At 37.2% G+C, this 60,948-nt stretch overlaps 3 protein-coding genes across 13 annotated transcripts in view; 2 read left to right on the top strand and 1 right to left on the bottom strand.

The window, feature by feature from the left end:
* Nucleotides 1-6,936: 6,936 nt before the first annotated feature.
* LOC125207514 (long chain acyl-CoA synthetase 6, peroxisomal-like) lies at nucleotides 6,937-17,095 on the top strand. Of its 3 annotated transcripts, XM_048106889.2 has the most exons (23): nucleotides 6,938-7,229; nucleotides 8,413-8,473; nucleotides 8,785-8,862; nucleotides 9,027-9,098; nucleotides 9,205-9,286; nucleotides 9,601-9,706; nucleotides 9,793-9,869; nucleotides 10,198-10,242; nucleotides 10,346-10,432; nucleotides 11,379-11,468; nucleotides 11,574-11,653; nucleotides 11,730-11,823; nucleotides 12,413-12,501; nucleotides 12,605-12,693; nucleotides 12,848-12,977; nucleotides 13,067-13,185; nucleotides 13,402-13,525; nucleotides 13,606-13,692; nucleotides 13,800-13,903; nucleotides 13,976-14,061; nucleotides 16,086-16,172; nucleotides 16,281-16,367; nucleotides 16,714-17,095. In XM_048106889.2, the coding sequence occupies exons 1-23, from the start codon at nucleotides 7,115-7,117 to the stop codon at nucleotides 16,816-16,818; spliced, it is 2,094 nt and encodes a 697-aa protein (XP_047962846.1). In that variant the 5' UTR covers nucleotides 6,938-7,114; the 3' UTR covers nucleotides 16,819-17,095. The 3 variants fall into 3 exon arrangements, 2 of the variants coding, with proteins under 2 accessions (XP_047962846.1, XP_047962847.1); XR_007173990.2 differs by lacking the exons at nucleotides 16,281-16,367; nucleotides 16,714-17,095 and adding an exon at nucleotides 14,810-14,906 and having other exon boundaries at nucleotides 6,937-7,229; XM_048106890.2 differs by lacking the exon at nucleotides 6,938-7,229 and having other exon boundaries at nucleotides 8,407-8,495.
* A 178-nt stretch (nucleotides 17,096-17,273) lies between these two features.
* LOC125207513 (Metallopeptidase M24 family protein) lies at nucleotides 17,274-24,668 on the bottom strand. The gene is made up of 13 exons (XM_048106888.2): nucleotides 24,215-24,668; nucleotides 23,824-23,949; nucleotides 23,603-23,722; nucleotides 22,387-22,662; nucleotides 21,265-21,437; nucleotides 20,471-20,725; nucleotides 20,076-20,227; nucleotides 19,258-19,448; nucleotides 18,321-18,429; nucleotides 18,058-18,212; nucleotides 17,859-17,951; nucleotides 17,590-17,670; nucleotides 17,274-17,509 (listed from the first exon to the last, which is right to left on the bottom strand). Exons 1-13 carry the CDS (start codon nucleotides 24,539-24,541, stop codon nucleotides 17,438-17,440), a joined length of 2,130 nt encoding a protein of 709 aa, XP_047962845.1. The 5' UTR covers nucleotides 24,542-24,668; the 3' UTR covers nucleotides 17,274-17,437.
* A 33,934-nt stretch (nucleotides 24,669-58,602) lies between these two features.
* The window catches only part of REV3 (recovery protein 3), an 8,889-nt gene continuing 6,543 nt past the window's right edge, over nucleotides 58,603-60,948 (top strand). For 2 of the 9 annotated variants that reach the window (XM_048105077.2, XM_048105076.2), the window contains exons 1-7: nucleotides 58,607-58,791; nucleotides 58,977-59,059; nucleotides 59,206-59,263; nucleotides 59,522-59,571; nucleotides 59,669-59,781; nucleotides 59,923-59,965; nucleotides 60,469-60,537. In XM_048105077.2, coding sequence (XP_047961034.1) covers nucleotides 58,686-58,791; nucleotides 58,977-59,059; nucleotides 59,206-59,263; nucleotides 59,522-59,571; nucleotides 59,669-59,781; nucleotides 59,923-59,965; nucleotides 60,469-60,537 — 522 coding nt within the window. In that variant the 5' untranslated portion in view covers nucleotides 58,607-58,685. The other 7 variants (XM_048105084.2, XM_048105078.2, XM_048105081.2 and 4 more) reach the window with 7 other exon arrangements.

The following is a 60,948-nucleotide window of genomic DNA, read 5'->3' as shown; positions in this document are numbered from 1 at the left end:
ATCAACCTAATTGCGTGCGCTAAACATGTTTGCGAAGTATAGTTCACAGTCAGCTGAACACTTGTTCCATGAACTAATTTTCAAAGATCATCTACTATATAAACTTACCTAATTCGTTGTCAAATTTTAATCTGAACAATTCAAATTCAACAAACACAACAATTGATTAGTCTATCCAAGTTTATGTTAAAGAGACGACAAACAAGGATTTAACATCGATAGCGATAGATGCCTCTAAAGTGATAGATTCCAACATTGATCACATCAACGATTTCAAAACATGGATTCAATGGTGTAGAAAACATTCAAACAAGCCTAAATTACATCTTGTAGCAACATTGAGAGTTTATCCTAAATAAACACATGGTAAAAATCACAATGAAAACCATAGGAAGCATGCTCTCGTTGAGTGGACTAGAGATTTGGAGTTGATTCGTCGGAATGTTGGCCGAAATTTCTTCCTTTTCTTCTTCATCCTCTCTTTCCCTATTTTTCCTCTCCTTTCCGTGCATGAGAATCTCGAGAATAAATCTTCAAAAACTGCCCCAACTCCTATTTGAAAACTGATTCTTGGTAGTTAATCGGGCGAAACAATGCCTAAAATCGCCCGACCAGGCTATTTGCTTCTAGAACTTTCATGTTTTGCGGGATAGCGCCCGACCAGGCAGGAGGATGATCAAAATAGCCCGATCGGGTGAAATGCTTCTGTATCTCCAATGCCTTGCGGGATTGCACTCGATCGGGTGCTCGGTTGCAACACCCGACTAGGCGTTTTGCCTGTACTATAGCAGACACCTCCTAACATGTTTCCGGCCTATTTTAACACTCCGTTCCACTTCCTACAGCAAAAAATACACTTTTGCGAGTATCAAACCATTTTAAAACAAGTAAAGCTATGGAAATAAAGATGAAAATTTGACTTACATCATTCATAAATTACTCTGTTAATTTTATAAGTCTAATTGGACATGGGTCTCTTTGTACTTGCATTTATCAAAGAATCATTAGTTAGACCCATCAACTTAGTGTCACATGATATAGATGAACTATTGATTTTTTTTCCCCCTTTTATGCATAACAGCATCTCCAATAGCGGCTAGCCCACCGGCTAGCCGATTTGCGGTGCTAGCCAGTCGGCTAGCCGAACTGCTGCGACCGGCGAGCGCCGAATCGGCTAGGCATTAGGCGAGCGCACGCCGATTTGAAGGCGCTGGCCGATGCGCTCGCCGCCATTGCAGGCTGGCGATCGGCCAGCGCAATTTTATTTTTTTTTTAATTATTATTATTATTGTTTTTTTTTTTGAAACACTATATATTCGCGATTTTCACGTCATTTTCATTTGCACCACTTGTTTTAACGAGTTTTCTCTCTATCTAAATTTCTGTACAAGAGCAACATCGAGAGATGGACAACAACAACCAGTTTACTCCGGCGACGAGCGGGTCTTAGACTCTCCCACGGTACTCATGGGGTCTGGATGGGGGTAGATGGGCGGGCAGTACAACATGTACCCTTGGCAACAGTTGATGGGATTGATGGCGGGCAAGCAGGTGATGCCGGGCGGGGGGCAGGCCAGTGGCGGACAGACAATGCCGGGGTGGGGAGGTACGCCGCAGATGATGCCGCAGATAATACAACAGATGATGGGGATGATGCCGGTATGGCAGGGGGGTGCAGCCCGGGATGCAGGGGTTGCCGGGGGGGGGGGGACACGGTCTATCGTCTCACTCTTGACTTTTTGACGGCTTCGTCTCACACATCGACCCCGGTGGAGACGCAGTTCATTGGGGATGACCGTTTCTCATTACAGGAGTTGGGGATCGATGTCGAGGAGGCGGACACTCCCGTTCCAACGGGGGGAGCAGAGCGGGGTCGGGTCGCTCCGAAAAAGAAGAAGAAGAACAAGGGGAAGAGCGAGTCGTCGCAGCCGGCTGTTGACCACACCACCGCAAGGAGGAAGTGGACGGACAATGAGAACGTCGCCCTGTCCAAGGCGTGGGTGTTGGTTTGCGACGATCCCCTGGTTGCGAACAACTAGAGGATCGTCAACATGTGGACTAAGATTAGAGCAACCTACAAGAGGAATTGCCCGCATGGAAAGGACTACACCGGGGAGGAGTGCCGGAAGGCGTGGGAACGCATCAGGGCCGCGGTTGGCCGATTTTCGGGCTTGTAAGCCAACGCCCTCCGCATGCAGACTAGTGGGCAGACTGAGGAGGACTGCCGGAGGATAGCGGAGAGTCTGTTCTCCGTGCCGGGGACTTATAAGGAATTCACCTACTGGAACTACTATCTGGTGCTGAAGGACTCCGAGAAGTTTCGGGGGGGGGGGGGGGGGGGGTTCGAAGCTGGGTGGCCGAAGAAGCAGAAGCTGAACTATTCCGGCGATTACAGCGGCAGCAGCGGCGGTTCCCACGACCTCCCCCCCGGATGCTGAGGAGTTTCCGTCCCCTCCATCGTTTGCTCGCCGCACTCGCCCGGTTGGCCAAAAGCGGGCGCAACAGGCAGCGAGGGGATCCTCCCCCCTATCGCCCCAGGAGGTCCAGTCGGCAAGCCCCCCACCGCGCACCTTCTTCTCGCGTCAAAAAACGTGGGAGCAGATGTACAAGGTCTTCCAAGATAGGAAGGCCGCAACTGACCCCATGGAGAAGAGGTTTCTTCACTCGATGCTCGAGGGCATGCAGGTCGATTTGGATGCCGCGAGGGCACAGTTGGGGGGCTCAGACATGGGCTCAGATGCCACAGATGTGGAGGTCCCGGGTGGCGGCGGCGACGGCGACGGCGACGAGGAGTAGAGAGAGGCGGGGCTCGTGTGTGGAAGCCCGATTTTTTTTATTTTGTAATTTTTTTTAATTAATGTAATTTTTGTTAATCAATGTACCTTTTTTTATTTAAATGAAATTAATGAATTTTCCCGTATATGTCTCGTAAATTTATTTCCGTAATTTGTCATAAATTTAATTTCGTAAATTGAATTAGTTTTATTGAAGCTAGCCTGTGGCTAGCCTTAGGCTACCCTAGTTGCTTAAAATGATGATGTAACAGGTTGAATTTTAGTCTTGATGATGTGGCAGGGAGAGAGAGTGGCTAGCCTGTGGCTAGCTTATCTCCATTGGAGATGCTCTAAGAGGATGAGTAAGAGCCGCGTGCCCATATTCAAGTAAGATGAAAGGAACAATAACATATTGGAATGTCAATCATTTTCTCTTTGCATGAAGGATCACACTGGTCGTATCATGTTATGGTGTATAGAAGTCTCATCTCTACGATGAAGGATCACATCAGTATTCCCTCTGTCTATGAATAGAAGTCGCATTTTTTTGGCACAGATTTTAAGAAATGTTTCAAGAAAATGGGGTGAAAGAAAGTTAGTGTATTATGAGTTAGCAACTTAAAAATTTAGCAATATAACACCTCTGGGTGGGAATGTGATCAAATGCAAACTCTAAATATTGTACAAACTCCAAACAATGATCTAGACCGTTAAAAAATGTCAACATATGACAAAATACCAGCAGCAGAAAATATTAATTCAGTGTCAACGGTTGAAACCGTGTTGATATTGTGTTGACATTGTATTGACATTGTGTTGACATCAAAATCTTGAAATTTTACGCTGTGTTGACATTGTGTTGATGCTGCGTCGACACTATGTTGAAAAGTTTGGAGTTTGTACTATATATGAGTTTGCATTTTATCACTACCCTCTCTTACCTTTTCCCTTTCCTTCTCTTGTTTTATGTAATTTTTTTCTCATCTCTTTTACTTAACCAATTTTTTATTAACGTGCAATTCAAAAATGAGATTATTTTTTGCGGACGAATGGAGTATTATATATAGGCAAATCTCAAATTGTTGGGAGTTCCAGTGAAATCCACTCCCATGCCTCCACGTGTGTCCGCCATCCGTTGCTCGCTCAAAAATCACTTTCTATTTTTAATAACTAATGACATTGGAATAGTATAATTAGAATGACTGATGACATTGGAATTGGAGTGTAATATAATATTGAATGGATCACAATAATTTAGTGATATAAGTAGTATCTTATTGTTAACTAAACTAAATACGAGGTCTCAAATATTGTGATCAAGTCACATTCCAAAGTAAGTTAGCTTGAAAGAAAAAAGAAAAAAAGAAAGTTGTCAACATGCTCTTGGAGTTTTCCCCCATGTCAGTGTTTCGCTTATGATTTTGGTTGCCAAAATAGAACTGCAAGAAATAATAGTAAAAAAAGTTTCTTATAGTTAATTTTTACTCCTATTCCTATATATAGATCCGCAAGACATTAATTGCTACTTCATGTCTTCATCTATTCCATTAAAACATGTAATAATTGAAAAATTATTTATACTTAAAGCGAATAAAAGATTTCATTTTAGCACAGTTTACTTTGTGTGTAGATAGATAGAAAGTGCATGAGCGAAATCAGCAATGGTCTAGTAGGGGCTTAATTTATTTCCTTTTTTAATTTAAAACATTATGTAAATCATCAAAAAAATATTATCATCCCTTATCAAGTCAGAAAATTATACTCTTCCGTCCAAAAAAAATAGGATACATTGTGAATGACACATGTTTTAATGTTTAATTTATAAAGAGAGAAAGAAAAAAAGTAAGAGATAAGTAGTGTTAATAGAATGTGGGGTTCATATTATTAATAAGAAAAAAGAGAAAAACGTAAGAGAGAAATAGTGTTAGTGGAATGTGAGGTCTATATTATTAGTAAGAGCATCTCCAAGGGGAGAGGTAAATGGAGATATAAAGACATATACCTACCATATTTACCTTTTTCCAACAAAAATCATTCTTCAATGGGAGAGGTATTTAAGAAGGTATTATACATTTTCTTATTTTTGAAGAGGTATCTTTACCTCTCCATCAATGGAGAGGTCCATCAATGGAGAGGTAAAATCTTATAACCACCATATTTGCCTCTTTTCATGAAAAATCATTCTTTAAGGGGAGAGATATTTAAGAAGGTATTATACCATTTCCCATTTTTGAAGAGCTATCTTCACCTCTCCATTAATGGAGAGGTAAAATCTTATAACCAACATATTTGCCTTCTTTTCATGAAAAATATACTCAAATGAGGAAGGTTTTAGAGAAGGTAATCACTTTATGTTTTTTAATGCATTTTGTACTAGTATTATTTTATTTTAAAATAATATATCTTTCTATATACTTTTTTTCGTTTGGAATATATTACTTTTTGGAATGATATTTCACATTTTGAGAAGGTAAATAGATGATATACCTCTTTTATTTATCTTTCTTTATTGAAAATGCTCTAAGAGAGAAGTTGTTGAAAATTTTCCTTTTTTAAATATGTTCTATTTTTTGTGGATAATAAAAAATGACAAATGTACTAATATATTTTTCGTGAACCGAGGGAATAAAAATAATTGACTCTTACTAGTAATTTTTTCTGTTCGCCGGTATTTTGAAGGTATTAAATGAATACTAGTAGTAGATTTCTATTAATGTCGATGGAATTGAAAAGCATCCACAATTTTATGTGATTTGACTTCTTAGGATATGCTTAATGGGAGTCCTCCTCGTAGCCCGCCCTATATAATAGTCATTCACATTTATTATATAGTTCTACGAGTAAAAATTTTCTAATCTAGACATACCAAATGACAAAATAAATTGTTATGTTGAACAAATAATTATTTGATAAATAGAATTCTAAAAAATTACTCCCTCCATTTTGGATAATTTGACTCACTTTGATCGGATATGAGTTTTAAGAAATGTAATGAAAAATGAGTTGAAAAAGTTAGTGGGATGTGGGTCCTACTTTTATATATTAGTTTTATACTAAAATATAAGTAGAAATGAGTTAGTAGAATATGAGGTCTACTGCCAAAAATGATAAAAGTGAAATGAGTCAAATTATCTGGGACGGATGAAGTATATTCCAACTATACATTACTATAAAACTTATTTGTTGGATATATCAACTCATTATGCCATTTGGTATGTCTAGACTAGAGAATTTTTTCCTTATTGTCCTACCCATTCACGTGCAATGGGCTGGACTATCTTTTTCTTTAACAACTACTCCATCAATCCCTTATAATTTGTCACCATTTGACCGGGCACGGATAAGACAGAAGAGTTGGTCTAGTCCATTCTCAACTAGCGCTTGAGCCGATCGAATGGTCAGAAATCATCTGGGTCATGACCCAGCCATCGAACACTACTGTCGTCGAACATCGTTATTCTGTGGGGCTACTTGGTTTGGGAAACCTCTATGATTCATCTTCGAATTACTAGTGAGACATAAATGAGATGAGAGAAGAGATTGGAGTGAAAGTTGTGCGAATTAAGGTAAAAATGAGGATATACATAGAGTAAAGAGATTAAGCAGAAAGCATGTTGGCAGCGACGAACAAAACCCACTTGCAATTCTCAGATAAAGCAATAAGTAATACTCTCTTCGTTTTTGAAAATTTGTCATTTATTTCCATTTTTGTTTATCCCTAAAAATTTGTCACCTTTCATTTTTAGTAAATCCCACGTTCCACTAACTCATTCTTACTTACATTTTATTATAAAACTAATAAAATATATAAAAATAGAAATTACATTCCACTGCCTTTTTGAACTACTTTCTGTTACATTTCTTAATATTAGTAATGCCTTTTTGAACCTACTTTCTATTACATTTCTTAATGCCTTTTTGAACCTACTTTCTATTACATTTCTTAATATCAGTAATGAGTCAAATGATCATGAACTATTTCTTAATATCAGTAATGAGTCAAATGATCATGAACTATTAGGGACGGAGGGAGCAGCAGAACAAATTGTACGAAAGAGCAACGGATCTGTCAATTATGGAATTAAAAATTGGAAGTTACGACATAACGACCCTAATCCAACAGCTATTTAATATCTTCACCTCCTTTGAATAGCGTGCCCACGTTAATATTTTATTCTCTCCGTATACAAGAGTACATCACTATTGATTTAGCTCTACCGCTGCTTTCTTTTGCATTATTGCACAACTTTCCTCAAATACGTGCTATACTTCACAAGAAGTGGTATCAAATATTTAAACTATTACTCTATAATTTGGATTACTGACTGATCTAAATTCTAATGGAGTCGAGCGCTGAACGCCGCCTGAGATTGATTCAGACCCATCTCATTCCCGACCTCGATGAATCTTCGTTTCCGATCTCTGCCAATCCCACCGCCGGTGAATTCTTTATCGGTACTTCTTTTTTCTCTCTTTTTTTTAATGTTAATTTCAGAGTATCATTTGGAATTCAATAGAGTACTTCATATTTTAGGCTTTTCTTTGGAGTAGTGCTTTTCCCTTTCTTGCTCTCCTTTTTCCTGTAGCAAAAGTTTCCTTTTTATGGAAAGTTATTGGTCTGATTCTGGGATTTAGCTTTATGCACTTCAGAATTCGGAATCAATTTATGCTTATTTTTATACTAGTATATATTTTTGATTTCAGCATCTTTATGGGTTCCTCTACTTTGTCGAAGACGACTCCCTTGAAATACCTCCTCTTTGTTACTAAAATAACTTATCTTTCTCCCATTTGTGTGTGCGCGCCGAGGAAGGAAAGATCGGATTGGTGGTTGTAATTGGACGGACAAAGAAAGCTCTCCCAGAATATTGTTTACAAGCGATTCGGTTCATTGATTGCATGGTTGATTGCACAAAGTTTGAAAATTAAAATATCCTAATACTTTAGTACTCCCTCCGTCCCGCGGCGTCTCAAGTGAGATGCTCATTTTGGGCATGAGATTTTAGAAAGTTTTGTTTAGTGGTTAAAAAAAGTCATCATAAAATAGGACAAAAGTAAGAGACTAAGTAGGAGAGAGAATAAAGTAAGAGAGATAAAAAGATGTTGGTTTTACCCAAAAAAATGAAAAGCGTCACTTGAATTGGGGCGATCCAAAAAGGAATACGAATCACTTGAGGTGGGACGGAGGGAGTACTAAAAAACTGGTTGGACGGGCTTATGCCCCCCTAATCCCTTTCTACGAAAATAAGCGGATGTGCTAAAGTTACTTTTATTTAGATGTTAGAGAAGGATTAATGAGATTAATTGAGAACAAATGACGTTTCTAGATTTGCTACATTATTGGATTCTTCTAAGCTTCTCTTCTTTGAGGATATTTTATATACGTTCATCTGCACATTGGTTAGGAAATCCTGAATCAGAATGCCTCAACTTGCAAAGGCAGGCTTCCATCTTGCTTTTTCTGGCATTAGTAAAATAGTTTTACCTGATGATAGAGCTTCCTCTTGGAGTTTGAAAATTATGGGGTTTTTTGCTTGAAAGTTCATATATTGTATTACTAGCTACCTTTTACAATCTAAGGAGTTTACTCTTCTAGTGTCCATTTAGTTCAAAACTGACAGATTTTAATGTTATACAGACCAGAAGTACAGTGTAGTTCTTCCAGAGAGATTGCAAATGGGGAAGTGGAATGTGTACAGGTGGAAGGTTTACTCTTTCCTTGTGCGTATTTCATACTCCCTCTGTCCCGCTACTAGTGATTGATTTCTTTTGGGCACGAAATTTAAGAAAATATATTTATTGAGTTAAGTGGAGAGAGAATAATGTAAGAGAGAGTAAATGTGTTGTTTTATGCTAAAAATGGAAATCAATCGTTGTAGGGGACAATCAAAAAAGGGAAGTCAATCCTTGTAGTGGGATGGAAGGAGTACATGTTATTTTTCAGTACACTTATTTGTTCCTCTCCCAGCTACTCAGTACCTGACACATCATGCTTGTTTCTTTCATACAGATCTGCCCGTTCTCCATTGAAGCTTGTTGATAGATTCCCTGATCATCCAGAGATTGGCTCGTTGCATGATATTTTTGTGTGAGAATGTTTGCCCTTCTCCCCTGCACTACATTGCTAGAGATGTCTATATTCATTTTCGTTTTTGATGAATAATACATATGTGCTCAGTTTCATGTCTCCAGCTTATCCAATTTCTAATGCTCATCCTCTTGCCTTTTCATTTAATTTGTTGGTAATCTCAGACACTCAGTTGAAAGTTTCCAAGACTACAAATATTTGGGTACACGCATACGGATAGATGGGACTGTTGGAGAGTAAGTTTATTGGAAACCTTTGCTTTCTCAGGTCATAAGGAAATAAAAGGCTATTGACTTTATTTTAGCAAAATAATTATGTGCATATCCTTTTTTTGTTATGCAGTTACAAATGGATGACATATGGAGAGGCAGGTACTGCTCGATCAGCAATAGGTTCAGGACTTCGGCATCATGGATTACAATCAGTAAGCAAACTTTGTCACTTTCATTTCCCGTTCCATCATATCTCTTGCAAGGTACTTGTTTGAATCTGTGTTCATTATTATCCACTCGGGCAATCTGAATATCAAAATACTTCAAAGTAGGTGAAACGGAGATCTTTAGTGATTTTTTGAGTGGTAACAACAAAATCCTAAGGACCCTTCTTTTTATGTGTTTAAATATTGTAGCTTCCACCTAGCTTTTTCTTTTGTGAAAAAAGTTAACCTGGATATAAAAATTCTTTTAAACCTGAATTTTGATCACTTTAAGACGCTGACGTATATTTTTTCCTGAGCAGGGAGCCTGTGTTGGACTTTATTTTATCAATAGGCCAGAATGGATGGTTGTGGATCACGCCTGCTCAGCATTTTCGTACATATCAGTTCCTTTATATGACACCCTTGGTGTGTAGCCGTGTAGGTGCAAGTCATGAAGTTTTCTCTAGTATAGTCAAGTCCATTGATTTTGTAGTCTTCCGATGCATCTGCAGGTCCTGATGCTGTTAAGTATATTGTGAATCATGCTGAGATACAGGCCATTTTCTGTGTGCCAAGTACCTTAAACACTGTGAGTCTTTTAACAATTAACATCTCCTGAGTTCTAGAACTTTTGGGTTGATTAGTTACATGAGTTCTACGACAAACTGCTATAAACTGAACACTTGTTTCCAGTTTTATCTTCTGCTTGGCTTTTGTGAATGAAATAATATGTCAAGAAGGCCCCCTAGATCTAACCAAACATGTTACATATTGAATCATCCATATCATCTTATGTAGCATGTAAGTTTACATTTTTTTATTCTACTGTAAGAGAACAAATAGTATGCAATGTGTAATCTTGATGTAGTTATTTATATGAGTCTCCTCATTTAAGTGTCTGTGTCTAAAAATTGCAGCTACTAAGGTTCCTGTCAGAGATTCCTTCTGTACGTGTAATAGTGGTATGCACATATACATACTTTTAATTACTTATATTCTTGTACTACATTATTCCTCTTTTTCATTATCTTTTAACATCTAGTAATTGATTTGTGAATGGCATAGGTAGTTGGAGGGGTAGATGAACATCTACCATCTCTACCATCTGCTACAGGAGTCAAGCTTGTTTCATACACAATGCTACTTAGTCAGGTATTTATAGTTCCTTTATGATTTTCTTTTTTCTGATGCTATATGTTAGTGTGTTACCACTTATATTGTAATTTGATGCAAATTTTTGGAGCATTCACCCCTCTAGTGATCTCATTTTTAATGCATTAAGTTTATAACATATTATATGTGTGCTCATTTCACATTTTTGGTGGGATAAACAATCAGATTTTCTATTTATTGAGTAAAAGCTGTCTTCGGTTACAAAAGCATCCCAGACAATTGTTTCCTTGTCGAAATTCCTATATACCATTTGCAGCACAGTGCTTCAGTTCACAGTATTCTGAGAAGAACCACAATAATCACATGTATAGAGTTGGGTATAATAAAATATAGTACAGAAAATGTGGGTAGATGAATTGCTTTAATGATAGGTGGGCCTGTGGAGTTGGTTCTTGGGGGTCCTCAGGGAGCTGGAATCAAAGGGTGTTGGGGGTCCCAATCATGGTGGTTCAGTCTACGTCTAGAATGACGGTGCTGGAAGTGTTGCGATGGAAATTATTTATATATAGGTAGAGGTGAGATTCAAACATGATGTCTTATTTATCTAGGCTTGTATAGCATGTTGAATGAAAATGATCATGAAAGAGGAGTACTATTTTAAATGAAACAGTTATAATTGCTTGAAATAGGATTGCGAAAGATTTCTCATTGGGTAGCTACTTCTTTATGCTCACTTCATTTTTTGAATGACAAATTCTGTTAATAAGACCTGGTAGCTATCACACATTATTTTAATCCATGAATAGGAATTACTTTTAATCTTAGGCTCTACTATCTTGTGAATGGCTTCTTTACCTCCACCTAAGTGGTGCTATTACAGACTTGCCCACCATCATTGCAGTTTATACCTAATGAATTTTTCTATTTTCTGACAAAGTCAGTGGGTAAAAGGTCTATTATTAAAAGCTAAAATTGTTGAATTTAGGGTAGCAGTAACATGCATCCATTTTGCCCTCCCAGACCTGAAGATGTAGCCACTATATGCTATACGAGTGGTACCACTGGCACACCAAAGGTAGCTCTCTCAGTTTTCTTCTTTGTATAGTATTATAGTTTGAGACACACTTAAACATTTGATTAAAATAATAAGCTCTTCATTTTACTTCTTTTCTTCCAATAGGGAGTTGTTCTATCGCATGGAAACTTGATATCAAGTGCTGCTGGCATGACCCTTTCAATCAAATTTTATTCCTCCGATATGTGAGTTCTCTCTTGGAATATGAACAGTTATTTTCACTCGCATCCCATGTTATGTCTGACATCACATTTTAATCAGTTACATATCTTATCTTCCCTTGGCACACATCTATGAACGAGCTAATCAAATCATGTCAGCATATTATGGAGTTGCTGTTGGCTTCTACCAGGGGGTATGTGATTCCTAGCTGTAGTAAATTGTTTCACTCCTGTTCTTATAAAATATGGTGAACTAAGGACTAAAAGAATCATATTAAATCGATAAAACTCCTCACTTGAACTCCAAGAAACTCTATCCCATTCGAACTGCAAAGTTGGATATTCCTGGTACACCTGAAGGGGTTTGATTTATCTGAAAGGGATGTTCTTGCATTGCTGTCTATCTGACATGAAACTAAAAAAGTTTGTCTGCATTTTGGGTGTTTCTGAAGGCAAAGTATTCTTCTACTTTTATTTGCAACCTCTGGATCTTCTGTTTGAGTGAACTGGTTAAAAACAATTTATATGTTACTACTCCGTATTATTTTTGCAATTTTCCAATTAGTGGATCATGTATGCATCAATTTGCAATGCTTCTTACTATGCAGGAGTAAAGCAGGGATCTAAAAACAGGACCAGGATATGATATCTAAAGATCTTAAAGCGCGAGATTTTAAAAATTGTTCCTCTACTTAAGTAATCTTTTGTATGGTGAAATGAGCTTGTTGCACTGGTATAGTTGCTTTTATCATTCAGGAGCCTTATGTGTTTCCTAATTTACAGGATAACTTGAAATTGATGGATGACTTAGCTGCTCTAAGGCCCACTATATTTTCCAGTGTTCCTCGTCTATACAACAGAATATATGCTGGGTACATCTCTTCAGTATTAAGAAATGATTTTTTTGAACTCTTGTGGTCAAGTGTCAAGGTGTTCTTGTTTTCTATTTTATTCTTATTTTTTTGTTTCTTGCAGAATAACTAATGCTGTTAAGTCTTCTGGTGTGCTGAGAGAGAGGTTATTTAATGCAGCCTACAATTCCAAGAGACAAGCTGTAATGAATGGTATGCTTTACCCGAGACTCTATATCTTGCTTCTCAAGTTGCTTAATTACTTTCTATTGTGCAGAGTATGTCATTTGATTCCTTCTTTCTTGTTTATGGACTGTGTTTAAATGGTTATTTATTTATACTTGGTTGCCATTTTTCCATTTGTGAGGTCGAAAGCCATCACCTATGTGGGATAGTCTGGTGTTCAATAAGATAAAGGATAAACTTGGTGGCCGTGTTCGTTACTTGACGTCAGGTGCTTCCCCGCTGTCTCCTGATGTGATGGAGTTCTTGAGGGTGTAAGTTCTATTTTGTAGATATTCCAGTAGTCGGTATGGCTCAAGATAACTTTCAGTATTCACACTTAAAACATGGTACATATATATAGGTGCTTTGGCTGCCCAGTGATTGAAGGATATGGCATGACAGAAACTTCATGTGTCATCAGCACTATGGATGAGGATGACAACCTAACTGGTCACGTTGGGTCTCCCAACCCTGCATGTGGTAAGTCATTAAAAGAGATTTTCATGTATATGATATATCCCATTATAATGCATATACATCTTAAATATAATGCCAAGGATTTTGTTCATCCTTGGTAGGAAATATTTTGGAAAGGGGGATTAAGAAAGAGTATGCTAGCACTTACTTAGGTGTTATGATTTTGAGCTTGTTCTAGAATTGACACTTATGCATTTAACTGGTTTTCCATGCCTCCAGAAATAAAGCTAGTTGATGTTCCCGAAATGAGTTATACCTCAGAGGATCAACCTCATCCTCGTGGGGAGATCTGTGTCAGAGGACATATCATTTTCCAAGGCTACTATAAAGATGAAGTTCAGACGTATTTATCTAACACTTGGAATTTGTAGTTTCTGGATCATGTTTAGATGTTATAAATGTTAATCTTGATTGAACATACAGGAGAGAAGTGGTTGATGATGAAGGTTGGCTGCATACAGGAGATATTGGACTATGGCTACCAGGTGGGCGCCTCAAGATTATTGATAGGTAAGTTATCATCTGTAACCCCTCCAAAAAGAAAGGGGAAGGGATACGTTCTTGAGATCTTGTTCAACACCGCATGGGGTCAAATAGTTCTTGTTCACTGTTGACAGGAAAAAGAATATTTTCAAGCTGGCGCAGGGCGAATACATAGCACCTGAGAAAATTGAGAATGTGTATGCAAAATGTAAATTTGTTGCACAATGCTTTGTGTACGGTAAGAATAATATTTTTATATTAACGGAAGCTCGTACTTAATTCTTTCATCTGAGGACCCTCATATTTCTAGGTGATAGCTTGAACTCCTATTTAGTTGCTGTGATCTGTGTGGATCCTGATGTGTTAAAGGAGTGGGCGGCATCAGAAAATATCAAGGTACTTCCACTTGTAACTATCAGTAAAATTCAGTGTTTTAAAAACCGGACCGGACCGGCCGGTTGGACCGGTTCGGCCGCTAAATGGTGACGTCTCCGGTCCGGTTTGGCATCTAAAACCGTTGGACAGTTGGGCCGTTTTGAACCGGCACAACCGGACGGTTCGGCCGGAAACCGGTTCGACCAGTTCCAGATGCAAAAACATTAAGAAAATAAAAAAAACTCATAGCCTCCACGACCCCAGCCCCTCCTACTCCGGCACTTCCATGGCGCCGCCCCCTCCTACTCCAGCGCTGGCGGAATCGCTACTGGAAGTAGCTCTAAGGAGACGTTGGCCTAAGAAATGAGGTAGAAGAGATTGTGATAGTGAGACAAGAAAGAGAAAGTGATAAAATGTGACTTGTGAGGTCTTCGAAATTGTGAAGCAAAGGGGAGAAATGATGTGATGTCAAAATTAATTTTAAAAAAATGACCTATTACCTTCCCCATACATGAGTCAGAGAGTCACGTGACTCTTCCTCTCACTTAACAATAATGCCTAACCTATATTAATACAGATACTATTAATTAGTAATGTTTAATTTGGGGTCAGTCCATAATTAGCTGTTTTCATGATGGGGAATTAGTTGATAAGTTTATAAGTAATGTGTTAAATACGATAATTTATTGTGTATATGCATGTTTTTTTCATGTTGAAGTGATGACAATCATATAAATATAAAATAAATATTTATGTATGTTTTGTACAGTGTTCCGGTTCGACCGATGGTTGGACCGGTTGGACCAGTTGAACCGCGAACTGATAACTTTACCGGTTCGCTTACCGGTCCGATTTTTAAAACATTGGTAAAATTTTATTATTCTGAAAGTAAAAGCTTATATTTGATCAACTTTCTTCTGTGGGTTCAGCTAGATGTCGGGCTACAAATTCTTTTACTTTCCTCTCTTATTTTATGTTTCTTAATCAATCTGCTGAAGATTACATGTTATTTACATCAGTTCTTGGAGTTATGAATTTACTGCACTTTCTTGTTTTGCTGTTGAACCTACATCTAGGGAGTAGTTATTATGCCTGAATAAGAATCCAACTCATTCTCGATTTCTTTGGTTTTTTGGGGGCCAAGCTGAAAATTACGTCAATTGGTCATAGAAGAATCTCTTACATATATTCTGCCAAAAAAACTCATCACTCATGATTCTGTGTAAAAATTAATACTTTTATTCAAGTCCCTCGAAATTCCAGAAAGCTTTTACTGACCTTCAGTTTTAACATTGGCTATTCAACTTTCAAGGTTGCTTATTTAGTTTGCATTTCATAACTAAGCTCTCTTCCTACCAAAATACTAGTACTAAGATTACAAGTTTTGCAGTCCTCTAATAAATCATTTTTGGTATTTTGGAGTTGTGCTTTTGTTGAGGGTGTATTTGTCCAAATAATAGGAGAGAGAATTAATAAAGTAGGGGAGAAAGAAAAAACAAGTGGGGCCACAATGGTATATGGTGTAAATAATGAATTATATCGGTGTGTGTTATGAATTGAATATCCATTTTAGATAGTGGTCTACTGAAACGAGTCATCCAAATAAGACAAGATGACCTATTGAAATCGGACAAATAGAGTAGAAGTACTATTTATTGTCAATTTTATACTATAAAATAAAATTCGCTTTCAGAAAATATAAGTACTTAAATATTGTTTACTAACTTCGTTGCCATGAGATTCACGGGAGCTAAACTAGTAACATGTAAGGAAGTAGCTTCGGAATTACAACAATGATGAACTTGCTGACTCGCATGTCCCGGAGCAAGATAGCCTTTTGGAATTATTGCTTCTCTATTGTTTTTCATCCATAAATCCTTTATGCACTGGTGCGGTATTACACAAACTTCGTCATTTCATAAGAGAACAAGTAATAACTAAAAAAATTCTGAATACAGTTATTTATATTTGGAAGTACTTTAGTATGTAGTGTTGCCATTCTCCCTTGGGAACTTTGTGTCAATCACTTCGCTGTTTCTGTGCAGTATGAAGATCTAGGGCAACTTTGTGCTGATCCAAGAGCAAAGGCTGCTGTACTTGCTGACATGGATGCTGTCGGAAGAGAAGCTCAGGTATCATTGTCCTTACAGAGCTATAAGTGATATTCCATCAAGGATCAACGTTTCTATAAATTTAGACTTCACTTTTTGTTTATTAATTGATGCTCTTGTTGGACGCAGTTAAGGGGTTTTGAATTTGTGAAAGCCATAACCTTAGTGCCCGAGCCGTTCACTTTGGAGAATGGCTTGTTGACTCCAACATTTAAGGTAAATATGCTCTCCAGTTTTATGCATAATAACAAGTATGGTAGTAGTAGTAGTAGTAGTAATTTTTAGTTAAAAATTATATATTGACAAAAAAACAATCAAAAATATAATCATGACTCATGACCGAGTTTGTCATCAAAATCTTCTTGCATGTTAATATACGAAACTCTCTCTCACAACACATTTATGTTCAAATTGTGAAATCTTATTGTTTAGAAAATTTCTATATCTGCATCGACAAAAATGTTTACTTGTAGTTTATGATACTTTAATTTGTTTTTAAATGTCCTGAACCCTGCGATTTTTTTGCATTTTATCCATTTATTTGTTGATTGTGGAATGTCAGGTAAAACGCCCTCAAGCAAAAGAATATTTTGCGCAAGCAATAGCTCGCATGTACGCGGAGCTTTTGACATCTGATCCAACCGGTGCTCCACAAAAAATGTTCTGACAGTCTCAGTTTCACACTACCCTTGGGTTACAATACTCTATACATCTTAATGCAAAAACTATACTAATATCCAATAATTCGAAACTCATCATCCAATCTTTCAGTCTCTAAAATCTCAATTATGTGTGTTTCTTTTGTTCAGTCTCTTGATTGTGGAGGGCTTTCATCTTAGAATAAGTTGGATTTGGTCTGTTGATATTGCTCTTCTTGTGTGAATGTATTATTAAACTGCAAATTCATATTTAATTAAAACACGAATGATAGAATTTACGGATTATCAGAAGTAGGACATATAGTCTTGGTATGAGCTTTCATAATCTAAGCTCAAAATATTAGAATTCAGTTCAAGCTCATTTCCTCTTTACTTTTAGCAAGTCTAGCGTATATTGGATTGTTGAACCCGAGCCAGAATGGGAGACTCTACCATCTATCGAATCTGTGTACGACCGACCACATTATAGAAGAAGATGCACAATTTGATTGACTATTTTCATGATTAATAGCAGCATTAGTTACAATTGTACAAGAGAAATCATCTGGCAGTCAGCATACCACATTTTAGTTTTATATGAAATCGAACAATATGTTTACATATATGCACACTTTGACAAGAAGTGTATCAAGGCTTGACAACTGGTCTCGTGTTATCCTTGAGCCACTGATATGTAGAACCTTCCACAAAGGGAGACACCTAAACACACAAAAATTGTGGCTTGAGCTACAAAACACACCTGATTGCTAATATGACAAGTGAATCGAATTTACACTTACTTTCTCCCAAACTTGCTTGTGGTAATCGTTGAGCCAATCTATCTCAGTGGTAGAGAGTAGCGATAAGTCGCACAATTTGGTCTGTATCATGTGTTGCAAATCGAGATATTAAGGTTTATTAATGGTGGCATTGGTTGAACATCATGTTACATTGATGAAAAGTATTAGTAGAGCATGTAAGGCAATATAAAGCTCTAATTAGCAATGGACAGAAAACAGGGGATAGGGATGCAAGGATATGAATTCGTACTATTAGCAAGTCAAAATACCTGAATAGGTACAAATGTGAGTTTTTCGAAACCCAAATACTCCACTCCTCCAAAGCGATTTGATGTGTTCGCCTCTTTCACACAAAGAAGATTCTGAAGGAGGATGGGGATAATAATTTACACGAGCATCTTACGAAGGAAATGTGCAGTTTTAACTAATGAGAAATCTATAGCAAGTAATGCACTGCTATGAACTTACTTCAATCCTGATGCCAAATGCATGGTCTTCATAATAACCAGGTTCGTTGCTGACAATCATGCCCCTCAGCAATGGGGTCATATTTCCAAAGCGAAAGCTGATACTTTGAGGGCCTTCATGAACATTCAGTGCAGCTCCTACTCCGTGACCAGTACCTAAAGTTTGCACAGAACATTACCGTTAATAAATTAGCAGATCATCTCAATTAAAATAAGATGCTCAATTACAATATGACAAGCATACAAAATGGAGTGAGAAAATACCATGACGGTAATCAAGACCAATCTTCCACAATGATGATCTTGCAAAGGAATCTAATACAAATCCAGGGTAATTATCAGGAAAAATAGCCTGATCAAGAGCAATATGACCCTGGAAAAGTCACGCGGCGTTGTTAGTGTGTTTCTTTACAACCTCGGCTCTACATAGAGATAAAATGAAGTAACACAGATGACAGAACAGAGTGAAAGCAAACTATAAAAGACCACACAACCTCTATCTAGCATGAACATAAACTGGTACTTGATGATCTAAGTGCCTTAGGTGCATGGGCAACTAGGTGTGCTCCCTCGTCTATTTTATCAATTGAAAAAATAATAATATTGCGAGAAGCTGTTCAATTACTTAATCCAACTTTTCTAGCTGTTTCATGCTCAGTGGATTAAGATCAAGTTATATATAAAGTATATATTTCATTGACAGAACACCCATGTAATAGCAACTTGGCCCAGTTATTTGAGAAGCACACTGTCCTATTTCTCCCCGGTTGCTATTATTTGGGTTTCCCATTTATGAAATTTATTTGTAAAAGCTGAGCAGACTCGGATTCATTTTCTATGATTAACTTTTCGGTCCTTTCGATATTTCTTCTCAGAACATGTAGAACAACAATTGAGTATAATCAACAAAGATTCTTTTTGTAACATAACTTTCACTGACAAGTGTATAGCATATAAAGCAGCAGTCATTTACCTTCTCTTTTCTGGACTTCCCACACTTACATTCTTAGTATGAGTAGGACAGAAGTCAATGTCCTTTAAATGGTCAAAATATTTGTATAAAACAGGTTTATGCATGTTTGCCAACCACCCATCGTTGAAGAGAACCATAGTATGTGATCTTTGCATTAATGTGTAAATTCTTCTTCCAGAGAATTGTAAAGGTAATCAAGTGAACAGAAAACTTGTGAAAGAATATTACCTGAAGGACTCTGGTGAAACATTCTTTTTCCCATGAAGAAGGTTGGCCGAAATGTACAGTCCTAGTAATATCAGTTGTTCCATCAATATATTGAGCTCCACTATCCAGTAGGAAGAGTTTCTCGGGATCTACTATGCTACAATTGTTAGGTTCTGGTTTGTAATGAATGATTGCACCATTTGCACCGGAACCTATAAACAGTCATGTTGGCATAGTCAGTCCCATCATCTCATTTAAGAAAACAAATCAGTTGGTATACTAGTCAACACAAACGAGTCAAACATAGGTGACCTCATTTGCCACAACCAATCTCTCTACATTTGAAAGACCTAAATGATTCACCCCTTAGTGTCAATAATTTAAGGAATCAAGTATCTCCAATTCAAACTTCTGGAATATGGGTTAGTTAACTTCCAATGTATTAATTAAAGCCTAAAATCATGAGATAATTATGTAAACAGGTCAGGCCAAGGCCAATAAACAAATTTTTCCACCAGAGATCCAAATATTCACAATTCCTGAATGCAACCATTATACTCCAACTACCTCTAACATTTAGTTTACAAGAGACTCGATAGTGTCAGATATCACTAGCCCATGATGATAACTGATAAGTCACACTAGACTAATTAGAGCAACTGTCCACAGATTCTTGTTTAGTGAACTATCACTAATTAAGATTTCAGAGTTGGATAAAGATAGATTTGACTATTATCTCCGTGCTTATCAGGATACTCAAAGAATTGATGAGGAAAGTATCTATGATCATCCCACAGTGCCCAAAATAGAAAGACAGGTAAAGGAGTACAATTATGTACCACTTATAGTATCAAAACTTGTATCCAGAAAACCATCTTGCCTAGATCGGAATTCAAGAAGCTTATCCGCAACATCTACTTCTGTCAAAATGGCACCACTACCAATTTCCTCCTCTAGCCATGCCCAAAACTGGGCCATAGCTGCTGCATCCCTGCAAAAGGTCCCTCACTTTTAACTGGACCTGAATTGCCATATTTTTAACATTGATATTTAAAAATGCCACCTAATGCTTGTAAATAAAAGTGAGATGAAAGGTATTTGTACAGACGAAAGGAAACATAAAAAAAAAACTACAGAAGAAGCATATTTTGTAGTGCTACTTTAATGGTTTTCTGTTACCTCGGCGGTGGAGTGCAATAGTAATCAAAAAGAGCAAATTCGCATATGCAGTTACCTGAGATGAGAGTTGCGCATTCCTTCTAATTCAGCTTCATTTTTTATGGCTTTAGCAAAAGAAATAGGTGAGCTCTTATACACTGCAGCAGGTCCACGTGACTTGTTGACAGGGCCATTTGCCACAGTCCTTTTGTTTTTATTGACATTTCCGGAAGTGCCAGAGTACTTATCACAGGCAGATTTGAAAGCATTCACAATTGCAATGCTAACAGATGATGTGTCCAGCCAAAGGCATGCCCCTTTTGCAGCCAAACTGCAATAAGAAATTATGGTCAATCAAAAACATCTTTACTACAACAGACTGAATGGTTTTTCATGTTTGCACTATAAGACACAAAATGAATCTGGAAATTTCTGTGCAAAAGGTGCTTCCAGTTTAACTTCAAAAAGCAAATTCTGAGCAAATAAATAAAAAATACGAACTTCTGCTAAAACACATGCAATGTCTGATAGGTCAGTATGCAGGCTAATTAAGTAGAAGTAAATCTGAAGAGTAGAAACACAAATGAGAATATCCATGGGCCATGTGAAGTGGCCAAATAGGTATAAAGCCCTGGGGATACCATTATAAAGTTCAGGTTTGTCTAGATGCTAGAAAACAATATATAGCAAAGTTAGTCGCTATGTACTAATTATTAGCATCTTTTTTGGAATATCTTCAATCAAATGCTTCTCTGCTTTGATAACATTCATCTTAGCGGTGACCATATTCTTTTGTAAAGTTTCTGATACAGTAAACCATATGGAAGTGGAAAATGGAACTCAAACAAACTAGTGGAAAAGGGGCTACACCTTTCAACTTCAGAAAGGATGGACTCGTATGGTCTCACCTCAATCCCAGCATTCTTCAAATAATCCATTACATCAGGGTTGATTTTGGCATCATTTATAAACAATTTTGCTCCATCAATCTCAACGATTAAATAGGCATACATGACTGGTGAATGTGGTATATCACTACCTCTCTGTCAAAAAGAATTCACATGTTAATAGTGAATTGGAGACAATAGCGAGAATCGGATAAAGTTTCAAACTTATTTGTGGTTTATTCATGCCCAAACCACAATGCAAGTCCATAGCACACCATGCAGTGAATGAAGAATAAGATCCATAAGGAACCTTTTTACAGTCTATTAAAGCATACAATATCCGATCGCCGAACCAACTTAAAAAGTTCAAATGAAAAGATATTCCTTCAAGGTCCTGGACTCCTGGGGCCCTGCAGATAAGCAAAAAGAATACCTAGGGCTCTAAGAATGCAGCTGAAGTACACAACATAAGATTCAGAAGCAGCCATAGCAAGTTAGATAATGTTTGCTGCCATTCAGTAATTTCCTCAAATGAAACAGATGCGATATTTGACATTACACCCTAGAGGAGTGAGAGATGGGATCTAACATTTCCAAAGCCTTTCTATTGATTTAGCAAAAATAAAATGACTAGTACGGTTTATAGTGTATTTGCTAAAGAAAAATATTAGATGAAGACTCCCTTCGTCCCCGATTAATTGTCTCATTTCTTTCCAGTACGGGTTTAAGAAATGTAAGAAGTGGGTTGAAAAAGATAGTGGAATGTGGGATCTACTTACCATTTATATAAAAGTAAAATGGGACTCCTATTGGTGGACGGACCGAGAAAACAGGTATCCTTTTGCCGGGCGGAGGCCGGAGGGAGTACAAACATTGGCTTACTTATTACTGAAATATATCTGGATTTACTAGCATTGATGCCACAATAATCTCTAGGCAAACCACACCTTCTGATATTTTCAAATCGAAGCACCTTTTTAACAGCAGAAAATCCTGCTTTTTAAAGGTGCCCACCAGCCAGGAAGGACCATGCACAATTGCACATCTCTTTTCTCAAATATTTGATTTACTAAAGGACAGAAAGTTACATAGCTCGAAGAGTTACCAAGTTCAACAGCCATGCAATCTCATCCAGCATTGAGATAACAATTGCAGATGAATCAGCATTACTTAGTTCAGATCTCAATGAAGACAGCTTGGATGACACATCTACACCAGCATATTTCAGGTCATGAACTCTGACAAGTCTATTTGGAGGCTTTGGTCTGGATTCTTTCCATATCTCATCCACGAGATTAACATCAGATACGCACACCAACTCATGATTCTTCTGAGATATGGCCTCTTTCAATTCATCTGCAGAATCGGAAGAAAACAGGAACTGAACCCTTCACCAAAAACCAAGTAAAGATGGAAAACTGGGATCAGATGGATGTAAGTGAAGAAAATCAGAAATCTATAAATGCCAAAATGAAGAAAAATTAACAATGTAGGATAGCCAAAAACAGAACAACTTATACAAGGATTTAAAAAACAATTTCTAGCAAGTGAAATTCTTATAATTATTTGAGAAAGCTTCTTTGCTAAGAATCCGACTTCAAAAACCTTGATTGAATAACAAAAGATGATTTAATAATAGCTATTTGATGATTGTTTATCATAATCATCCTACAGGAAAATATTCTGCATGTATGTAACAGATCAATAGTCAACTGCAGAAGCATTTGATGCTAGAGTTTGGAAGGAAACAGTAAGCATGGACAAGGTACCCAGAAAATGTCAAGCTGTGATAGCTACAGAAGAACTTTGGATCTGATCATTAGGAAAACTCAGAATCTCTTAATCTCAAATAAGTTATGCCAAAAATCCACTGGAACTTTCTGATCTATACACTGTGAGCCAAACAAACCATGCAGGCTTTCGAAAGATGGTATAGGACCTAAATATATTTGTCAGAAATTTCTTGGATGTACATCAACATACATCTCAATTATGCAAATTACGCTTAAGCAACCGCTAGAGGAGGAATCAAATCAATTTCTGAATATAGCCTCTCAGCACCAAAGCATATCAGGCATGCTCACCTACCAGAAAGATCAAGGCAGAGAACATCTTGATGCTATGCAAACTAACCATAAAACTAGAACACTTGACAGGGCCACCAACCCCCAAATGAGAGGGCTTAATGATGATAAATTGATGTAATAGTGGGCTAAAATGATATTCTTATCACGATAGTGAGTTTCATAGAGAATTACAAATATTCAATTGGTTGAACTAATCACATGACAACACCATATGTGAATTACGATTTTACTCACAGGGTCTATCCCAACTCTGCTGCCAGGAGCCAGGATTCCATTGAGCCACTCACTCGTCGTAGGTACTCCTAAATTACCAGCCCTCATGAGAATCCAGCCAGAGGGCAACTGTTGCTCAGCCTATTAATGACAAGAAGAGGAAATACTTAGGTGCATAAACAAATCCTAGCAACAGTTGTTCAAAGTGAACGAGAGAGATATTAATCATCTGCTTGCCAGACCTGGAGGAAGTAGCGACCATCTGTCCAAAGAGCTGCTTTATCTTTTGTGACAACAGCAGTGCCTGCACTACCAGTAAAACCTGATATGTATGCTCTCCTTGTATAGCACTCAGCAATAAATTCACTCTGAAATTGGACAAGACGCTAATAAGATTTTGAAACTTCAACCACAATGTTTAATGAAAATTCACTCTGAAATTGGATAAGACGCTAGTAAATTGTAGGGCACAGTGCTTAGGGAGGAGCTAGGCAAATTCCGGATTGTGCCAAGCTCTACTTACCATATCTGCAATTTGAACATCTTGTAACCGAACAGTGTTGCTTAATAGTTAGTAACTTTGATTTCCATTCCTAATTAAATTGTAAAAAAATAATAGAAATTGGGACAAACCTGATGAGCATCCTGAGATGGAATGATATAGGCATCAATGTTGATATCGGGCCTGACAAAGAGCTCGCGTATCGCGGTGAGCTTGTCGTCGGGCTCAGAGTTGTTGGGCTTCTTCCGCAGCTCCGAGGAGGGCCTGGCTGATATGGAGGCGGAAACTTGGAGGTTATGAGGAGCGTGTGATTTGAAGGGGAATCTGGGGAGGTAATAGTTGATATTGCGGCGAAATTGGGGGTATATGTTGAGGAGGCCGAAGCGACTCCGGGCGTGAAGCTGAAAAGGGGAGCGAGCGAGCATTTTAGCGGTGGAGAGAGATAGGGCAGACTCCATGAAGATTGGAATTCAAGCTGTGAGAGAGAGAGAGAGAGAGAGAGAGAGAGGATAAGGTGTGCTGTTTTGTGCTGCTTTGTTGTTGTATGTTGGTGAAACGCAAGGGAAGAGGAAGACGCAACTGTGCTATTGCTTTAAGAGGAGATGAGCTTAGTTATTTGATCCAATTATGCTTCTTTGAAAGAAATACTAGTACTACTAATTGATTTGGCTGATTACTCTTCAAAATTAATACTACTACCTAGCAATTTACTGTGGTCACGTTAATTTGGGCGGTCTTTAAAAAAGAAAAGGAAAAAAGAGTTAAAAAATTTAATAAAATGTGAATCTTACTTTTATAGTTTTATGTTCTATGATGATTGAGTTATTTCTGTTGGGCACGAGATTTAAAGAAATTGATGTATTAAATATTAAAGTGAAAGAATAAAAGTAAGAGACTAAGTAAATAAGAGAAATGAAGATAGAGTAAAGTAGGAGAAAGAATAAAGCTTTTGCAAAAAATGGAAGTGACTCACATACTTGTGATAACCCAAAAGGAAATAGTACGACTCAGTTACCTTGGGATGGATGTAATATTAGTTTTATGGTAATAAAATAGAATATGAGCATAATAAGTGAGTGAAAAGTGAGATCCTTTGTCGATAATAAAATTATAAAAATAAAATGAACAATATTTTATGAACAGATCAAAATAACAAATGCGAACAACACACCGTGAATAGAGTGAGTATCTAATAACTAACTTGCTATTGTGGTTATTGGAGCTATTGATACTAATTGTAGAGATATTTGTGAATTGTGATTATGTATTGAGCTATGCGCCTATACACTAGACTACTACAGTACTACTCCTACAAATCTACAATTAAGTATCTGTTGCGGGATATATTGTGGAATTACAAATAGGAAGTAACAAGGATACTACTACAACTCTACAATTATATATGTGGTGGTATTAAAAATAGGAAGTAACAAGGATGTTTCGACATGAATAAAATAAATAGTACTCCTAATCTTGCTATATTGATTTGTGAGAGTGTGATAAGATGGGAATGAGTTACACGTTGTCATATTTTGGAGACTTGTTGCTATCTTAGCCTCTACGTTAGGCGTTAGCACTACGCCCTTATTAGTCGCTGTCTTGTTTTGAAAGGCATATCTAAGATTAATCTTATCATGTTATGTCTTTTTGTTAACATGCGAAGTGAATATATATATATATGGTCACGTTAGAGTGCCACCACCCCTTAAAATAACATCATACCACCATTCCTAGCCAATCATTTGTACATATGGACGAATAATAAGCTGTCACGTGAAAAAAAAAAAAAAATTCTGAAAAAAGACGGGCAGCAATTTGCTGGTCTTTATACAACAATTTTTCTTGAACAGCAATATCCGACACACTAACAGCAATCTATAGATTGTTGTGTAGTGTTTGTAATATTGTTGTGTAGCGTTTATAATATTGATGTATAAACGGTGTCACGGTGTCATTTTAAGAGGGGTTGTCATTTTAACACAAACCTATATATATATATATAGAGAGAGAGAGAGAGAGAGTTTTGATCTATATAAAACTCATTCTTAATACAAAAATACAGAACCAAACATACATATGTCATTTTAGGTCATCGTAAGCTTATTTTTATGTCATTATAATAAGCATGACATAAAATGATCTTAACATGACCTCAAACCCAAATTTTATAATATGACCTAAAACTGCTTTATAATGACCCACTGTGTTTTTCTTTAATTATTGACCATTAGATTGAAAAATCTCATGGTTAGGATTTGGTCTGGATTTTGTATTGAGATGCATTTTTGTATTGATCATTTCCTATATATATATATATATAGGGGAGCATTAAGCTCCTTTTGCTCCCTTAGTGTCTTTTTCCTTCTTAATAGTAACCATTTGATTGATGGAATGGACGGACTAGATTAAAATGGCAAATCTGATCCCGCGATGCATTATTAGTTCATTTTTGTGCATTATAAGGGTAAAGCTGTAAAATAACATATGATCCCACGCGTTTCAGAACGGAAGGCGAGGTAATTCAGCGGGATTTTAATTGATACTGGTTGACCTTCCGTCTTCTCAATCCACCCCATCAACCCACGATCAAAACAATTCTCCACCACTTCAAACCTCTCAAACCCTAGCCGCCTCTCAGTTCCAAGAGAAACGAACTCCACCGTCAATTGTAGCCGTGAAAAGCGTCGTCTTCGCCGATTAACAGTTCCAAAGTTCCGGTCTTTTTCGTACAGGCGCCGATTAGGGTTCTATTTTCAAAAAGGTTGGTGTATAAAGTTCTAATTTTTGGTAAGGTACACTCCTAAGCGTCGATTGTCAACGTTTAGGAGACCCCGTAGTCGACGATTCACAGTTTTAATCGTCGATTGAGTTTCAATTTTGCAAGCAAACACAAACCTTCTCGCCGATTCTTTTTGCCAAAAATAAAATGGTAATCATTTGATTTAGGGTTTTGTCCATTAATTACGGGTGTAGTTGATTTCTGAATTATATTTGGTGTTTGTTCTATTCTTGCGTCGATGTATCAGTAAATGGTGATTTTTGGTTCAGTCTGTTTACGAATCTTTTCATTATTCCCGATTTTGGGTTGTCGATTCTATGAATTATTGATGGTTTGGTTGATTATTGAGTTATTTCTTGGTTTTTGGTCGATTTGGATTAAGGAATGTAACTGACGTCGTTTGTGTGTCTTACAGAGCACAAATGACGAAGAGAGGCAGACCATACAAAAGCCAACCTACAGAGACCGAAGGTTACATAATTGGTTCTCCTGTTTTGATGCATTATTCGTTCGTTGTACTGCATTATTGAAAATTCTCTTGCATTTGTACTGTGTATTCATAGTTAAATTATGCATTATTGTCAATGTTGTGTATTTCATGATGTTGTTTGAATATGAAACGATTGGTACACACATAGATGAAGCATTATTTGTTGGTTTTGTGACATTGTTGACTATTGGCTGTGTTTTGATGTATTAGCCTTGTTCTTGTAATATGAAGAGATTGTTTCATTAGATATGATGCATTATTTTTGCTAATCTGTGCATTATGATTGGTTTACTGTCTAGAGTAACACCAGTATTAATTTCATATTAGGCATTATTAGGTTGATATTATGCATTACACATAAGACATTATTGCATTGTTGGTCTGATTTATTGCATTATAATGAGAAGGATACATGACTGACTGTATGTTACATTATTGATATGATTTATTGCATTATATTAACATCGTTTGTGCATCATTTGTTCTGTACATTGTATGGATTGGTATGCATAACTGTTTGTTGGTGTAGTGAATGTTATATAATGTCGTGCATTATTTGATGGAATGTAAACATTACTGTATGAAGTTTTGTGCATTATGTTGTTACTGACCTTTGGTTTCTGCATTACATAATACACAACTGATACATCTTTCTTTCCTATTCTGGACAGCATCTAAGCAGCGTTGGGTTGATTTTGACGAAGCGGTTGACGATGTTATTCCAATCGCATTAGCCCAGAATCTTCGGCAAAGATTAGCCGAGGACAAACCTGAGACTAGTACAGCCCGTGAAGCCGTCTGATTTCAAAGAGAGAAAAGGCCATAAAGGAATAGGCCTCTTAGACGCTATAAGACGTGCGATGAGTTGGGACATCACGACTCTAGATACTGTCCAATTCTTAAAGAGATGGCGGAGGAGAAAGAGCTTCGTAAGGGCAAGAGGAAAGCTTGATGTTTTATTTACCTACTACTAACATTATTAGTTTTCGTTGTCGGTTTAGTCTTGTTATTCATTTCGTTGTCTTAGTGTTATTAATCCTACCACTGTCAACATTTTATGCATAATAAATTTACATTTTTAGGCCGTTAATGTGCATTATAAGTAAATAACTTGTACATTATTATTTACAAGCTGTTAACTTTATTCGAGTACAGTTCATTATTACAAACATTTCGTACATGTCCAATAAGAGCCTTGCATTATTAAACCGATATCGTACATTATCATTCACGAATATGTACATTATTGCTTTTCCAGATCAGTTCATTAATAAGCACATTCTGTTCATTATTCGATTTATTTCTTCCATTACTTGATTCATTACATTATTCCATAACATGCCAAGCAACAATTAACCTTTTCACGTTATTAATCCATTTAACTTGTTACCCTTTTTCACATTATTAATCAGTACATTGCTATTACTTGCCCCATTACATACATTATATATGTTGTGTTTAAGACATCATACACTAGTACCACAATATGCTTCAGTTAGCAAGAGCTATGTATTGTTCAAAACAGGCCAAGCAACAAGTCGTCTTTTTTACCAACCAAAATGAGTTATCCAAAAAAAACCAGATTGTTAAAAGTAATGTAAATAGCGTTTCCAATGATTACTCATGCGATCAATCCAGCCCGTAATCTTCGACCCACTTCTCGAAGTTGAACCTAGGTGGCCTCTCTTTCCAAAACGTGGTGGCATACCTTTGGTTGTTGGCACCTTTGGAGTTCTGTGGAGAAGTGAGCAGCGCATTTGCAACCTTAATTCTGAAATTTTTCAAGCTTTTTGTCCCCTTGGCGCTGAATCCGGACTTCCAATCCTTCTCCCTCTAGCCAAAATAAGTCTCCATATGCCGGGCATATACATCGTAAAACGCAAAAGCAAAATCTAGTGATTGGAACTTCTGACCAACGATGGGCTTCAATTGTGGAGAACATTCAGGTACAACCACCATCGTATAAAATGACAGAAAAAATGGTTCAACAAACATATGCATTACATATCAGAAATCGTCCATTACAGAGTCGATTATAACCATTATACAATGCTACATGTACATTATGTTTATATGTTAAATGTACTCCCTAACCCAGACGAATTGTAAACCCTAGAGGATTCACTGAAACTCGTTCACTTTGAAGAGAAGATGTGGTACCCTAGCCCCCAAGGATTGCTAAACCCTTGGGGAATAAATGAAACTTGCGCCGAACATACAAACACGTATAAACAAAATCGAGCATAAAACCTTATTGCAATTAACTAAAACTCCATCAAAACAATTTTCATGTGAACAAATCAGTTTAATAATCAACATAAAAACTACTTAAATTACCTTCTTCCATTGTTGAAGAAAACAACAGGAATAAACGATTGCTCAAATGAAAGCGAATTTGTAGGATGAGAAAAAAAAACGAGGAAAATTTTGACAGAAATTGAAGAACATCGGCTTTTTTCAATGGAGAAGAGAAGAAAAAGAAGAAAGATTTGTGAAATCGTAGAAAATAACCGCTGCAATCTTTTGATGGAGAGAATTAAACAACTTACAATAACCAACTCAAATATGAATACCATTTAGGCCCTTTTCTATTTTTTAAATGAATAAAAATGATTAAATCAGGCCCTATTTTCGGCCCCTTAGATCTTGATAATGGATGGTGAAGATTGAGAAGGAAAAAGAACAAAAGATAGAAAAAGGATATGAATACATCCCTAGGGTCCTATTCTAATGCTTATACCACCCTAATCCAAAATCAAGACTAAATCTCCACCCTTGGATTTTAAAATGAGTGGATGAGATTAAAGCTCACAAATCTCAATAAATAGTAGACAAAATATCAACAAAAGGGTAATATCGTCATTATGTTATCATATGATAATTTTCGTGGGTGTTTTTTTATATCAACATTGTATATTACAAATATCAACAATATGACATTAGAATATCAATACAAGGACAAGAAAATATCAACACATTTTTATTGAGATTGGACATGTATAATATTGAGATTTTGCCTACAATATATTGAGATTTTTTGTTGCATTTGTTGATAAAAGCTGCTTATCAACATGTACGAAAATTGAAATATAATTTATCAAATTTCATTACCCGAACATCGTCGGAACAGATACAATTAAGATCTCATTGGAATCCTTATTAAATTATCTTTAATTTGATATATTTTTTGCTAAAAAATAATTTAAATTGAGAGAGTTACGTAAATTTAAAGATTTGAGATGATTTTGAGGAGAGAGAAAGTAGTTAGTTATAATTACTACATATAGGATTTGACATTAATACCCTTTTAATTTAATTAATAATTATTTAAATTTAAAATATATTACACTTGACATTATATCAACCACAAGATCTTCTAATCTAATGGTTAAAAATTGGTCTCAATTTTGGATTGCTAATTAGTTAGCAATTGATCACCTCCCTACATCCCTATATATATATATATATATAGAGTTGTGATCAATGTCGAACCCTTCTTAAAGACCGAACTAGAGACCAAATCTGGGCCATTAGATCTAGTGTTTTTGATGAGATGTGTTGCTGTGTAAATTTTTTCTGCTTCATTACAAACCCATTTTACTTCATTGTATAGGTTTATTACTTCATTCTGTACGTAAAACCTTGAAACTACAACATGTTTTTACTTGCTTACAGTAGGTTTTGAAACGATTCACCATATGCTTCATTCAAATTCATTGACTTGGGTTTTTACTTGATTAACATTTTAAAATGCAATTTATTCAAGTGGGTTTAGTACTTCATTCAGAAACATTATTACTTCATTGGATAAGATTTTTACTTCATTCTAGTAGATTTCAAATGCTTCTACACATACTTCATTCCAATAATTTATTATATTATTCCATGTGTTTATTAAACCATATCATCGCCATGGAGGTGGTGATAGATATTGTAGAGAGAAGAATGGCACGCGACGGCGAAACCGCATTTACGTACTGAAATGAAGTAATAATCCTATTGGAATGAAGTAAAAACCTTCAGAATGAAGTAATATATTCTGGAATGAAGTTAAATCTTCGTAAGATGTTAGTATGACTTATTTACCTTCGGATGAATTAAAATAGGCTCGTGATGAGGGCGAAAATAATTTATAAATTTGTGTATCTCATCCATAAAAAATTAGATCTAAAAACCCTAATTTGGTATGGTTCGGTGGTTCGGTCTTTAAGAGTGGATTTGTGGATAATGCAACTCTATATATATATATATATAGGGTTTTGATCTATGAAGACTAGTTTTAAATACAGAAACGCAGAACACAGTCATACGTAGGGCATTTTTAGGTCATAGTTAGTTTATTATGAGGTCATGCTTTGTAAGCATGACCTAAACTGATCATAACATGACATAAACTCAAATCTTATAATATGACCTAAAACTACTTAATTATGACCTTCCATATTTTGGGTTAATTATTGACCATTAGATCATCTAATCCCAGGGCCAAGATTTGGGCTGCATTTCTAGGTTTAAATGCATTCTTATTTTGATCATCTCCCTAATATATATATATATATATATATATATATATATAATATATATATAGGGGTGCACTAGGGTGCCACCATAGATAGGATAACACCATACCACCAATATAGTCCGTTAGATCTCATCTATGGACGCCTGAGATTAAATTTCGTGAAAAAACACGGGTTTGCAGTTTACTGTATTAGATATTGCAGTCTACTGTATTAGATATTGCAGTCGTGGTAAACTGCAATATTGTTGTGGTAAGACTGCAATATTCAATGAACAGCACTGCAATCTAGTAACGTAAAATTAGAAATTTTCTATTTTATCCCTCCGTGTTTTTACACGTGGCAGCATGACAAGCACACGATTTTCAGATCCAATGGCCTAAAATGGTGGTATGGTGTTACAATAAAGAGGGTTGTCATCTTAGTACATCCCTATATATATATATATATATATATATATATATATATATATATATATAGGGGTGCACTAGGGTGCCGCCATAGTTAAAATAACATCATACCACCAATATAGTCCGTTAGATCTCATCTATGGACGCCTAGGATTAAGTTTCGTGAAAAAACACGGGTTTGCAGTTTACTGTATTAGATATTGCAGTCGTGGTAAACTGCAATATTGTTGTGGTAAGACTGCAATATTCAATGGACAGCACTGCAATCTGGTAACGTAAAATTAGAAATTTCCTATTTTACCCCTCCGTGTTTTTACACGTGGCAGCATGACAAGCACACGATTTTCAGATCCAATGGCCTAAAATGGTGGTATGGTGTTACAATAAAGAGCGTTGTCATTTTAGCACAACCCTATATATATATATATATATATAGGGGTGTACTAGTATAACAACTAATTTTAAAGTTACAACGTACATAAAACCACGTGCTGCCACATGGCACGAAAAATGCAATATTGTATACAGAAAAATGCAATACGCATTTGTAGAAGCTATAAATGAATTTCGGCAGATTGCATTTTTGTTATATGCAGATTGCATTTTTTATTGTTAAGTTTTGCATTTTAGATATTGACTGTTTAAATTGCATTTTATATATAGACGGATTGCATTTTCACATAAATGCAAAACTTAACAATAAAAAATGCAATTTATGTGAAAATGCAAAACTCAACACTATAAAATGCAATTTACATACAACAAAAATGCAATCTGCGAAAATGCATGTACAACTAGATTGCATTTTTGTGTTTAAAATATTGCATGTTTTGTGCCACATGGCAGCACCAGATTGGATGTACGTTGTGACTCTAAATAAGGGGGCACCCTAGTGCTCCCCTATATATATATATATATATATATATATGGGCATGTTAGGGTGCCACCACCCCTTAAAATAACACCATACCACCATTTCTAGCCAATCATTTGTACACGTGGACGAATAATAAGCTGCCACGTGGCAAAAAAAAATCTGAAAAAAGACGGGTAGCAATGTGATGGTCTTTATACAACAATTTTTCTTGAACAACAATATCCGACACACTATACAGCAATCTATAGATTGCTGTGTAGTGTTTGTAATATTGTTGTGTAGCGTTTATAATATTGCTGTATAAGCGGTGTCACTGTGTCATTTTAAGAGGGGTTGTCATTTTAACACAAACCTATATATATATATATATAGGGATGTATTCAGGTCAGAACGCTAAGTATAAGTAAAACTCAAAACACTTGCAGTCCATTGGATCTTATGATCTAACGGTTAGATTAATGCCACGTGTCATCTAATGATGTAGAATTTTAGACTAATAATGTAGCTCGGATAATAATGTAGCATTTTAGTTTAATAATGTACAGTTTTAGTCTTACAATGTACATTTCTAGTCTAATAATGTACCTCGGCTAATAATGTAGATTTTTAGTATGATAATGTAACTAATCACAACCATCCAATCTAATGATCCAAGGGCTGTGATTAGTGCTGTGTTTTACACTAAGATGCTGTAAGGACCCTAACACACCCCTATATATATATATATATATATACACTAACATCAATCTATAGATTGTTGTGTAGTGTTTGTAATATTGCTGTGTAGCTTTTATAATATTGCTGTATAAGCGGTGTCACGGTGTCATTTTAAGAGGGGTTGTCATTTTAACACAAACATATATATATACATATATATATATATAGGAAAATGATCAATACAAAAATTGATCCCAATACAAAATCCAGACCAAATCCCGACCATGAGATTTGACAATCTAATGGTCAATAATTAAAGAAAAACACAGAGGGTCATTATAAAGCAGTTTTAGGTCATATTATAAACTTTGGGGTTGATGTCATGTTAAGATCCGTTTATGTCATCCTTATTATAATGACGTAAAAATAAGCTTACGATGACATATGCTTGGTTTTGTATTATATATATATTATATATATATAGGTAGGGGTGCACTAGGGTGCCACCATAGATAGGATAACACTATACTACCAATATAGTCCGTTAGATCTCGTTTATGGACGCCTAGGATTAAGTTTCGTGAAAAAACACGGGTTTGCAGTGTACAGTATTAGATATTGCAGTCTATTGTATTAGATATTGCAGTCGTGGTAAACTGCAATATTGTTGTGGTAAGACTGCAATATTGAATGAACAACACTGCAATCTGGTAACGTAAAATTAGAAATTTCCTATTTTACCCCTCCGTGTTTTTACATGTGGCAGCATGACAAGCACACAATTTTCAGATCCAATGGCCTAAAATGGTGGTATGGTGTTACAATAAAGAGGGTTGTCATCTTAATACATCCCTATATATATATATATATATATATATATATAGGGTTTTGATCTATGAAGACCAGATTTAAATACAGAAACGCAGAACGCGGTCATACGTAGGGCATTTTTAGGTCATAGTTAGTTTATTTTTAGGTCATGCTAACAAAGCATGACCTAAAATGATCTTAACATGACATAAACCCAAATCTTATAATATGACCTAAAACTGCTTAATTATGACCTTCCGTATTTTTGGTTAATTATTGACCATTAGATCATTTAATCCTAGGGCCAAGATTTGGGCTGCATTTTTGGATTTTAACACATACTTATTTTGATCATCTCCCTATATATATATAGATATATATATAGGATTGTGTTAAAATGACAACACCTCTTAAAGTAACACCATACCACCATTCCTAGCCAATCATTTGTACACGTGGACGAATAATAAGCTGCCATGTGGCAATCATAAAAATTGCTCAAGGGTAAATTTTCACGGACTGCAATATCCAATACACTAAACTGCAATTTTTCCCGACTGCAATATCTAATACGCTAGACTGCAATCTATAGATTGCAGTCTAGCGTTTATACTATTGCAGTCTAGCATATATAATATTGCAGTCTAGCGTGGTGTCACAGTGTCATTTTAAGAGTGTTGTCATTTTAACGCACCCCTATATATATATATATATATTGTTAATTGATAGTGACACACACATTATTGTTAGTGTTTAATGAATTGTAATGGCAGACATAATGATATAAGTTGTAAATAAATGGATATACATGGATAATGTTGGTGACAACTTTCAATATATGAAAATGTTCATATTTCTATAGAACGAACAAAATTGAAAAATATACATATTTTTATGTGATGGAGTGAGTGTAAATTACACTTTTAGAATGTAGTAGTAATTATTCATTTCAGTTTGTTCATGAAAATAGGTCTTAAGATTTTCTAATATCGGAATTGTGACGCCTTCTATTCTGCTACTCCTTCCGTCCCACAATAAGAGTCCTATTTTACTTTTATCATAAATGGTAAGTAGATCTCACATTCCACCAATTTATTCCACTCACATTTTGTTACTCCATGGTAATATATATAAGTCATAAGTGAGACCATATTCTACTAACTTATTCAATTCACTTTTCTTTATATTTCTTAAAACTTGTGCCATAACTAAATAGTATGGCTTTTATTTTGGGACGGAGTGAGTAATTGATAACCGGGTAAGGGGTGTTACATAGGGCACCATATGTGGGTTAATGGTTATTGGGCTTAGTCTTTAGATATGGGCCATTGTTGATACTGGCCTCAACTGAGAATATCAGTGGTCCTTCCACACCAAAGTGTCATTATGAGGTGGTGTACTCAACCATTTAAATTTTGACAAATGGAAAAATAAATAACTAGACATGCCAACTAATGAAGGTATTTTTAGAAGATATTTATTAAACCACTTTTATAGATAATTGCATAATCTTAAATTCTTAATTCTTAAAATATGAAAATTGTCAATATTTTTTCTTCTTATATATAAATATATTGACACACTTATATAGTTATAATTTAATTTTTATTTTTATATTAAGTTACTGAGTAAACATATAACCTATTTAATGCATTTAAATCTTACAAAATTTATTAAACCACTTTTACGTAATATATTATAATTTTGAAGAGTAAAGGCCAAAATTGGTCCTGAACATATGATCATTTTACGTTTTTGGTCATAAACATTATCTTTTGGATTTTTTAGTCCTGCACATATGGAAAATTGATCATTTTGGTCCCCCGTCAATATTTTCGTTAGAAACTAACGGTCAACGGGTTTAAACCTGATTTTGACCAAAATTAACATTTTAATTCTGATTTTCTCCTTAATTAATTCACTAACAATTATTATAAATATTCTTTTAGAATTAGAAAATTTGAATTAAATATTATCTCCTTCTCCTTCTCGCCGGCGACTTCTCCAGCCGGCACCCAGAGTCGCCGGCGTCCGGCATCTCTCACCTCACTCCAGAATCGACGCTCACTTCTCTCCCATTCGAGAATATCTAGTCTCACATAGGCACCAGTGAATCACAAAAACAAGCCGAGATTTACAATCATTGGTTAATGCCTAAACCAAATAAGAATAACAGATTTAGCTTAGTCGAAGGGCTGTCCGACGACATTCGGCGTTAGACGGAGGGCGGCTCTGTCACTTTCCACCACTGCGGAGTTCGCAACAGCAACGGCTAAGCCACGAGGGCAGCGACGGCACCCGCGCGAATTAACAGCGGCGGCGCGACGGAGAGCCGAGAACTCCTCCGTGACTTCTACGGTGAGGGAGAGCTCGCAGAGAGAGAGAGAGAGAGAGAGAGAGAGCTCGACGGAGAGAGCACCGCACGGCCGACGGACAGTCGGTAAGTGAGAAATGAGAGGAATAGGAAGTGAGCCGAGAGAAGAGGGCGCCAGAGGAGTTTCAGCGACCCGATTGAAGAAATGAGCGGCGAGAAATCGATGGGGACAGTAGGGGCGTTGGTGCCTATGTGAGACTAGATATTCTCGAATTGGAGAGAAGTGAGCGTCGATTCTGGAGTGAGATGAGAGATGCAGGACGCCGCCGACTCTGGCGCCGACCAGAGAAGTCGTCGGCGAGAAATGGGGGAAGGAGATAATATTTAATTCAAATTTTCTAATTTTAAAAGAATATTTATAATAATAGTTAGTGAATTAATTAAGGAGAAAATCAGAATTAAAATGCTAATTTTGGTCAAAATCGAGTTTAAACCTGTTGACCGTTAGTTTCTAACGAAAATGTTGACGGAGGACCAAAATGATCAAATTTCCATATGTGCAGGACCAAAAAATCCAAAAGATAATGTTTATGACCAAAAACGTAAAATGACCATATGTTCAGTACCAATTTTGGCCTTTACTCAATTTTGAAATATAAAAATTGCTAGTAATATCTTTTCCTCCTATATATAAATATATTTACGTACTTAAATAGTTATAAGTTAGTTTTTACATTCATATCAAGTTACTAAGTACATATAACTCTTTAAATGCAATTAGAAAATAGAAAAATTAAATTATAATCGTATTTTTTGTTTGTGTGCATTTCCACTTACATATATATTTTTATGTATAAACATATAAGATAAAAGAAAATTATAATCATAAAATTTAGAAAATACTAACAATGTGTTGTACTTCGTGATTATACTTTTTTATTTGTCAAAAGATGATGAATACATATAAAATATTATTATTATATATATAAGTATGTAGTGCATACGTAGGAGGCAAAAAAATATTGACAATTTCAATATTAAAAATTAAATATTGATAATTTTCAACTATATATAAAAATAAAAATTAAATTAAATTAAATTATAACTATATAAGTGTGTAAATATATTTATATATAAGAAGAAAAAATATTGTTAATTTTCATATTTTAAGAATTAAGAATTTAAGATTATGCAATATTCTATAAATGTGGTTAATAAATATCTTCAAAAACTACCTTCATTAGTTGGCATGTCTAGTCATTTATTTTTCCATTTGTCAAAATATAAATGGTTGAATGCACCACCTCAAAATGACACTTTGGTGTGGAAGGACCACCGAATATTTTCTCCTAAAATTCCTCGTATGTTATGAAAAAATGTTGGCCTTAGTATAAAAATATACTCCCTAATTAAAATCAGACCAGTAACACAAAAGTTAGACTATGACATTGTTAATTTTTCAAAGAACGGTCTTCTGTGCGTGGCACATACCATACATATTAATACTATATTTAATGATTAATCACATAATTAATGTGATAAAATACAAATAATATCATAAATATTGTCTCTAGCTATATTGATTGCCTGCCAATTCATCCACAGTTTGGGAACAACATTTTAAAAAAATTATTGCCACCAATCATATAAAGGATTGATATGAGTAGTTATTGCATGGGATAGTGGGTTGGTTACGATTGTTATAATCTTTTATCATTAATGAACATCTATATTTTGAGGAGTATAATGGAATGAAAAAAAGTATGAAAACGGAATTATGGCACACATATGATTTGCATCACCAAAGAAAAATAACTAGAGGTACCAAGTCACGGATCCCTTGTGTATAAAAAGAGAGGTGTCAATAATAATAGCAAGAGTAAATTACAAATGATATTTTCATACAATAGATATACTACGATTTAATGTAAATTAAATCCATTGTTACTATGTAAGTATTCAGTTTTAAAGATAAAAATGAAAAAATAGTCATTTTTAAGGAGTGCAGTGCAGATTTGCAGTGGTTGGAGAGTAGTTTTCTTTCCCCCCATATATCAGGATGTGGTTGGCAAAGAGAAAAATAATAATACAACCAGTGTCAATCATAATTTTATCATTTGGACCATGTATAATTAGTGGCATGCTCAACTCTCTCTGTTTTATAAACAGATATCTATATGCCTAAATATTAAGTCAGGTATGTCCAATTCTTTCAGGAATATTAATCCACTGATTCCTTATCAATTTATATTACGCATCTTTCTCCAATTAAAAAAAATACATTTAAAGATCACGTACTAAGCAACTGAAACAGAAGATTACATGCCGATCAATATAAGTTGAAAGTTACATATTAAGAAACATACATTGAAAACAGATAAACTACGATTACTTCTCAAACAATTCTGCCATTAGATCGCGTTTCAAAGCTTCCTCTTCAGGAGATAAGTCCTTCCTGACCATCAACGGAGTAAGGATAGCTGCCTTGATCTTACGTTCCTGAATACAACGACGGACCCAGGTGGGGTCGGGCGGGGTCAGCCGACCCCACCGTCGGTCCGTGACAACTGCTTGGGAAGCTCTATAATCCGCCCTCCGACCCACGGCAGCTCCGCCTTCCGACCCCACATACGACAACTCCGTCTCTACGGGAACAAGAGAATACATAAGAAGAGAGTAGAGAAATCATTTGTTTTGGATTATAATAAGGAAATTTAGAGAAGAAGAATGAATTTAAGGATACTATAAAATTTTAGTGAAGAGGAAGCTCCATTGATGAATTTTAAGTTTGAAAAAAGCTGTAAACTAGTTATAAGTTGCATAATATGTCACGACCGCGCTTTACTAAGGATAGCATTGCTCGGTAAATCATGACCAGGGGAGGGAATTAAGAAGAGGGGATAGAAAGGGGACGAAAGAATTTACAAATAGACTTGCAAGTACTTTTTCATAAGATAGAAGAGGTTCACAAGACAACGAAAGATCATGAGAATTTGAAAGAGTGTTTATCACAGATCACTCATTACTGATCGTTCTTCCTATGACCCATCTACTACAAAATACTACGACAAAAGCACAGCGGAAGGAGTTGTAACCACATGGTCATGTGTATGAAGACACATGCCACGAAAATTCTACAAAAGAGATGAGACGACCTCCAACTCCACTCAGCCACCATTTCATCACTTGCTCAACCTGCACATTTAGAAATACATGCAGGGCTGAGTACGGGGTACTCAGTGAACACATTGCCGAAAGATACACATATAAGAAAAAGTTATTATCATGCCATTACAGTAACACACGGGGGTTTTTCTTAAAGGCCCGAGCTTACTAAGTTCATTTTCATAAAGTTCGCCTGATCAGGCTAAGTTCATTCCATCAATCCGCCATATCTGATGGTTCATTGTGTGTCGGGAAGGTGGCCACCTTCCACGATCACATTGACCGGCCAACCCTTACGATGACTCACGGTCCATTCCTTTGTGTACACTAACTCGAATAGGATCTTGGTCCTATTGGAGCCGAATTCGTTCCATTCATTCATTCATTTGGCATCGCCAAGCAGATAGGCATCATAAAACAAATAATTTATGGCACGATAATATTTGAAAAAAAAGTAAGTGCGATTTTATCAAGCAAAAATCATTTCATATATTTGATAATTTTATCCACACTTAATGTGTTGGATATAAAGCCCACCTCAAAGCTTCCAAGTAAAACTCTACAAAAGCTCGACCTTGGGTAATCAAACTCCGCGAACACGCCCTTCTTGAAAGAGTATAATGATTTAAATTAGTTTTATGAACATTCATAAGGTGCATGACATGAAATGATCCTACATGGAGTATGCGTCCTATGTTCGTGGTGCGATCAAGATCACTTCATTCCACTTACGAAAAGTGGATCTCTATTTTATAAGAAACCTTAAAGTAATTAAATAATTATTTGGGAGCGAGTTCATTAAGTACATGCATTCTTAACTTCAAGAAATTTAATTAATTAGGAAAGGTAATATTATAAGATTTATTAAAAAAAAACATCCAACAAATCAAGCAATATTAATCCAAAAATTTTTAAGAGGAAAGGGTTCATTTTATCACTTAGAAGTTTCACCCTTTTTTTTTTTTACTCGTCGGCCCATACTAGAAAATTAAGAGACCATACTACTTACTAAATTATTTGGCCCAAAGAGAGGCCCAACCTCTAATTTAAAAGTGGAGCTCTATCAAAACACTCAAAATCAGAATTTTGAACAAAAGGGGGCGTCTGCTTCTCCTCCCCCCCCCCCCCCCCCCGTCTCACACCTCTCTTGTTGGCCACGGCGTCGCCGGCGAGCGACGCCGGCCGCCGTCATTCCCTCTCAGCATCACTCATTTCTAAAACTCGGTCTCACGCTCTCTCTCTCTCTCTCTCTTGGTCTCTGCCTCAACTGCTAGCGTTCGGTCGCCGACTCTCGGCTTCCTTGGCGTCGCCGACGAGCGACGCCGGTCGTGCTCTACCCCACGTCCTTTCTCTCTATCTATCTGGGCTTCTCTCTTTTCATCACCCCCATACACGCACACACTCTTACACACATAGGAACACACTCACATTTCTTTCTACGGTTCAATTTCAGTCACCGAGCTCGCTGAGCGAGTGGAGGAGAGTGCAGCGAGTTGTCCCGGGAAGAGGGGGGGGCAGAGTTGGGCTGCTCGGGACAACGCAGCGGTGCCCGGTCAGCGACCGCGAGGTCACGGCGGCATCGCGGACAGCAGCTGCGTGGGCAAGGGGGTGGGGCGTGCGTTGGTGTGCGTGTGTGTGTGTGTGTGGCTGCCGCGAGTGGCAGCAGCGGTAGCTGTCCGGCAGCCACGGTATTGGCACCGTTCGGGCAGCCCGGTGTTCTTCTAAGTTCACTAAAAGCTAAGTTTTAAATATCTCGAGCTCAACGTTATTTTCCATGTTTATCAAAATTCATAGTCCTTGATTGTTTAGGTAAAGATAAATATATCCATGATTCTTGACTCTTTGCTCAAGGAAGTTTGTTCAAGAAATTTGTTCATAAGCATGAATATTTTTCCTACGTTCACGGCATACAAGAAGGTGGTATTTAGCATGTAAAATTCTAAGTGCACATGCTTGAATGTGGTATGAAAATGGCCATGGAAAACAAGAATTTATAAGGAGAAAAGGAAGAATACCTTAAGGGAAGAGAAATGAAAAAGTGACGGTGGTGATGAGACTTTGCTTCCTTGCCTTAAAAAGATTTTACATTCTCATTAGAAGGAGAACTTTGATGGTAAATGTTTTGAGTGGTGAAAACAAAGGAATTATTAATGGAGTGATGATAGTATTTATAGAGGAATTGAGAGCAAGATAATCCATGGTTAAAAGCTTGATTCATGGGTGGAGGGGTATTGCCCAAGAGTTATGGACTTTTTGCCATAAGAGGCAAGGTGGCTAATCAATCTTTCAAATTACTATAATTGGTAAGAATATTATGTCTCGTCACTTAAAAAGACGTGAGCCGTCGTTTGGAAAACGTGAGCCGCCGTTTGATTTGCGTGTTTGATGTGATTTGATTTCGTCGATTGTCTCGTCTTGATTTAACGTGCTTCTTATCCATTCGTGTAGGTATCGGGGTTCAAGACGTGGCTATTGCGCAAGATCCGGAGGGCATGGAGCGTATTTTATTTTTAATTAATATTTACTTAAATGTTGAACTCGTGTACGGACTTTTATTAGAGCAAACATCTATTTTGACTATTACTATTTTTGTTCACTACTCAAAATATACTTCACAACGATTAATCATAACAAGAAGTAATAATAAGAAAATTTTAGACGCGAAACTTATATATATATATATATATATCGATGTTCTAAGCCTTAGGGTAAAAAGTCGGGATGTTACATTCTTTCCCCCTTACAAAAATTTCGTCCCGAAATTTGTAAGGGTCTATTCAAACAGTTCCGGGTATTTTTCTTTCATCTCGTCTTCCAGCTCCCATGTAGCTTCTTCGTATCCATGATGCTTCCACTAGACCTTCACCGAAGTGATAGATTTTGTCCTTAGTTGTTGCACCTTCCGGTCTAAGATTGCTTCTGGCTTCTCCTCGTAACTCAAGTCCGGGTTTAACATCATCTCTTCATGGTGGATCACATGTTTCGGATCGTACACATATTTCCGCAGCTGTGAAACATGGAAGACGTTGTGCACGCTTCCGAAACTTGGTGGCAGCGCCAAACGATATGCGACGGGTCCAATTTCCTCCAGGATTTCGTAGGGGCCAATGAAACGAGGCCTAAGCTTCCCCTTCACCCCAAAACGTATTATCCCTTTAGAAGGAGACACCTTCAAGAAGACCTTGTCTCCTACCTTGAACTGCAGGTCGGTCCGTCGAGCATCTGCATAGGACTTTTGTCTGTCTTGTGCTTCCTTGATTCTTCCTTTGATCTGCCGCACGATTTCAACCATTTCGTTGACTACTTCGGGGCCCAGCATCTTCCTTTCGCCAACCTCGTCCCAGTATAGTGGTGATCTGCACTTCCTCCCATATAGCGCTTCGTAGGGTGCCATATCAATGGTCGCCTGGTAGCTGTTGTTGTAGGCGAATTCTATCAAGGGTAGAATTGTCTCCCAACTTCCTCCCCTGTCAAGTATGACGGCTCGGAGCATATCCTCCAGCGTTTGGATCGTTCTTTCCGATTGCCCATCAGACTGTGGGTGGAACGCGGTACTGAAATTTAACTTCGTACCCAGTTCTTCTTGCAGGCTCTTCCAGAAATTTGAAGTGAATTTTGCATCTCGATCTGATGTGATTGAGGCTGGGATACCATGTAAGCGTACGATTTCTCGCACATAAAGTTGAGACAGCCTTTCAGATCCATAAGTGATTGGAACTGGTAGGAAGTGGGCACTTTTAGTAAGGCGATCCACGATCACCCAGATGGCAGTGTTTCCTCGCTTGGTCTTTGGCAAGCCCGTCACAAAATCCATGGTTATGTGTTCCCATTTCCATTCAGGAATTTCTTAGGGTTGCAGTTTCCCGTACGGTCGCTGATGTAGAGCCTTGACTTGTTGACACGCCAAACATTTTTCCACGAATGATACTATACTTCTTTTCATGCCACCCCACCAAAATTTCCGCTTTAAGTCTTGATACATCTTGGTACTTCCAGGGTGTGCGGTGTAAGGTGTGTCATGAGCTTCGCTCAAGATCTCATCTCTCAGTTTCTCATCCTGGGGCACACACAGCCTCCCTCCGAAAGTGAGGGCGTTGTCCGCCTCCTCGTGATAGGTCTCATGTCCGTCAATCCTCACCTTTGCTCGTATCTTTTCCAGACCTTCGTCCTGTCTCTGTGCAGCGATGATACGCTCCCTCAAATCTGGCTCCACCACTAGAGTAGTTATCCTTGCTTCTACCGTTTCTGGGGCACTTATCATTTCCATGTTGAGCTTGCCAAATTCTCGTAGTAGTTCCTCCTCGTGGGTGAACATGGCTGTCAAGTGCTGAGTCTTTCGGCTTAGAGCATCGGCCACCACATTGGCCTTGCCGGGATGGTAGTTGATGCCACAATCATAATCTTTCACCAGCTCCAACCATCTCCTCTGTCTCATGTTCAAGTCCTTCTGTTCGAAGAAATACTTGAGGCTTTTATGGTCCGTGAAAATCTCACACCGAACTCCGTAGAGATGGTGCCTCCAAATCTTTAGTGCGTGCACTACCGCGGCTAACTCCAAATCATGGGTAGGATAATTAAGCTCGTGCGGTCTGAGCTGTCGTGATGCATATGCTATCACCCTGCCATTTTGCATGAGGACGCAGCCCAATCCACTTTTTGATGCGTCAGTGTAAACCACATAGTCTACCGCTGGATCTGGGACGGCCAGAACTGGCGCGGTGGTCAATTTCTTCTTTAGTAACTCAAAACTTTCTGCACATTCTGGGGTCCACGAAACTTTGGTGCCCTTCTTGAGTTGTTGCGTCATTGGTCTTGCAATCCTTGAGAATCCCTCGATGAATCTCCTATAATAACCTGCCAATCCCAGGAAGCTTCGTATCTCGTTGGGTGTTCCAGGAGGTTTCCAATTTTGCACGGCCTCCACCTTTGCTGGATCTACTTGGATTCCTTCGGCAGTCACCACATGGCCGAGGAAATTCACCTCATTGAGCCAAAATTCACACTTGCTGAATTTGGCGTATAGCTTATCGGCCCTTAGTGTTTCCAGAGTGATCCGCAGGTGTTCTTCGTGTTCTTTCTTGTCCTTTGAGTAGATGAGCACATCGTCTATGAATACCAATACGAACTTGTCAAGATAGGGGTGGAAGACTCGGTTCATGAGATCCATGAATACCGCAGGCGCATTTGTCAAGCCGAAGGGCATCACTACAAACTCGTAGTGACCATACCGCGTTCGAAAAGCCGTCTTTGGAATGTCATCTTGTCGAATCTTCAGTTGGTGGTAGCCTGACTTTAAATCCATCTTTGAGAAGACACTAGCTCCCCGGAGCTGGTCGAACAAGTCATCAATTCTTGGCAACGGATATTTGTTCTTCAAAGTTAGCTTGTTCAACTCCCGGTAGTCAATGCACATTCTTAGCGTCCCATCTTTCTTCTTCACAAAAAGTACTGGTGCTCCCCACGGTGAGACACTGGGTCTGATGAAACCCAAGTCCATCAGTTCTTGAAGTTGCATCTTCAATTCCTCCAATTCCTTCGGGGCCATCCGATATGGGGCTTTCGATACTGGCGCAGACCCGGGTTCGAGATCGATGGTGAATTCTAATTGCCTATCCGGGGGTAAGCCAGGTAGATTGTCGGGAAACACATCTGCGAACTCTCGCACTATTTCTACATCTTCAATTTTCCTCTCTTCTTTTCTCTCTTCGTTCAGGTAGACAAGATAGGCCGGGTGGCCTTTTCGTACAAGCGTTGCAGCTTGTAGCGCGGAGATTATGGATTTCCGCTTACCCAAGGTAACCCCATGAAAGTTAGTGGCGTCCTTTCCGGGAGGGTGAAAAGAGATTTGTCGTTGGTTGCACAGGATAGTGGCATAGTTTTCAGCTAGCCAATCCATTCCAAGGATTATATCAACGTCGGACATGGGCATAACACTCAAGTTGTTGACTAATAACTGATGTCCTCCAAAAGAAACCTCTAGGTTTGAGCAGAAGCACAAAATTTCAATTATTCCTCCGACAGGCGAAGACACCCTAAGTCTATGTTCAACTTGATTCGTTGGGATTTCTAAGGTATCTACGCAAGATGCTGATATGAAGGAGTGCGATGCACCAGTATCAAATAAGAGAATGACAGGTACACCGAGGAGCATAGCCATACCTGCTAGATTTCCTTGGTCCCCTTCTGGTTTCTTCTGTCTAAGAGCATAGGCACGTGCCTGTGATGGGAGACTCGGCCTCCGAGGATGTTGCTGCTTTGGTGGAGGAGGTAATTGTGGTGGTTGCCACGGTTGCATCTGGACTGCTTGCAACTGTGTGCGATATACTGGCTGGTTCGACCTTGCCCCTACTCCAGAAGTCTTGTTCGGACAGTTCCTAGCAAAGTGGCCATTCCTTCCACACACGAAGCAAATGTCTGTCCCTGCTCTGCAGATTCCCGTGTGCACTTTGTTGCATTTGGGGCACGGTCTCAGATTTGATTGATAGCCCTGAGTTGGATTTGGGGCATTTTGTCTTCCAACGTCATGGTGGTGAGATTGTGGTTGCCATGGCCGTTTCTGCTGTTGAGGGCCTCGGGTACCTTCCCATTTTCGTTTTTCTTTGGACCCTTGGGGGTGGTTCTGGGGAGGTACCGGAGCTACAGTCTGGGTGCTCCGTTCAGTGGGCATTGCCGCCTCTATATCCAAAGCTCGGCTCAGGGACTCCAGATAGGTCAATCCCCCGTGGCTAGCTAATGCCATCCTAATCTCGTGCCTCAGACCGACACAAAATTTCTCCGCCATCCTTTCATCAGTGTCGACTTGTTCTGGAGCATATCGGGACATCTCGCAGAAAATCCTATCATACTCTGTTACTGACATCCTTCCCTGCTTAAGGTGATAGAATTCCACTTCCTTCTTCTTTCGGTAACTCTTAGGGATGTACTTATCATACATTTCTGCCTTGAACTGCTCCCAAGTTAAGCTTGCCATCTGGCCTGGGGTCATGGTCTTCTTACGTGCCTCCCACCAGAAATCAGCCGATCCAGTCAATTGGAAGGTCACACATGTCATACGTTCTCCATCTGTGCACTGCAAGAAGTTGAATATCCGTTCCATTGCACGCACCCAAGTCTCAGCCTCGACTGGGTCGCCTAGTCCGTTAAAGGTTGGTGGATTCTGTCGGAGAAAGACTTCTTCAATCCTGCGTTCAATCCTCGGAATTTGCATAAGTGGTGGCGGGGGAGGTGAAGGTGGAGGCGGAGATGGAGATGGAGGTGGTGGCGTAACTTCGCGCCAATCTTCATGATTTCCTTCGACAATTTGGGGCATTCTTCCACCGCGTCCCCTTCCCCGTCCTCTAGGACGTCCTACCCTCCTAGGTGGCATTCTATAAAAAGAAATTATTATTGAGACAAAAAAAAAAAAAAAATTTCGTAACACGTGTTGGTCTTTTGTACATAACTTTAATTGAAGGCAACCAACAAGAGGCATAATAACATCACATATAAACAAGATACGATCGTAAGCATAGAACATCCGCATATATATATATCAAGCCAAAATTTGCCTCTAGTGAGGACTTTTTGTACATAACAGATCCTCCTACATAACATACGAAAGTCCCAAGTTCTACGCGATCGACAAAAGAAAAGCGTGAAACCGTAGGAAGGAACAGTTTTCACGTCACAAGGGGACTAGAGATAAAACAACTAGCATCAGGACGGCCTCATAAAGGGTCCGTTGCTGATGATACATAACTAACACTACCCTACCAGTCGCCATCCGAGTCTAGAGAGCTCAGCCCAGAGCTTCCCTCAAAGTCATCGTCGCTGCTGATCGCAATCGGGTCATCCTCAGCTCCTCCTGGTAACATCCCTGGCATGGGAGGAGGTATCGCAGCGTCTGGGACCGCCCAAACTTCGCGGCGTATCTCAGCCCTGATCTCCTCGTAGCGGTTCTGATAGTACTGGTACCAGTCTGTGTCTAACTCCTCGGGGTGGGGTAGCTCGCCAGGCACCCCCAAGGACTGTCTGCGCTCAGAAGGACTCCTCATCTGCGGAGCTGCCTCATCATCTGCCGGATACTCTATCGGGTACTCATCTTCTTCTGGGGCAGCGATCATAGGTGCCTTGCCCCGCCACGTGGGGTCATGCTCCTGGCCAGGAAACTGGCGCACTCCCTGGGGTCGGTCGTAGCCCAGGGGCAAAACCATCTCCTGTCTGCGCGAAGGTCCTGCCTCGTGATCATACTGGCCCTGGGGCTCAGTAATAGGGAGGGTCGGAGTTTCCCACTGAGGTGGGGGCGGTGCTAAGATGTCTGGGGAGGCTGGCGGAACGTTCTGGTATCGCAAATACTGATCAATAATGGCACATAGGAAGCCTGGGAAGTCTCCCTCATCCTCTAGGGTGTCGGGCCGACGATGGATGAAATCATCTGCTAAGCTGGCTGTCCATATCTCCCAATCGTCAGGTAGTAGGGGAATCAGATGGCGTATGCCGTCAATCCCAGTGACGCCATGCTCGTGGGCTGTCTCCCACAACTCATAAAACCTGCATAAGACCCTCAATATGTGCGCTCCAGGACGAGGACTGTAGGATCGATAGGCGAGTATCGCATTGTCAGCGACAGCCTGGGGTGTGACTTGCTTGCGAGCCGTCCGGCGTTGGTTCATCTACACATGATGTTTTACCGAAACAATAAGTAAGGGAGAAAGTTGCTTAAGGATACACAACACTACTTCCTTTGGCGAAAAGCAAAGGGTGTACTTGGCCAAAGTCGCACGCATCGGGATAGGCGTTCATTATTAAGGGAGTTTGTGTGTCGGGTTTGTAAGCGTAAGATCAATTTGTCATAAGGTAAGCATCGGGAAATGCTTTGTTAGAACGGAGGTACTTCGAATTCGTTCGCCAGGGCATAGGAAATTTTACGTATCTCTTTGTACTTCCAACATGAATCCCATAACATTGGCGCAAAGATTACATCGCTCGGGAAAGCGAGAATCACACATATACTTATTTCTTCTAAGTTCTCATTTCAGGGGTGCTCATTTTATCGGCTTGAATTAAAATTCTTAAAAGGCATCTTACCAGAAGAATAAATTACCTTCATTCAGGTTGAGGGCGATGAAATTGGTGCTGAGTTGTGGTCGATCTCGCTAACTTATTCTAGCGAATCAAATCTAGACTTCTCTTTTCGAGGAATGACTCACGGTTACAGAGCAGAAAACCTAGGCTCTGATACCACTCTGTCACGACCGCGCTTTACTAAGGATAGCATTGCTCGGTAAATCATGACCAGGGGAGGGAATTAAGAAGAGGGGATAGAAAGGGGACGAAAGAATTTACAAATAGACTTGCAAGTACTTTTTCATAAGATAGAAGAGGTTCACAAGACAACGAAAGATCATGAGAATTTGAAAGAGTGTTTATCACAGATCACTCATTACTGATCGTTCTTCCTATGACCCATCTACTACAAAATACTACGACAAAAGCACAGCGGAAGGAGTTGTAACCACATGGTCATGTGTATGAAGACACATGCCACGAAAATTCTACAAAAGAGATGAGACGACCTCCAACTCCACTCAGCCACCATTTCATCACTTGCTCAACCTGCACATTTAGAAATACATGCAGGGCTGAGTACGGGGTACTCAGTGAACACATTGCCGAAAGATACACATATAAGAAAAAGTTATTATCATGCCATTACAGTAACACACGGGGGTTTTTCTTAAAGGCCCGAGCTTACTAAGTTCATTTTCATAAAGTTCGCCTGATCAGGCTAAGTTCATTCCATCAATCCGCCATATCTGATGGTTCATTGTGTGTCGGGAAGGTGGCCACCTTCCACGATCACATTGACCGGCCAACCCTTACGATGACTCACGGTCCATTCCTTTGTGTACACTAACTCGAATAGGATCTTGGTCCTATTGGAGCCGAATTCGTTCCATTCATTCATTCATTTGGCATCGCCAAGCAGATAGGCATCATAAAACAAATAATTTATGGCACGATAATATTTGAAAAAAAAGTAAGTGCGATTTTATCAAGCAAAAATCATTTCATATATTTGATAATTTTATCCACACTTAATGTGTTGGATATAAAGCCCACCTCAAAGCTTCCAAGTAAAACTCTACAAAAGCTCGACCTTGGGTAATCAAACTCCGCGAACACGCCCTTCTTGAAAGAGTATAATGATTTAAATTAGTTTTATGAACATTCATAAGGTGCATGACATGAAATGATCCTACATGGAGTATGCGTCCTATGTTCGTGGTGCGATCAAGATCACTTCATTCCACTTACGAAAAGTGGATCTCTATTTTATAAGAAACCTTAAAGTAATTAAATAATTATTTGGGAGCGAGTTCATTAAGTACATGCATTCTTAACTTCAAGAAATTTAATTAATTAGGAAAGGTAATATTATAAGATTTATTAAAAAAAAACATCCAACAAATCAAGCAATATTAATCCAAAAATTTTTAAGAGGAAAGGGTTCATTTTATCACTTAGAAGTTTCACCCTTTTTTTTTTTTACTCGTCGGCCCATACTAGAAAATTAAGAGACCATACTACTTACTAAATTATTTGGCCCAAAGAGAGGCCCAACCTCTAATTTAAAAGTGGAGCTCTATCAAAACACTCAAAATCAGAATTTTGAACAAAAGGGGGCGTCTGCTTCTCCTCCCCCCCCCCCCCCCCCCCCCGTCTCACACCTCTCTTGTTGGCCACGGCGTCGCCGGCGAGCGACGCCGGCCGCCGTCATTCCCTCTCAGCATCACTCATTTCTAAAACTCGGTCTCACGCTCTCTCTCTCTCTCTCTCTTGGTCTCTGCCTCAACTGCTAGCGTTCGGTCGCCGACTCTCGGCTTCCTTGGCGTCGCCGACGAGCGACGCCGGTCGTGCTCTACCCCACGTCCTTTCTCTCTATCTATCTGGGCTTCTCTCTTTTCATCACCCCCATACACGCACACACTCTTACACACATAGGAACACACTCACATTTCTTTCTACGGTTCAATTTCAGTCACCGAGCTCGCTGAGCGAGTGGAGGAGAGTGCAGCGAGTTGTCCCGGGAAGAGGGGGGGGCAGAGTTGGGCTGCTCGGGACAACGCAGCGGTGCCCGGTCAGCGACCGCGAGGTCACGGCGGCATCGCGGACAGCAGCTGCGTGGGCAAGGGGGTGGGGCGTGCGTTGGTGTGCGTGTGTGTGTGTGTGTGGCTGCCGCGAGTGGCAGCAGCGGTAGCTGTCCGGCAGCCACGGTATTGGCACCGTTCGGGCAGCCCGGTGTTCTTCTAAGTTCACTAAAAGCTAAGTTTTAAATATCTCGAGCTCAACGTTATTTTCCATGTTTATCAAAATTCATAGTCCTTGATTGTTTAGGTAAAGATAAATATATCCATGATTCTTGACTCTTTGCTCAAGGAAGTTTGTTCAAGAAATTTGTTCATAAGCATGAATATTTTTCCTACGTTCACGGCATACAAGAAGGTGGTATTTAGCATGTAAAATTCTAAGTGCACATGCTTGAATGTGGTATGAAAATGGCCATGGAAAACAAGAATTTATAAGGAGAAAAGGAAGAATACCTTAAGGGAAGAGAAATGAAAAAGTGACGGTGGTGATGAGACTTTGCTTCCTTGCCTTAAAAAGATTTTACATTCTCATTAGAAGGAGAACTTTGATGGTAAATGTTTTGAGTGGTGAAAACAAAGGAATTATTAATGGAGTGATGATAGTATTTATAGAGGAATTGAGAGCAAGATAATCCATGGTTAAAAGCTTGATTCATGGGTGGAGGGGTATTGCCCAAGAGTTATGGACTTTTTGCCATAAGAGGCAAGGTGGCTAATCAATCTTTCAAATTACTATAATTGGTAAGAATATTATGTCTCGTCACTTAAAAAGACGTGAGCCGTCGTTTGGAAAACGTGAGCCGCCGTTTGATTTGCGTGTTTGATGTGATTTGATTTCGTCGATTGTCTCGTCTTGATTTAACGTGCTTCTTATCCATTCGTGTAGGTATCGGGGTTCAAGACGTGGCTATTGCGCAAGATCCGGAGGGCATGGAGCGTATTTTATTTTTAATTAATATTTACTTAAATGTTGAACTCGTGTACGGACTTTTATTAGAGCAAACATCTATTTTGACTATTACTATTTTTGTTCACTACTCAAAATATACTTCACAACGATTAATCATAACAAGAAGTAATAATAAGAAAATTTTAGACGCGAAACTTATATATATATATATATATATCGATGTTCTAAGCCTTAGGGTAAAAAGTCGGGATGTTACATAATAATTGGAAGAAGATAGGGGGCCGCGATTTAGCAAATCTAGGAATTTTTTTTTTATTTATGACTTTTATTTCATTATATTTTAGTTTTAAGATATAAACTAGTAATTAATAGTATATTTAATACTATATGTTTGTTTATTTTGTGTAACTAATTTAGCTTTGGTAGATCATATAAATATGTTAAATATTAAAAAAATGTTTATAGTTAATTGATTTATTTCAAGTTTTATAAATTTTGTTAACAAAAACATAATAAGAACAACAAAAATGATAAAAATTATTATTTAATATATATTATATAATTATTATTTAAATATGATATACTATTAAATTTTCGGTCCGACCCCACGAGCTATATTTTCTGGGTCCGTCATTGCCTGAATATCCCATTCTCTTTCACGCGTGACCCTCATTTCACGTAGTGCTGCAGTGAAATCCTTAGGAATTGTATATGATGGTGTTGCAACTTCTTTGTCTTTTCTTTTAGCCTTAGCTATAACCTCGATCAGTTGATCGAGTTGCTGATTTTGTTCAATTTTTTCCTCCCATTCATTGTCTTCAAGAAGACTGGAAGCATCAAAATTAGAATTTGATGCCATTATCAGGGAGAGTTGGTTTAATAATTTTGAGAGGATTTGTGTGTACTTTTTCATCAAGCATATAGGTAAATATATAGAAGCTATTAGTTGAGCATATGATTCCACCACTGTCATTGTGAGTACATGGAATAACATAGGATTCCACCACCATTTGTGATAAAAAAAAAGTTTTCATCTAGACATTCTTTGATTTTCGTGATCACATGGGATGTCATTAGATTTCACCACCACTTGTGATAAAGAATGACTTGTCATCTAGTCATTCTCTGATTTTCGCAATCACGTGGGATGCTATTGGATTCCACAACCACTTGTGACAAAGAATGACTTGTCATCTAGTTATTCTTTGATTTTCGCAATCACATGCGATGTTATTGGATTCCACACCACTTGTGATAAAGAATGACTTGTCATCTAGTCATTCTTTGATTTTCATGATCACATGTGGTGTCATTGGATTCCACCACCACTTGTGATAAAGAATGACTTGTCATTTATTCATTTTTTTATTTTCGTGATCACATGGGATGTCTTCTATACATGAACTTTAAGTTTTTCTTATTTTCTCCCAAAATTAATTTTTCTTTAAATTGAAGCTGACGTGTTAGCCGGAGGTACAAACATGGCAAAAACAACGTTGTTTGGATTAAAAATGGTAATTTTTCTTCAAATACCTGAACTTTCAAGATTTTGTAGAATTTTTCCCATAACTTTTTAGAATTTTTTCATTTCCCCCTAACATAATATATTCTCTAAATCCTTTAATGTCCAATACACTTTTTTTTTAAATTTAGACATGAGTATTAATTTGTATTTATTAATATATATGAAGAGTGAACATTTTTAAATAATAATTTATTAAATTATTTTAAATTGTTTTCATATTTAAAATTATATAATCAAAATAAAATTTATGTTAATTTGTACATAGTAACGTTAAATCGCAAAATAAAGTATTGAAATATAAAAATGAAAACAATCACCTCTAACCAATTGCAATTTGAAAAACAAAAATACCATTATCTCAATATCTTTTAAAATTTGTTAATTAGAAATATTTATTGTATAAAACAACTAAAAATTACAACTTAAAGAAAAGGATAAAACTAGAGAAATTCACAAAATAATTTTACTAAAATTGTTTATTGGATAAAATTAAAAATAATCATAATTTATGTATTTTTAAATTAGAAAAAAAGTAAAGTTTTGGGAAAAAATAAAAAAAATGGCGAAAGTTCGTATATTTGCAAGTTCATAACATGTTATATTGATTTGACACATTTTGCCACGTAGGTGGTAATGTGCCAAGTGTAATCCATATTAGCTTTGATTTGATTGAAATTATTTGTCATGGGAAAATAAAAGTTCTGGAAAAAAATCAGAAAATGTTGAAACTTCAAAGTTTATTAGTTAATGAAAAGATAATAAACTAAGAGAAAGAAAAAATAAACGTTTTAGTTTTAATGAGATAAGTTAAGACACGTTTTATTTTTCAACTAGTATCACACCCGTGAGTTGCACGATCCATTTCGATTTTCCTTATACTTATTTTACACCGTGAAATAATTCTCGAAATGATAAACATATCATCATACGATATCTAAAAGCATAAAATATATACTAAAAATTAATTATATATATATATATATATATAAAATCAAATTGTGAAATCAACAAATTTGTAAAAATATATTGCTTAGTAAATTCGGCAAAAACCAACTGATTGGAATCAATAAAAAAGTTTATTACTACTAATTAAGAATTAATCTTTATCGATCTTCTCTTCTATTCCCATATGTCTTCATCTTAGTTCTAATCTATCCCAACCTTTTTTATTTGTTTGTCTCTATCGCCAATAGCCTCCTTTTTCATTCAACATCTCTAGCACTTTCAAAGCCCTATGTCGATGTCATCTTCTCCATCATGTCGAATTGCCTCTAGCTATATAAGAACTTCAAACAAAAAATAACAAAACTTGCCTTTATAACCCTGCCATATTGTCATATAACACACACCAATGGCAATTGATTTGTCGTCAGGTTTGGCCATCTCAAAAAACGCATACATATCTCACTTTGATGACCGATGAAATATTGCTAGACTATGATATTCACACGGAAAACCATATCTTGTTTGTAGATAGGGCAAATGATCTCAACTGGTTTTTAATAAATTAGTTTTCCTTTTACCATGTCATTGAAATATATTGTGTTGAAATGATTACACATGCGAATTCTCACTTGGTTTCAAAATCAAGCCTTTTGCTTTATTGCATTGATTTTAATTGATGTTTGCCTTCAAAGCCTTATGGAGTACTATTTGTTAGAGTTTGTATATTATAAGTGATGAATACTGTAAAACTCTTATTTTATTTTCTAAGGAATAAAACAGATTACTTTTTGTCATAATGTTGTTATGTTTTACATTTAATGGATGTTAATTGCATGCTTAAATGTATAAGTTAACTTAACGAAGTCTAAGTCTTTGTTTTAGTAGACTGATTGTGGACGACGTCCACTTTAAGATAACACGGTCAGTCCTAAACAAAGGAAAAGAAAAATTTCACGACCTAGATGGAATTAGACTATCCATCGTGAAAGGTTGCAATGTCAGTCCGCATATTTCTAAGCCTTACTGAAATAAGATGGCATTGGTGTGGTAAAACACTGAACGGGTCTAACAACAAGACTTGTCTTTGTGCTATCTACTGAAAGGCGATGTCTTGATAAATATTTGTTTCTTAATCAATGTAGATTAGCATTGAGCATACGGAATTTATTATGCATTACTTTGACTTATCAAATGGTGCGGGTTTTTCGTAACCCAATAATCCTGATATATTGGGTAGTGGTGATTAATATCTAGCGGTGCTAGGATTGCTATTATATTGAATCGTGCGCGATGTGAGTCTCGTTTGATAATGTCCTCAAGAGGAGCGCGAAACAAGGTTTTATTATTCGGAACCTAACTAGTTGGAGTTTGATCACTCTATGAATAATAAATAAGCGCTTCGTGCTAAGTCCACTCTTGGAATTAATAAGAAATTAATTAATTAAGTTCATAACAGACATTAATTAATTAATGGACATTTTTATCTTAAGCGCGGGAAATGAAAGTTAAAACGGAAACCTAGATTACTTATAATTTCGGATTTGGATGATAAGGGTTCAATATTACTTCTGTAGTGGTTGCTCGTAATATTCCAATTAAAGCTTATATTAAATTGTGGGTTCAATTTAATTAGTAAAAAGTAAATTGGATGAGCCCATATCCAAAACCTTCCATAGATCTCCGTCTGGGTAGGAACTTAATATAAATAGGAGAATAAATGAGACAAAAATATTTTTTTTGTTATTTTTACTCAAAATTTCCGTCCCCCTCTCTATGTAGGGATCGAAATTTTCTCCTCTTAGGAGTTGGGATTTCTTCTGTCTTCTTTATTTAAGTCCTAGTATTCCGATGAGATCAGCCCACACTGATATTGGAGTACAGTTCGGGAACCAAAGAGAAGATCTGTAGTCTAGTATTCAAAGCATCACGTGGAGAAGTCGCTAGCCATCATCAATTCTTTGGAGAATTAATTAGGTATTATTTCTGCTCCGTAGAAAAGCATGTTTTAGGTTTCTATATACTTAGAGCATGATCAATTCAAGTTATGAGCATGATACATGTGAGAAATACGCGAGTAGATTTTGTCTAAATAATCTGCTAAATAGATTTGATTATTATGTGATTTATTTGTTCGATTAATTATTATATTATGCCATTCGAACGCGCTTCCGCTGCCAGTTCCTTCACTATTTTGGAAAAAGTTCACGGTTGTGAATAGTAATTCATTACAATAGAAAAGGTTTATGTTAGTTTTCCTTTGCGGCACTTTGTGATATGTTACTTAAAATAAACCTAATTAAACCCTCGATTGTACTGATAAGAGAGAGGCATACATAAAAAATGAAAGCAAATTAATTTTTTATGTCATGTCTACAAAATAAATTTAGTGAAATTAATCCAACGCTTCCATATAACCGTTTCAACATATTGCGAACTTAAACCAAAATCTTCACTCACTATCACAATTTCACAAATTAGAGGATAGGCAACTCTCTTGGTACCAGACGAACTATTTCCAACTGGATCATGAGTGATCCTTAAATAGTCTCCGGGCATGGTAAGTTTTCAACTCTATTCCTGACGAATTTAGATGTCCTATTAGGCATGATTTTGAACTTGTTTTTGCAGTGGTGAGCCAAGGATTGGAATTAATTGTGTTTGAATTGTGCATGTTTTTTTATTGCCAATTGATAGGGTAGGGTGGTGAGCCAAGGATTGGAATTAATTGTGTTTAAATTGTGCATGTTTTTTTATTGCCAATTGATAGGGTACGGTTGGGGAGTTGCGTGAGTTGAGTGTGCTTTTTATAATAAAGGGTAATTGTTCAGTGTTCTTGCCGAGTTGGGTTTACGGTTAATTTTCATAATTGGGGGAATTGTTCTTGGATGGTAGGGTTTATGGTCAATTTTCATAATTGGGGGAATTGTTATTGTAGGTTAGGGTTTATGGTTTATTGTTAATTTTTTCTTGTAGGGGTGACTCACTCCTCACAACCGAACTGTTTTTATTTTTCGCACTCAATTGAAATTGTAAATTTCACATTTATGAAATTAGAAACAATATCATTAAAATTCTAAATCCCAAATGTATTCGATAACAATTTATTATACCAATATAAACTACGATTAAATAAGTTTCGAATCTAAAAATTGCACTCAAAATAAACCGTCAATTATAGTAACACTTCAATTTCTACTACAAAAAGATCAACTATAAATACGTGTCGAAAAAATCTATAAATATATAGAATATTAAAATATACTAGTATCAAAAAGCAAAAGCATCATTAACAACAAAATGATTAAATGTAATATATTTATAGTAATAAAAAAATTATGAGACTCTTCTAAAACTTTTTACATACCTCTGAAGTTTGGGGGAGGTCACCTAAAACATCTACTAATATATCTCCTACTACACTAATAATAAATAGACATGTGGAATATTTTTAGAAGTAAAAAAAAGAAATCAAGATTAATGTGGTAAATGATGTTTGTGCTTTAGAATTAATTTTGTAGAAAAGAAAGGAAATCAGTTTTATTGTAATTAATTATTTCATAAATATTCAAATTAGTCCATAATTTATAAATATTCCAAAAAAGGACAAAACTAACAAATACTTCAAAAGACGGCCAAAACTTCACCTTTTATATATGTATAGATAGATAGGGAGCAGTACTTCCTCCGTCTCAACTAAGTTGAGTCGTATTCTTCTTTGGGATATCTCAACTAATTTGAGTCATCTCCTTTTTTAACAAAAAAAACAAAACATTTAATCACTCTTATTCATTACTTTACTCTTTCTTTATTTTTACTACTTTATTTCTCCTCTGTGTCCAAAAATTTTGTATCAGCTTAGTTAGGACGGAGGGAGTGGTATTAAAGAATATATAAAATAACCAAATATTTGGAATAAACACGTGGAACAAGTCAAAGCTTACAAATCACGGTTCCACTCAAATATAAAACCCACCGCCACCGTTGTTCGGCGCCAAATCTCTCTCTTCTTTTTCAATGTCAAGTGGCGGGAGTTAAGTGAATAGGGTTCGTTGTAGACTAAGGAAGCCAGAAATGGGGAGTTCGCAGCCCCAATTGTTCAGCGTCAGAATAGTTTCAATCGACTATTACATGTCGCCTCCGATTCCCGACTTCGACATTTCTTATAGCAATTTCCACGGTAAGTTTCTCTTATTTTTTGGTAAATTGAGGGACTAGTTTAACTTTTATTTTATTTTTTGTTGCCAGTCTTCTTGTGGCTTTTATCCTCTGATTCCTGTCCATGCGGTTTCCTTCTTTTTTGTTGCTTCGGTTTTCCTTTTTGATATGTATGGTTGTTGAGGTTTGTGAAGCCGCCATGTTTAGGTGGGAAGGTGAACGAGGTTCCAGTGATAAGGATATACGGTTCAACTCCGGCTGGTCAGAAGACTTGTTTGCACATTCATCAAGTATGCCAATTGGATACTTGAAATTCTTGTTCTTCTGTATGATTAGTTTCTGATTCCATTATTAAGTATGCTAATTGGATACTTGGAATTCTTGTCAATAGTTTGCATTCATGAGCTATTGCTTAGGCTCCCTTTGTGTTTTGCAGGTTTTACCTTATCTGTATGTTCCTATTTCTGATCTGGGGCCTATAACAAATGATGAAGGTATGACTTGAGCAATTTTTTTTCTCCCAAATTTTCAAATTATGCAGTAATATCTATCTCGGTGAAAACAATAACTGTGGGACTAATGATATTTTATTTGAACTGACTAATGACTTATGGACTATGCTTTATTGCCTAGGTATCATGTACTAGTATTCATCTTTTACTATTTCTCTAAATGTTTTGGATTAAATATAGTTTTCACCTGGGATTCTAATCATTATGCCTTTCTTTCTTTCCTTTCTTGTGATTGAGCAGCTGATTCAAGCATGCATTCTGTATCTCTTTCCCTTGAGAAGGCCCTGAAGGTTTAGTTGAATCTGAACACCCACTTTTTTACATTCTAAAGCATAGTTCACCTTCACTAGTAGTATAAAATAAGAATCCATTTTTAAAATTTAACAGCTTAAAGGAAATACTGGCTCAAAACGTCAACATGTACATGGCTGCAATCTTGTTCGTGCAAAGAAGTTCTATGGTTATCATTCTTCAGAGGAGCTCTTTGTGAAGATATATTTGTATCCTGATGCTGCTAGTGCATATCATATTTCATAAGTTGTGCCTTAGGTTAACACGAGAAGGGAATTACCATCCTTTTCTCTTTATAGTTGGCTCCTAATTCAAGCATTTAATGTATAAGACCTTGACATAAAGATCAGCTACCATCCACAGGATGTTTCTCGTGCTGCAAATCTTCTTCTGGTACCAACCATTTTATGCTTCTTTACTTTTCAGCATCTGTATTGATTCAATAACTTTTCTGCTTCATGTATTGTTTCTGTAAGCTATTTGGATTTCTGTTATAAACTATAGCCGATGAAGGTTAGCTGGTCCCAAGTTTGGTATGATAGTTGGAAAATACATAGTTTTTTTTTTTGTAATTATTTTTGGCCCCTTATATTCTTTTATTTTTTTAACTTCTGCCTAGCTCTGCATGCTTGTGCTGGTGGGTGTACTGTGTGTGTGTGTGTACGTAGATATATATATTTGACTATCTTGCTTTTTCTATATTATTAAGTCAAAAGCATTATTCAATACATTACTTTTAGATTGATTTATAGAGTGAAAATAATTGCCAGTTGGAAGTTGCTGCATGTGTGACCACTTATCCCTGAATATTTTGTTGTCTCCCTTCTTCCCCCCCCCCCCCCCCCCCTACAATTTTGCAATCCTGGGGGACATCTAACCTTTTCTATTATCTGTAGGTGGGTGCTGTACTAGATAAAAACTTACAGCCATATGAATCACATATACCTTTTCTTCTGCAGTTCTTGGTAAGCTTATCTCCGAACACAAATCAATTTTGAGTAATTAAGTTCCCCATCTCGTGGCTCATACTCATGGTTCTTACTGAATTGCAATTGCTTAATCATCTCATGGTTTGAACTTTGAATTCTTCACAGGACTCACATGGTGATTATCTTATGGTTACTGTTATTTCTATCATAGCACCTGTGTGCTAGTTTCCCTAATGTTCTCTATATATATCTCTTGCCAATCAATGTTAAATATTTCAGTGATTTCCACTTTTTTTTTTTTTTGTGATGTTCCATACAATGACATTTTCTTTACTTGCCTTGGATAAGTTTGCCTAGTTTTATTTTCTGACAGTTAAGTTGAAAATAACTAACCTCTTGAGATTTGCAAGGATCTATTTAAAGCTTGGTCATAAGTGGAAGCAAAAT

This window comes from Salvia hispanica, chromosome 6 (assembly GCF_029641045.1).
Source record: "Salvia hispanica isolate PSC_SH4W2 chromosome 6, Shi_PSC_v1, whole genome shotgun sequence".
NCBI lineage: Eukaryota > Viridiplantae > Streptophyta > Magnoliopsida > Lamiales > Lamiaceae > Salvia > Salvia hispanica.
The sequence above is the reverse complement of the archived record's forward strand: the minus strand, read 5'-3'. Positions and strand labels throughout refer to the sequence as shown.

Bases quoted from the DNA above. Each gene is read 5' to 3' on its own strand.
- LOC125207514 (XM_048106889.2), top strand. From the start codon at position 7,115: ATGGAGTCGAGCGCTGAACGCCGCCTGAGATTGATTCAGACCCATCTC. The intron at 10,243-10,345 runs GTATGCACATAT...TGAATGGCATAG, and splicing joins CTTCTGTACGTGTAATAGTG to GTAGTTGGAGGGGTAGATGA. The intron at 13,526-13,605 runs GTATTTATCTAA...TTGAACATACAG, and splicing joins TATAAAGATGAAGTTCAGAC to GAGAGAAGTGGTTGATGATG.
- LOC125207513 (XM_048106888.2), bottom strand. From the start codon at position 24,541: ATGGAGTCTGCCCTATCTCTCTCCACCGCTAAAATGCTCGCTCGCTCC. The intron at 23,950-24,214 runs GTTTGTCCCAAT...GTCCAATTTCAG, and splicing joins CATCTCAGGATGCTCATCAG to AGTGAATTTATTGCTGAGTG. The intron at 17,952-18,057 runs GTAAGTTCATAG...ATCCTCCTTCAG, and splicing joins CATTTGGCATCAGGATTGAA to AATCTTCTTTGTGTGAAAGA.